Source organism: Mus pahari, chromosome 5 (assembly GCF_900095145.1).
Source record: "Mus pahari chromosome 5, PAHARI_EIJ_v1.1, whole genome shotgun sequence".
Taxonomy (NCBI): domain Eukaryota; kingdom Metazoa; phylum Chordata; class Mammalia; order Rodentia; family Muridae; genus Mus; species Mus pahari.
The window spans coordinates 73,061,413-73,133,501 of record NC_034594.1 but is presented as its reverse complement, the minus strand read 5'-3'; positions in this window follow the sequence as shown (position 1 = coordinate 73,133,501).

Here is a 72,089-nt window from a genome sequence, read left to right as displayed (position 1 = left end):
GGCTAATATCCATTTACCAGTGAGTGCTTAATATGTGTGTTCTTTTGTGATTGGGTTACTTCACTCAGGATGATATCCTCCACATCCATCCATTTGCCTAAGAATTTCATAAATTCATTGTTTTTAATAGCTGAGTAGTACTCCACTGTGTAAATGTACCACATTTTCTGTACCCATTCCTCTGTTGAGGGACATCTGGGTTCTTTCCAGCTTCTGGCTATTATAAATAAGGCTGCTATGAATATAGTAGATCATGTGTCCTTATTACAAGTTGGAACATCTTCTGCCCAGGAGAGGTATTGCTGGACCTTCCAGTAGTACTATGTCTAATTTTCTGAGGAACCACCAGACTGATTTCCAGAGTGGTTGTACCAGCATGTAATCCCACCAACAATGGAGGAGTGTTCCCCTTTCTCTACATCCTTCCCATCATCTGATGTCACCTAAACTTTTGATCTTAGACATTCTGTCTGATGTGAGGTAGAATCTCAGGGTTGTGCTGATTTCCATTTCCCTGATGATTAAGCATGTTGAGCATTTTTTTAAGTGTTTCTCAGCCATTCAGTATTCCTCAGTTGAGAATTCTCTGTTTAGCTCTGCATCCCATTTTTTAATAGGGTTATTTGATTTTCTGGAGTCCATCTTCTTGAGATATATATATTAATATATATTAGATATTAGTCCCCTATCAGATTTAGGATTTGTAAAGATCCTTTCCCAATCTGTTTGTGTCCTCTTTGTCCTATTGTCAATGTCTTTTGTCTTATAGAAGCTTTGCAGTTTTATGAAGTCTCATTTGTCGATTTTTTTTTTTTTGTCAATTCTTAATCTTATAACACAAGCCACTGATGTTCTGTTCAGGAATTTTTTTCCCCTGTGCCCATATATTCATGTCTTTCCCCCACTTTCTCCTCTATAAGTTTCAGTGTCTCTGGTTTTATGTGGAGTCCCTTGATCCACTTAGACTTGACCTTAGTAAAAGAAGATAAGAATGGATAAATTTGCATTCTTTTACATGATAACTGACAGTTGCGCCAGCACCATTTGTTGAAAATGCTGCCTTTGTTCCACTGGATGGTTTTAGCTCCTTTGTCAAAGATCAAGTGACAATAGGTGTGTGGGTTCATTTCTGGGTCTTCAATTCTATTTCATTGATCTACCCAAATGCCAGCTCAGGCTATTATACCCAGCAAAACTCTCAATTACCATAGATGGAGAAACCAAAGTATTCCATGACAAAACCAAATTCACACAATAATTTTCCATGACTAGCCCTTCAAAGGATAATAAAATCACCAACATAAGGACAGAAATTACGCCCTAGAAAAAGCAAGAAAGTAATCCTTCAATAAATCTAAAAGAAGCTGCAAGAACAGAATCCTAACTCTAACAACAAAAATGACAGGAAGCAACAATTACTTTTCCTTAATATCTCTTAATATCAGTAGACTCAATTTCTAAATAATAAGACATAGAGTAGCAGACTGGTTACATAAACATGACCCAATTTTTTGCTGCTTACAGGAAACCCACCTCAGGGAAAAAGACAGACACTACCTCAGAGTAAAAGGCTGGAAAACAATTTTCCAAGCAAATGGTCTGAAGAAACAAGCTGGAGTAGCCATTCTAATATTGAATAAAATTGACAACCAACCCTATGTTATCAAAAAAGACAAGGAGGTGCACTTCATACTCATCAAAGGTAAAATCTTCCAAGATGAATTCTCAATTCTGAATATCTATGCTCCAAATGTAAGGGCATCTACATTCATTAAAGAAACTATAGTAAATCTCAAAGCATACATTACACCTTACACAATAATAGTGGGAGACTTCAACACTCCACTCTCATCAATGGACAGATCCTGGAAACAGAAACTAAACAGAGACACATGCAAACTAACAGAAGTTATGAAACAAATGTATTTAATAGATATCNACAGAACATTTTATCCCAAAACAAAAGGATATACCTTCTTCTCAGCACCTCATGACACCTTCTCCAAATCGACCATATAATTGGTCACAAAATAGGCCTCAACAGATACAAAAATAGTGTCTTTTGAACCATGATTTCCTCTTGAAAATATCTTGAGTGAATTTAAGTGAGTATTCTAATTTCATCAGAGTAGATGACAAAACTTAGTAAAAATAAAATCATATCTTTTGTTAAAAAATAATCTAAACATGTTGAGTAAGTACAGCAGAATCAGAAAGAGCCATATTACATTGTTTCTAGTTATAAACTAGATTTTAAATGGAAATAGAGAGTGAAGTACTTGGAATTAAGCACTGGAACCTCAAAAGGAAAAATGGTACAAGAGAGAGTTGAGGATTCTAATTATGATCAAAGTACATTATAGTTGTATAACTGGATGAAAATGTAGCCCATGATTTTGTGAAATTAATATGGCAGAACAGAGGGGAGAGAGGGGGGAGGGAGAGGGAGGGTAAAGGATAGGAAGAGGAAGAGGTCGAGGCAGAGAGAGATATTTTCTTATGCCAAAGGACTTTCTAGTATTTATTGATGAGCTGTCTGAATTCGAAGTTTCTGGATATGTCAGGTGATACAGACTCACTTGACGAGGCTGATTCACATGATATTTTGCTGCTGCCGTAACCATGGGAGGACATGTGATGTTTGGAGAAAGTATAAATAGGACTCAACAGACATTGACATGCTTGCATAGCTAGCTTCGCCATGCTTTGTTGGTCTGAACTCTTCATCTTTGCTGGTCTTGGCTTCATTGAGAGAGGCACAGGCAAGGCAGAGAACTATTGCTGGCAAGTCAGCTGGTCCTGGTAGCTCCTGCTGACTCCTGCTGACTCAGCAGAGACCTGGTGGTTCCTGCTGGATTGTGCCATTGCTGCTGATAGGCATTTATCCTGGTACTACTGAATTGGACTGTAGGTATTCTGACAAATGGAGACAGGAATCATTCCAAGGAACTACTTCCTAACAGGTCCACAATCCCTTGCCCTATTTGCCATCTTTTCTACCCTACCTTTGGATAGAAGTAGGGGGGAGTTGAAGTTTTTGAGAACAGTTATTAAAAGAAGGTTTCGAAAACCTAAGCCTACAGCTGTCAGCAAGCATGAAGCACATAATTTTTGAACTGTTAGTTACTTTGCAGCCTGTTCATGTTACTAACACAGACCAGCTAATTGAACTTTAATATGTTATCCTACCCTTGCAATAAGTTTGGATGAACAATCATTTCGGATTCTTTCAGGAGAACTCCAAGTCCTCTTAGTAGACTGATTGGAGTATCTCATGGTACAAATACTTTTTATTTCAAGCCCACTTTATTATTATTTCACCCATCCATATAACTTCCATGGATATTAAAGTAAGTATATGTTAAATTGAGGAAAACATGATAGGTGAAACATGTTGTATTTTCCTTTTTACATTTTTTTTGTTAGAAGAATAAACACGTCTAGATATGTGTTTTGTGCTTTTTACCCCATTACTAAGTAGGCCTGTATGTGACTCTCTGAGTCTTGACAGGCTTGCTCTGTACAGTTAGTTTGAGGCCACCCATGGCTATCTAGTGAGAAAAAAAGAATTTCTTTCTTAACATTGCAGTAAGAGACAAAAAGGCTCAGTGTTCTCAGGATTAATTGAGGAACTGATGGATTCACATTCTTTCTTTACATTTTTTGTATTAATATCCATAACTAGCAAATATTTAAAAATAATCTAAAAAATTAACTCAAAATAAATGGAAAATATTTTTAACTTTTGGAACTCCATAATTTGTATATATATATATATTTTTTTCCTTTCACTTACTATAATTTTCAGTATTGTTTTGTACAATGTTAATTTATTACCTAAACATTTTCCTTGTCATTGCTAGCAATATAAAAAAATGAAAAATGCATCAAAATGTTTTCCTCAGCATCTATTTTGTATTATACCCTAATTGTTTTCTGTTTCTGCCTGTTTCCTTGCTGAGTCAGCACAATCCCTCTCACCTCTCATCTCTACTGTAAGCATCAGAGCAGAAATGATTGGGGTTAAAGGTTAAGAATGTGACTGGAATTGAGACTGAACTGCTGAAGGATGTGTTTTGCAAAAAAAAAAAAAGATATGTATTCATTGGGTGATGGCAGGTACTGGAACAGGAGGATCAAGTTGAGACAGGGAAAGAGAAGGGAAAGTGGGTGTGGGTTGTGGGAAAGAACACATGCATAGCTATAATGAAGGGACATTTAAGGGGTGCCATGGAAAAACTAATATAGTAGAAATGTCCCAATCTCAGTGAAATTGTCAGATATTAGGAGAGAGAGAGAGAGAGAGAGAGAGAGAGAGAGAGAGAGAGAGAGAGAGAGAGAGGAGTTTCAACTAGCCATCTCTTGCCACCAAATAAAGCGTCAAGGATTAAGTTACATCTAATTAAGTTTTTGGCCAAAGGGGTCAAATATGAATCATTCGATCTCTACAAATTGACATCAAGGTCCTAAAGTTGAAGACAACACCCACAAAAGACATTAAACAGAGATGCAGATCTAACACCTATATAAAGTCATCATCCCTATGTCTAAGCATTGTTGAACATGAAACTACTCCTCATACTACCAAAAAGACAAACATAAACACCAACAGTGCTACAAACTTTGACCTAGAATGATGTCCTGCCTCTAATTTATGCTAGGTCAAGGTTACACAAAGGTTGTGGGAGTAACCAGCGAATGACTTAATGTTCTTTCCATGAGATGGAAGTCATGCCCAACACAATTTGGGTGACCAAGAGCCAGAGGACTAGATATTCCTGAGTCCTATGTTAAAACCAAATGATGCTGGTCTAAAGCACAAAAGGAAAAATGTACTGATAAAATGACTCCTAATGATATTTCTTTATATTTATACATCAGTACCTTGTTCAGCTGTCATAAGATAAACTCCCTCCTTGGCAGATGTGAAAAAGTATAGAGACCAATAGCCAGACATTGTGTAGAGAATAGGAGAAATTGGAAAATTCAGCAGTAAATGGGATGTTTCCATTAAACCTTTACCCTTAGGTCTCAGGCAACCCACATGGAAGAGGAGATAGAAACTGTAAGGGCCAGATGGGATGGAGGGCACCAAGAAAACAAGGCCCTCTACAAAACATAAGCACAGCTCTGACCTAAGAGACTGAAGCAGCATGCACAAGGCCTGCATGGATCCGTCCCAAGTCCACTGTCTGTATATTATGTTTTTCAGTTTAGTGTTTTTATAGAATTTTTGACCATGAAAGTGAATGAGTCTCAATTCTTGTGCCTTCTCTTGGGCTCTTTTCCTTCTTTTTGTTTGTCATGTTCAACTTCAATGTAATAGCTATTGTTTTATCTTATTATGTATTATGTTATTGTATTTAAAAATCGAATTAATGAAGGAATGAATGAATAAAATTCTAGCCACCAGGTTAAAGGTTTACCAATTGAGGGAGAGAAAATCCGGTTTCTCCAATAGAGTGACGTGGACTTTACCAAACACTCCAGGATAGGCCTCATGTTCAGGAATGATGGAACAACATATAATAGACAAACTACATACTTGTGGTGTGTATATGTGTGCTTTCATTCTGTTAGAGTTTTGGTGTTGGTTTTTATTTTCTTTTGGTTTTTTTTTTCTTGGTTGTGCTATGTATTTGGCTTTCTTTTCTGAGAAAGAACTTAAAATTGAGTAGGGAGAAAGTATCTTTTAAATTGATTTACATAGTAAAAGGACATAATAAAAAAATTTAAAAGGCATTTTTTCTTGCAAATATAGCCTTAGAGATATTTAAGAACATATGCATCTAATTGTTGTAAATGTGTGAACTTGTTTGTGGCATAAAATTAGAAAGAATTATAGAAAGTTTGCCCCATCTACTAATAGTGGTAATAAAGGACTCTAAAAGAAATTTATAATTAATTGTACATTAGTGAACAGATTTGTAGAATTTTAATGGTTTTTGAAGAAAATATAACACAGAGGATAAAAGTAGTCTTTTGTTCTTTTGCATAATAGTTAACTTTTCAATATCATCTTAGCCATTTTATTAAAAAATGAAATTTTGGTTAGACATAATTTCTCTTCAGTCTGAAGAACTATCATTAGCATTCCTGGTGGTGCAGTTTGTCTGGTTAAAGTACACAGCACACACTTTTAGCATACAAATGCTTATTCAGGTGACAGGAGATGCTAGGGGAATACGGAGAAAGAGGAACACTCCTTCATTGCTGGTGGAATTGCAAGTCGGTACAATCACTTTGGAAATCAATCTAGCAGTTCCTCAGAAAATTAGAAATAGTTCTACCTAAAGACTCAGCTATACATCTCATAGGCATAGACCCAAGAGATGCTCCACCATATCACAAGGACAAGTGTTCGACTATGTTCATAATTGCCTTATTTATAATAGCCAGAAGCTGGTAACAACCCAGATGTCCCTCAATGAAAGGATACAAAAAATTTGGTACATTTCCACAATGGGATATTGTTTAACTATTAAAAATGACTTCATAAATTTTGCAGGCAAAAGGAATGAAGTAGAAAATAACATCCTGAGTAAGGTAACGCAAAAGGACATGCACGGTCTGTCCTCATTGATAAGTAGATAATATCTCAAAAGCTCAGAACTCCCACCACGATACAACTCAGACCTTAATAAGAAGGAAGCTTAACAAGAGGGAAGGCAAAACTGTGGATGCTTCAATTACAGTTAGAAAAGGGGAGAAAATACAAGATACATTTTGCAAAACATAAGAAAACCAAGAAGGATAACCATCGTGTGGAAACTTATTTCCTCCTTAGAATAAGGAACAAATACCCATGAAAGGATATAGGTGCAGAGACAAAATTTAGAGCTAAGATGAAAGGATGGACTATCCAGAGACTACCCCATCCGGGAATCCATTCCATCATCAGCCACCAAACCCAGATACTAATGCACATACCAGCAAGATTCTGCTGAAGGGACCCTGATATTGCGGCCTCTTGTGAGGCTATGCCAGTGCCTGGCAAACACAGAAGTGGATGCTCACAGTCAGCTATTGGATGGAACACAGGACCCCCAATGGAGGAGCTAGAGAAAGTACCCAAGGAGCTGAAGGGGGATGCAACCCTGTAGGTGGAACAACAATATGAACTAACCAGTACCCCCTGAGCTCGTGTCTCTAGCTGCATATATAGCAGAAGATGGCCTAATCGGCCATCATTGGGAAGAGAGGCCCCTTGGTCTTGTAAGCTTTATATGGCCCACCACAGGGGAAGGCCAGGGCCAAGTAGTGGGAGTGGGTAGGTAGGGGAGCAGGGGCGGGGGGGTATAGGGAAGTTTNGGGATAGCATTTGAAATGTAAATAAAGAAAATAATAAAAAAATGAGAGAAGGGGAGAAAATAATTATGGGAGTCGAGGGAGAAAGGGACCTGTGTGAGAAAGGGGAAGGGAAGAGAAGAAAAGGGGAAAGGCAGAATTAGGTATGGGAAGAGAAAGGAGAGAAGTCCAGAGGGCCTGGACAATGGATATAAATATATAACAGGGATGGGGAAGACAGGGGGACCAAAAGAAATTCCCAAAAGCTAGTGATTCTAGAGGCTCCCAGGACCCAATTGTGAAGGCATTAGCTGAAATACCCCAGAGCAGGGAGATAGAGTCTGAAGAGATCACCTCCAGTAGGTAGACATAGCCTAAGATGGGAGTCCACCCATCTCAAAATCTTTAACCCAGAATTGTTCCTGTCTAAAGGAAATTCATGGACAAAATGGGAGCAGAGACTGAAGGAAAGGCCATCCCACTTTAGGATTCATTCCATATGCAGACACTTAACCCTGACACTATTAGCAATGCCAAGAAGTGCTCACAGACAGAAGCCTAATATGACTGTGCTCTTAGAGGGTCTACCAGCACCTGACTAAGACAGATGTCAATACTCTCAGTGAAATCATTGGACTGAGCTCTGGGACCCCATTGGAGTGTTAGGGAAAGGACTGAAAGAGCTGAAAGGGATTGTAATCCACTAGGAAGAACAAGATCAACTAAATGGATCTGTGAGAGCTCCCAAGGACTCAACCATCAACCAGAGAGTATACAGGAGTGGATCGATGGTTCCTGCTACATATGTAACAGAGGACTGACATATCTGGCATCAATGGGAGGGGAGGCACTTGGTCTTGTGGATGCTTGTTGCCCTATTGAAGGGGAATGCTAGAGAGGGGTGAGGCAAGCATGAGTGGGTGGGTGGGGGAGCACCTTTATAGAGGCAAAGGAGTGGGGGGAAGAGTAATGGGGTGGGGGGGTCTTGCAGAGGGGAGATCAGGAAGGGGGAAATGAGATGTACATAAATAAAATAATTTTAAAAATAATAAAATGATTACTAAGCCAAGCAAACTCACAGATGCACACTTAACTCACAGTGTGGCAGAATCTAGAGTTTTTTCTTGACGTAAGCTTCAATAATGTAAGACATTGTTATCAAAGGTATTTCTCATACTGTGCACTGGACCTGGGGATATTTAAATAAATGTAGATTTGTCCCTTTGGTCCACATGGCATATGCCTCCTCATATCCTTGTTTTTATTTCCCCTCTGGCAGTCACAAATTTAACCTTTTTCTCTAATCCCATGACTTTCTTTTTTTAGATAATATAGATAAATGAAATTGTGTAATGGTTTAATTCCATGGCTATCTTCTTTTTTAATAGTACTTCCTCAGTACCGATACATGTATACTATAATTTGTAAAATCGTTAATCTCATTGTCCATTCATCCATTTATACAATCCTTGTCCAGTGGAGATAGCAATGAAAATAAGGGCAATCATTACAGAAAGTATCTTTTTGGTTCCTAAGTATGTTTAAAAAGGATGACACTGAAAAGCAGCCATTCTTAGATTATGTAATCAAGGAATTAAATTGGGAGGGCAAACAAATGTCTTCATTCTCAAGCTTATTTTAGCATTATGCAGGATAATGAAAATGTGCAGTGAATTTTGAATATTCAATTTTATTCTTCTTTAGTATTTACCCTGAGACTCTGTTATTTTATAGTCTTTTTGATTATAAGCTTAATAGGTGAATAAAGCATTTTTCCAGGGGACTAAGACATATATATACGTATTTTCTTAGACCCTTTATTTTCTGTTATGGCTATTCATTTGTATGTATCAGCTTTTCTGGCTTAAGGATGCAAGAGAGCTAAAGAAATATGGCATATAGAATAAAATTAACATTAGAGACAGTAGATTGGTTAAGAAAAGGGCCATCCTCATCAGGAAGTTGAAGCTCCCAAGATATCAAAAGCAGGAATATCAATTCTCAGAAAAAACCCTTACTAGTTCAGATTGTTTTGAAGTCTTTAAAGGTTATATTGTATAAATGAATACATTTAAACATGCAGATATTTTTTTCATCACATGTAATTCAGTTTTAGTTCCCTAGTCCTTTGTTTTTCAAATGTTGAGAGTTTCAGCACTCTGGTAACTAGTGGAGATTTTATTCCCCTCTCATCTAGCATACCCACCCACTCCTGCTCCAGGAGGATGTATTCACCACCCACCCCACCAGACCTCTAAGCTCGCGGGGGGGCTCCAGTCTCTTGAGGGCTAAGAGCATCTTCTCTGATGAAACCCAGACCTGGCAGCCCTCTACTGTACATGTGTTGGGGGACTCATGTCACCTGGTGTAGGCTGCCAGGTTGATGATCCAGTGTCTGAGAGATCTCAAGGGTCCAGGTTAGTTGAGACTACTGATCCTCCTGCAGGGTCTCTCTCCTCCTCAGATTCTTCCAGCTTTTCCCTAATTCAACCACAGTGGTCAGCAGCTGCTGTCCATTGGTTGGGTGCAGATATCTGCATCTGACTCTTACACCTGTTTGTTGGGTCTTTCTGAGGGCAGTCATGATAGGTCCCTTTCTGTGAGGCCTCTATAGCCTCAGTAATAGTGTCAGGTCTTGGGGCCTCCCATTGAACTGAATCTCACTATGGGCCTGCCACTGGACCTTCTTCTCTTTAGGGTCCTTTCTATTTCCATCCCTGCAGTTCTTTCAGACAGGAATAATTATGGGTCAGAGTTTTGACTGTGGGATGGCAACCCCATCCCTCACTTGATGCCCTTTCTTCCTGCTGTAAGTGGGCTCTACAAGTTCCTTCTCACTACTGTAGGTCATTTCATTTAAGGTCCCTCCCTTTGAGTCCTAAGAGTGTCTCACCTCCCAGGTCTCTTGAGCATTCTGGAGGGTCCCCCAACCTCCTACCTACTGAAGTTGCCTGTTGGCATTCTTTCTGCTGGCCCTCAGATCTTCAATCTTTTTCCCCAACCCAATACCAGATCTCATTTCCCTCCCCCCCACCCCCATTAACTTTCATTCTTAGGTTCCTTCCTCCATCCCCTTCCCCATGATTGCTTTCTTCTCCTTCCCAAGTGGAAATGAGGTGCCCTCACTTGAGCCCTTCAGTTTGTTAACCTTTTTGAATTCTGTGGACTGTGTCCTGGGTATTCTGTACTTTTTGGGGGGCAGCTAATAACCACTTATTAGTGAGTATATACTATGTATGTCCTATTGGGCCTGAATTATCTCACTCAGGATGATATTTTCTAGTTCCATTCATTTGCCTGCAAAACTCAAGATGTCCTCATTCTTAATAGCTGAGAAGTATTCCATTGTGTAAATGAACCACATTTTCTGTATCCATTCGTCATGGGATATCTGGGTTGTTTCTAGCTGCTGGCTATCACAAACAAGGCCGCTATGAACATAGTGGAGCACACACCCTGTGGCATGGTGGGGCATTTTATGGGTATTTTCCTTATGGGTATATTGCTGGTTCTTCAGGTAGATCTATTTCCAATTTTCTGAGGAACCTCCAGATTGAATTCCATAGTGGTTGTACCAGTTTGCATGCAGATATTTTGATGTATGATAGTGTTTGGGGATAAGCTTCAATAGTAATGAATACAGTCATGGAGGCAAATATTAATAAAATTATGGATTTTCATTCTAATATCAGATATGCTCCAGTTATTGTTTTATATTTTATTTGTATATATTATTGCATATTTTATAAACTTCATCAAAATCAAATATTTGTCCTTAATCAATATAAATCACCAAATTATATTTTAAAATGTAATGTACATTATATGTAATATGCATTGTACATACTAAAATTCAGGGTCATTGTAGGATTTCCTACTCTAGTTGATCTACAATATAAACTATAAAACTAAGACTAAGGGGACATTGTCGAAGAAGGGATAGAAAGATGTATTTAGATTTATCTATTTATATTTATTCTTGAAAATTCAACAAATTGGGTGTATTTTTCTCACTATTTATATCCTTTAAATATGAAATGTTTATGACCCAGATTTCTTTTAAAAGTTAAGTTTTGAAATTTAAAACCCAACTTCAAAGATATCAACTTAAAAACATAAAAACGACTTTAAAATTAAAATAATTAGACATTCTTTCTTGTGCAAAATGTATTCTATTATTTTATAGTGATTTTGAAACAAAGGTGTGTATGAACTACAGATTTCTTACAAAAAATACTAAAGCAATTTGTCAGATCAATAATAAAGCAATTTACAATTTAAATGTCTCTGTGTCCATGGAGCTGTGCAGTGAGTTGGCTTTCTAATGCATGATACAGCCTTGGATCACAAAATTGTCAAAGGCTTTTAATGTGTAATGTGATTCCCAAGTCTGATGTAATGTAATAATATGAAAATTATGTCAATTATTTGTAAAGGTAATAAGAAACAATTATTCTTGACAATTCAAAAATAATAATATCAGGAATAAACTTTGCTTTTTACCATTTCAATTCATATAAGAGATATCCAATTGTAGTATGCTACAAATTTAAAGGCTAATTAGCAGCCTAAGAATTGTGTGTCTTTAAATGAAAACTATCTATCTAGTGTGACCTGAGTTGATTCCAACTGAATATGTTTTTTGCCTTATATATGCATAGGAGGATATGTGTCTTTCATTCTTCCATTTGAAATATAATTTATTGTCCTGAAGAGAGGAGAGAGAGAGAGAGAGAGAGAGAGAGAGAGAGAGAGAGAGAGAGAGAGAGAGAGAGAGAGAGAGAGAGAGAGAGAGAGAGAGAGAGGCAGAGACAGAGACAGAGACAGAGACACAGAGAGAAAAGGAAGGAAGAAAGGAAGAGTAGCAGAGTGAGAGTGGAATCCACCACCCATCCAGCATCCAGCATCCAGCCTGTTTCACTGGGCTGTATTTCCAAAGTGAGAATTATTAAAAATGTCAATCAACATATTACAAAAAATACTGGGGCAGTGAAGCAGGATGATAAGACATTTTAAATTGTCTAGGGCAGAAACTGAGTTGATATGACAATCAGGTGATACATACAACCTGATTATGGATTAAGGCATAACAAAATATGTAAAAAGTAGTTGTGAGTAAAATAAGTCAATGAAAATTAATTTGAATTTGTCCTTTTTTCATACTTAGAAAAAGCTCACGTGAATGTTTTTAAATTTTAATATTCTGTGAGTATGTGTATATGCGTGAGTCTAATAAAATTTATTTATAGAAAAACATGAATAAACTACAATTTCTCTCTCTCACACACATACANACACACACAAACATATACACACACTTATACATACACACACACAAACAATTCTTATTGTATCATGTAACATAAACCACATTACAGAAAATATTTTTGTATATCTACCCATGAGAATGGTTCTCTGTAAAAATAAACAAACAAACAAACAAATAAATAAATAAATAAATAAGTGAAAGACTAATTTTCAACCAGTATTAAAATGTCTTACTCTAGCAGCCTGATATAGCTGTTTCCTGAGATGCTCTGCCAGTGCCTAACAAATGCAGAAGTGGATGCTCACAGCCATTCATTGGACTTATCACAGGGTCCCCAATGAAGGAGCTAGAGAAAGAACCTAAGGAGCTGAAGGGATTTTCAGCCCCATAGGAGGAACAACAATATGAACTAACCAATACTCCCAGAGCTCACTGGGACTATGCCACCAAACAAAGAAAACACATGGTGGGACTCATGGCTCTAGCTGCATATGTAGCAGAGGATGGTCTAGTCTGTCATCAATGGGAGGAGAGGCCCTTGGTCCTGTGAAGGTTCTATGTTCCAGTATAGGGGACTGCCAGGACCAGGAAGCAGGAGTAGGTGGGTTGTTGAGCAGGGGGAGGGGAAAAAGGAGGGGGCTTTTGTCGGGGGAAACAAGTAAAGAGGATAACATTTGAAATGTAAATAAAGAAAATATCTAATAAAAAACAGTTAAAATGTCTTATTCATGTTAAATCCTATAAAAGAAAATAGGACATTTTGTTATTTTTGGCCATTGATATACATCCAGTTGCTCTTTTGAATAATAGAACCTTCCCTGTTAAAAACACAATTAGGCATGCCATTTTCAATACTTAAAATGCTAATGTTATAAGAAAAGGAAGAAGTGCATTACACATGTAACCCAGCAGGATACAGGAGTGCTAGAAATTTGAGGTCAGCCTAGAATGCATAATGAACTCTATCTCATGAAACAGAAAAAGAGAAAGGAAGAAAACATGTTGAATTACACGGATCCTGAGTTATTTTTGCCTTAGGTAAAATATATTCTAATACTACAATTTAAACACATAATTAATTTTTTTGTTCATTTTCTGTTAAGAGAACACAGAAGAAAAGGAAGCCTTCTGAATTTATAAAATTGTTCTCACATGGTGTTTCTAGGGTATGTAGTAAGATTTAAACAATTTAAAAATCATCTGATGAGTTATTTTAATGTGGGAGCATGTAATAAAAATACTGAAATTGTAATGGTAATGTTCTGAAGTGAGATATGTATTAATATACTGTGACATATTTAATACATTATTATCAGCCCTTTCTGTTGCTAATACTTTATTTATATATACAACTAATTAAAATATTCTTAGTCATATAAGAGACAGTCTAATTCTTAATGGGTAATAACTAAATAAAAGTTATGGACTGTATGGTTTGGTTTGGTTTTTATGTTATTGTTTTGTTGTTTGTTTTTCTTTTCTTTCTTTTTTTTTTGCTATTAGACTTGGAGTTGATACTGTATAAGGAAAAATCTTTGTGCTTAATTTTGTGAATGTTGGGTTAAATATATTAATTATAAGAATTTATGCATTATTATGGAAATTAGGGGGAAATAGTACAGGTTCTTTGTTTTCCCTCTTATTTGGCTATACTAATCATGACAATGAATCAGAATTTCACATAATTCTATTTCTCATTTTCTTATTGTTTCTGGATATTTATTGATGGAATTTAAGCATTGCTTATTTTCATGTCTACTATTGATTAAATCCCAGCAATCTGGAATATGATACCATCTTCTTTATGTCATCGTTCTTTGACTGTTTCCATTTAGTTTCAACCTGTCTCTATTCTCACTTGGCTTCTCTATCTCTTGGACACTGCTACCACTGCACTTCCTTAATCATGTTGTACTATACCATACTCATTTATTGTCCTCATTTGTTTGCATCAAATCTATGGAAGCTTCTGAAGTAACACTGATCTGAGCTCCACAATACCAGTTGTTCTGTGCACCAAGTACTGGATGTTAGGCAAGCACCCTATCACATAGGAGTCACCCCAGACCCCTGGATGCTGTTTTTGTTTGATTTTTGAAATATATCTCCTTTGCCAAAAATATTGTAAGGAGAGCCCAGAATTTTCCCATATATCCTCTGTTCCTCATCAGCCTCCATGACTGCTAAGTAGCACGTGTTATAGGAGAATTAGAAGTTAAAATAATCTTAAGTTATATAGTAAAAAATTCTAAAAAGAAAAGGTTCTAATCAACTTACATTATTGTTTTCATACTTTGTGGGAATCTACCTCTTGTCATAAAAAGAAAATCATAAGCTTCCAAACTATTAGATTTCTACACCTTGAGGATTATATCTAATTCCTCTTAAATCTCAGAGGTTCTAACATTTAAAATAACTTGAACATAGCCTTCAGAATGTATACAAATGACCACAAATCTTCTGTTCTTCCTAGGAAATTTAAATTTGGTATTCCTTATTAGTAAAATTATGGTTCTTACAATCAATGAATTTATGAAGTTATGGATAATCCTAGGAACGGTAAACAATAAGACATGATCTCATGTTATTTAAGGAAACTGAGGGATCTGTTATTATGTTTATAATATTTGTTTCTATTCTATTATACTGTATATTATGACAGAATAAGTAACTTCTGTAAAAGATTGTAACCTATGTGTGAGTCATCAAAAGAGTTTGTAATGTTTCAAACCAGATTTGCTTTAGAGTACATGATTGGAATCACATTACTTGGCAAAAATACTTTAGTCAGCACATATTTTCCTGTGTTGATATGTGGTCAATGGTTCTCAAGCACAAGTCTATGCTTGATAAAATCTGTTGTTTAATATATCTGAATATCACTCCACAAAAGCCAGCCTGTGTAAGAGTTTCCCCTCTGTTGTAATAGATTCATTTAAGTAGCAGGCTATCTTAGTTTTTCTTAACCTTGTTGATGTAAAATCACCACCATAAGCTTACTGGGGACACTCCTTTCTTTCTTCTGAAACAATCTGGGGAAAAAATTACAAATTTCTCTTTGTTTTAAAATTTTAATGCCACTTTGCTTTAACTTAACACCTATCATTTCCTAAGTAGCAGCCTGAAGGTGATACTTACAAATTTAAAAATGACTAAGGCAAACACAGCCTGATTATTTGACTTTCAGTTGAATTCCTCAGTAATTTGTACTGAAACAACTATTTAATGCATAAGCCAGAACAAACAATTTTAAAAATAAGTTAATATATTGTCCATTACACTGAATCACTTTAATGGATATGTTGGAGGATATGGAATGAATATGAAAAAATAATCCAGTCTCATGTAAAGGTAAATACAAATAACAGATATCAATAATATTATCACTATTAAGGGTTTTAAATACAAATAATGACTTTTCAGGTACTGAAGCTTTCACCAACTACAAAAAGTTCAGCAATAAACTGGTATTTTCCTTATAGATATAGAATTTCTACTTCAAAAATAGGAACTTATTTATAGTTGTGGAAGGAAAACAAGAATGACTGGTAGGTGAGTAGGATAATAGAAAAGCAGATTACTAAATCTTGGAATGCCTTCAGGAAAAAAATGAGAAGACACACATCCAATAGGGACTAGATCAGAAAATTCTTTTGCTGCAAGAGAATATAGTCTTTGTTCTTTCTATTGATTACACTTTTACCTCCTGTTAGAAGGGACACATGTTCACAGAGACTGTCCATGAGGTACTTGCCCCATTTGAAGATTAAATTCTAGAGAGCTTTAAAACCAGGGAAGAGAGTATTTTCTTAGAAGGGTCAAGGAAAGAAGAAGAAAAGTAATTTGTTTTAACCAAGTTTCAGAGCCTCCAGATGTAGACAAGGGAAGATGGACTCAAAAGGGTCATTTTGCAAACAGGGTTTCTTACATAAAAGTCACATTTCACAATGTGAGAATTCTGGAAATGAAAATATTTTCAGATGTAAGGTATTTCCACTGTAATGATTGTAAGAGTGTTTTAAAGATTCCTATGGTATCAAGAAAATAATAATCTTGGAAGGTAGGATAGAATGCTGCTCTTAAATAATAAGTTTCAGATGCTTCTCTTGCAATATCTTGGCTGTTTAACTTTAAAAAGATAGGAGACAAAGATAATTTATCCAATGAAAGTTACCATTTTAAAGAAGATTTGTAGGCATCCACTACTACTGCCTCTTAATGTCAGTTCTGCAACATTTCCTACGTCTTGGGAGAAGAAAATGTGATAGAAGTGTGATAGAAAAGTCACTTACTTTTTCTACAGTGACCCATTTGGTATACTTTCACTTTCTATACGTTCTATGTTAGTTTATATAAAAATGTGATGAAGGTGTAGAGATGCACTTTTATACCAACATCAGGATAAGACTTAAGGATTTATCCAATACTATATTCACTTACAGAATAATTGTAGTAGACTATCCCCTAAGGCCTATGACAAGTCTACTCTCAGTTTCCTGGGCTCATTAATTTTGGAAAGGCATGGCAAGTTCTGCTGTGTATAGTAGGCATTAAAATCAGGAAGTGATTGGTCACATACATAACATCTGGACCACATCAGTGGATATATTGTAATCCATTGTTATTACTAAAAATATTCAACACTAGGTAAAGCTGATGATTGCTTTTCTCCTCTGGTTATAGGAATAGCACTTGCCAGTAGTAGGAAAACGATTCAGTAGAGATGAAGCTACCACGCCAGTATGAGCTTGATGTCATCATGGTCTAAGACCAAAGTAAATGATATCTGCAGCAATATGACTTTATCATCAAGTTCTGGAAGGGAGCAGTATAAGTCAAATGAATGCTTTTCTCCCAAGTTGCTTTTAAGCATAGTGTTTCATCAGTAATAGTAAATAGGGAGAGTTGGCATGAGGATAGTGGGTGTATTGCTGTGACAGACCTAACTATGTGTTTTGAGGAATATTGTCAAAGGACTTTGTAACTTTGGACAAAAGAAATGTTCAATGCTCAAATCTTAGAGGGTTATCATGAAAAGATAGGTTTAGAAGATTGTTTAGAAAATAACACTATTGAGAGCAATGCATGTTTTGAAGGTCTGGCTTATGAAGTGTCACACTTAAGCTAACAGATTCTATCAGGGCCATTTACTATTTTGAATTANAATTCTGTGGTTCTGTTTAGCTGGTGCTGAATAATCACTTGTGATTAACAAAATACCAGACCTACTAAAGTGAAACCTTTGCTCTCCTTGGATATTCAATGCTGGTCAGCTAGAGCTGAGAAATTCAGAGTGAATAAAAAGAGACCAGTCAAAAATATACAATGGAAAAAAAAAGAAGCATCTTTAATAAATGCTGCTAGTCTAACTGGCTGTATATATGTAGAAGAATGAAAATAGACCCATATTTGTCACTTTGTACAAAGCACAAGCCCAAGTAGATCAAAGACCTCAACATAAAACCAGATACACTGAATCTAAGAGAAGAGAAAGTAGGAAAGGGCCTTGAACTCATTGGCACAGTGTGAAATTTCCTAAACAGAACTCCAATGGCTTACACTCTAAGAACAATAATTGATAAATGGGACCTCATGAAACAGAAAAGCTTCTGTAAGACAAAGAACATAGTCAATAAGACAAATTGTCAACCCAAAGATTGGGAAAACATCTTCACTAACCCCACCTCCAATAGATGGCTAATATCCAAAATACATAAAGAACTCAAGAAGCTAACCACTAAAAAAAAAAAAAAGAAAAGAAAAACCCAAACAACCCAAACAAAAAATGGGGTATAGAACTAAACTGAGAATTTACAACAAAGAAATATCAAATAGCTGAGAAGCACCTAAAGAAATGTTCAATGTCCTTAGTCATCACAGGAGTGGGTGGGGTGGCAGCAGAGGGAGGAGGAAGGGCATAAGGGATTTTCAGAGAGGAAACTAGGGAAGGGGATAGCATTTGAAATGTAAATGAAGGTTATATATATATATATATATATATATATATATATATATATATATATGGAAAGTGCAAATCAGAACAACCCTGATATTCTAACTTACACCAATCAAAATGGCTAAGATCAAAACCTCAGGTGTCAACACATGTTGAGAAGGATGTGGAGAAAGAGGAACACTTCTCCAATGCTGGTGGGATTGCAAACTGGCACAACCACTCTAGAAATCAATCAGGAGGTTCTTCAGAAAATTGGAAATAGGCCTACCTGAAGAACCAGCAGTAACACACTTGGAAATATACCCATAAGATGCCCCACCATGCAGAGGGGCACATGTTCCACTATGTTCATAGTGGACTTGTTTGTGATAGCCAGAAGCTGGAAACAACACAGCTTTCCCATGACAGAACAATGGATACAGAAAATGTGGTTCACTTACACAGTGGAATACTTCCCAGCTAAAAGAAGGTGGACATCCTGAGTTTTGTAGGCAAATGGATGGAACTAGAAAATATCATCCTGAGTGAGGTAACTGAGAGACAAAATGACATGAATGGTATGTACTCACTAAAAAATGGACATTCACCTGAAAATTACAGAATACCCTAGATAGAGTCCACAGAACTCAACAAGGTCAACAAGCTGAAGATCCCAAGTGAGGACACCTCATTCTCACTTGGGAGGAGAAGATAGCAATCACAAGGCACAAAGGAGGGAGGGATGTTGGAAGGAAAGTAGAGTGGCAGGAAGAAGAGGGGAACCACATCTGGTATTGGGTAGGGTAAAAGGACTGAAAATCTCTGGGCCAGCAGAAAGAATGGAAACAGGCAACCTCAGGAGTTAAGATGTTGGGGAATCCTCCAGAATGTACCAGAGACATGGGATGTAAGAGTCTCTCAGAACTCAAAGGGAGGGATCTTAGATGACCTACAGTGGGGAGAGGGAACTGGTAGAGCCCATCTCCAGCAGAAAGACAGAGCATCAAGTGAGTGAGGGGATTGCCATCCCATAGTCAAAACTCTGACTCATAATTGTTCCTGTCTGAAAGAACTGCAGGGATGGAAATGGAGAGAAGCCTGAGAAAAAGAAGGTCCAGCAACAGGCCCAAAGTGGAATACAGCTCTAGGGGAAGTCCCAAGGCCTGACACTAGAACTGCAGCTAGGGAGCGCTCACAAAAAAAGTACCTGTCATGACTACCCTACAAAAGACCCAACAAGCAGCTGAAAGAGTCAGATGGAGACATTGGCACCCAACCAATGAACAGAAGCAGCTGTCCCCTGTGGTTGAATTAGGGAAAAGCTGGAAGAAGCTGAGGAGGAGAGAGACCCTGTAGGAGGATCAGCAGTCTCAATTAACCTGTAATACATAGGTTTCTCAGACACTGGACCACCAACCAGGCAGCATACATCAGCTGATATGAGGCCTCCAACACATATTCAACAAAGGACTGCTGGGGCTGGGTTCAGTCAGAGAAGATGCATCTAATCCCTGAGAAATTTGAGGCCCCAGGGAGTTTAGAGGTCTGGTGGGATGGGGGTTGGGGGTTGGGATATCCTAGCATGACAGGGGGCCTGGGAAGAGGTATGGGATTTGGAACAGTCTGAATAAATAAACAAACAAACAAATATTTTTTAAAAGATACCAGCATCATTGAGGTAAAATCTGAAAAGTGTTTTCTGAGAGTCAGCACATAGAAGCTTTGTTCCAGAGATAGACAAGGTTTTGCTTTGTGTAGGCAGCTGTCAGGTGGTACTGATTTTGAAGGTATGAGCAGGTCATGAAGAATACCTGAGGTTTGGCATTGTGTTGCAGGGTTGTAGTCCCTGAAAAGAGTGCAGGTGAAGCTATTGTTGAAAGTGCAGTCCAGTTGAAACAGAAGACTCCAGCAGTTTTGGAGATACCAATGCCAAGACTGACCACCAAGACAGCAGCAGCAATAGAGTAGAGCCAGCTAGAGCCTAGAAGACAAGCTGTGTGTGCTTACAGAAGCCCATAGCTGAAAGTCTCTGAACTTTCAAAAGAGATTTTTGGTTCTTTCGAGATTGGATATTTTCAAGAGATTGAACTTTTAATACTCGAATTAAAAAATAAATAAATAAAAAAATAAAAACAAAAATGAACAGCTATTGGAACTTTCAAATTAGGAATATTTTATATTATTTTTATTTTTATTAGACTAGGTCTTGTGGATGAATAAGAAAAGGAAAGGTGTGGCTTAATAGTGATGAGACTATAGGTCAGGCTGACAAAGGGTCCATTGTACTTGGTAGTTTTCTGTCAGTTTGACCCAAACTAGAGTCACCAGAGAGGAGCAAGCTTCAGTTGAGACCATGTCTAAATATGGCTAATATGTAGGCAACCCTATAGAGCATTTTTGTTATTAGTGATTGTTGGATAAGATCCCATTCCATTGTGTTTAGGGCCAATTCTGGGCTGATTATTCTGGCTTCTATTAAAAAAAAAATAGCATTTTGGGAAAGGCATTAGAAACAAGCTAGTAACCAGTATCCTTTCATGGCCTTTGCATTAGCTCCAGCCCTCCAGGTTTCTGCCCTGTCTTCCTTCAGTGATGAACTACAATGTGGCACTACAAGCCTAATAAGTAATTTTCTCTAACTTACATTTTGGTCATAGTAGTCCATCACAGCAGTGAGTGTGTGTGTGTGTGTGTGTGTGTGTGTGTGTGTGTGTGTGTGTGTGTTGAAATGCATATATATATATATATATATATATATATATATATATATATATATATACACAATTAGAATATTAGTCACTATAACTCAAATATGAAATCAACTAGGACACACTCCATTGTATGAAACAGTAAAGTAAAAGAGGTATACTTCCACAGAGTCAGCACATGTTAAAAATATGAAATTCTGTATTTTAAGTACACATATATGCAAGACATTGAAAGGTGATATTCATATATTTACAGCCATTTATACAAACCAGTAAGTGGGGGACACAAAAAGTGAGAAAGAAGGGAAAAGATGAACAAATAGAAATTACTAAGAATTTTAAGCACTGAGAAGATGTTGGAAGGATTGTCAAAGGTCAGAACTGAGGGTAGAGGTAGGTATATATGTATGGAAAGTTGCAAGGATCTCCACTAAATTTCTCAGCTAATCAATTTTGATAGTTGTAATAACAGTATGACAAAGAAAAAGATATGAAATCATGACAAAATTTCAGATAGGATCCTAAGCGATCTCATGTTTTTCATCACTTTCACATACATTCCTGTAATGTTACTGATACTTTTCAGAAATTTTATGTAATTGATTTCCTAACATGGTAAAAGTTGTGAACTCTTTTCCCAAGTTACCACATTTGCAAATGAGAAACCTGAAGTACAGAATGCTTATGTAATGTACAGTGGTATTAAACAAATAAGATATGGAGACTAAATTACACAATAGCAGTTTAGTACTGTTTACATAATGAATACACTATGGTTTCCCTCAACAAGGGAATTTAATTTAATGTTTTGATTTCACATTTAAATTGACCTACTTAGAATTTTTCCATTAACAACAAAAACATCATAGATACTAAGTTAAACATCTTCCTATTGAATAAACACATCATATGAATAAGTACCTCATTTCCTTCTGCATTTCTCATGTACAGAGTCATTGATAAGCATGGAGTACAAACTGGTTAATCATAAATTGAAGTGATTTGTTGAGCAGTAATACTACAGGTCAAATGGAAATTTTCCTTTTATTTTTGAAAATTTGTACCACTCTTGCTAGATGAAGAGATGTGTGATAGTTGACAAAGCAGTTGATAAGGTAAAGAATACTTTAACAGAAATTAGCCAGGTACGTATTATGAGACATATTCTTGAATACATCTTTTTATTAACCTATTTCTGAAAAATATTAATTTAATGTGCCTTCTTGTAATGTTACTGATGTTTTTCAGAAAGTTTATTTTATTTACTTTTTACATAAATTAAAGTTTATGGCATGGTATATATGTCTCAAATGGCAATGCTTGCCCTCGTCTTTCAGTTAATTCTGACGACAAACCTGATGGTTACAACAGAATTATTCTTGCAATAATAACTTGGCCGTGCCAGCAGGATTTTCCTGCAGGAAACCACAATGCCTGCAGCCTAATGTCCTTTCATGTGGGCCTTATTTTTTTTTTTATATAGAGTTTACACAGTAGTTTCAAGTATGCTTGTTCCACTGACTGATTTCAATTTCCATCACCATTTCCAGGGGGCAGCATTAACTGTTCAAGTACTTACCACAAGACTATTCAGTTTCTCCATATCTATTCAATATAGTACTTGAAAATATAGCTAGAGCCATAAGAAAACTCTATCAGACCAAGGGGATAAAAACATGAAAGGAGAAAGTCAAAGTGTGACTATTTGCAAATGATACAATAGTAAGCATAAATGACCCCTAAATTCCTTCAGCTAAGTGTCTGGATATACAATTATTAAAAAAAATAAGAAGAAATCAGTAGCCTTACTGTATGGAAACAATGTACTGAAAAAGAAACCACGAAAACAACACAGTTCACAATATTCACAAATTATATGAAATAAATTGGACAACCCTAACCAAGCAAGTAAAAGATTTATACGAAAGTAACTTCAAGTATTTGAAGAAAGAAAATGAGATTTCAGAAAACTGGATGATCTCCCATGCTCATGGAACAGTAAAATTAACAAAGTAAAACTGTCCACTTTACCAAAAACAATCTACAGATTCAATACAATCCTAATCAAAAATTCATCATAATTCTTACTGACCTTGAAAGGACAATACTCAACTTCATATGGAAAAACAAAACAAAACAGAATAAAACAAAGCAAACCCAGGACAGCTTTAGCCTTTATTATACCTTGTATAATAAAAGACCTTCTGGAGGTATGAGTGTCCCTTATTTCAATCTGCCCTACAGAGAGATAGTAATAAAAACACCATGGTACTGGCATAAAAAGAAGCATATGGAATTGAAGAATAGATCCAAACACCCATGGACACCCAATTTTTATTAATAAGCCAGAAAAATGCAATGGAATAAAGAAAACATCTTCAACCAATGATTCTGGTCTAAGTGGATGTCAGCATATAAAAGAATACAAAGAAATATGTATCTACCACACTGCACAAAACTCAAATCCAAGTGGATCAAGATTTCAACATAAAACCAGGTACAGTGAACATGACAGAAAAGAATGTGGAAATAGCCTTCAATGCATCGGCACACAAATTTCCTAAACAGAACACCAAAAGTGCAAGCACTGAGATAGGCAAAAAATAAATGGAACCTCATGAAACTGACAAATTTCTGTAATGCAAGGGAGACTGTCAATAGGACAAAAATATATTTAAACATATGGTGTGCAACAAGGAATAAAGTCATAAAATAATAAAACTGACTCAATATTATATTTTAAAGTTTGCTAAATTGAAATTTAAAAAACTATTTTTGTCGATGTCAGATCAAAATGAAATTCCATTTCCCCAAATTCTGGCAGTTAGACTATTAAGGCTCACCTGACTCAATCTTTTCTTCCTTTTTATAGTTAAACAAAATGTTAGCATTGGATTGATTTCTATATTATTTCTTGTGGTATTTTTGCTCTTTCTAAACATGTCCTCAACTAATAATCAACTTGTTTTTTGTTTGTTGGTTGGTTGTTTTGTTTTGTTTTGTTTTTTGTTTTGAATTGTTCTTTGTCTATAAACTTGTGATTTACTCATTGAAAATTATTTCATGGTACATTATGGGAGCTTTCTTGAGTATAAACCAATAACATATACCTTTCCTATGATCGTAAGAATAACTGAGAAATTCCACTTTTGTAATAACTTGTCACAGAGAGAGAGAGAGAGAGAGAGAGAGAGAGAGAGAGAGAGAGAGAGAGAGAGAGAGAGAGAGAGAATATATTTAAAAAAAAAAAAAAAAAAAACTTCTTCTTAACCATTCCATGGAGTAGTCCTGTCATGAGCTCATACATTTGATGCCAAAACACTTGGGTGAGGATTCAATGAGCTCCTTTCAGGGGACTCAGCCTGTTTTAACTGAACCAAAGTTAATTTGACTCTCCTAAGGTATCAATCATTTGTTTCTATTATCTTCTGTTATCTACCATGTTCAACTCCAAATTCTAGAGTCCGCCTTCACCTCTCTCCTCATGTAGTGTCATTCATTCCACAGCTGCCTGCTTTGTCTTCCTTAGATCCTGAAGACTACTACCATAACAAACTTCACACTGGTGTTCTTAGAAGTTTCTCTCATCCTACAGTTTCCTAATCACTTTGAAAGGAATCAAGGAATGCCTCTGTGATTTGAGACATTTCTCTCTAACAACTCTCTTAGTCTACATGGGCATGCTCTGGATTGAAATTCTTGGCTTCAGGACACTAACCCTTCTCTCTCAGCTCCTCTGTGGATGTGATTAGAATCCTGCGCTGACAGAGAATCTATGATTCTTTCCTTAAGCCTTTCCCACCATCTCTTCCTTTCTGCTTACTCTATCTTTGACTGGCTCCAGTCTCTCTATGGGCTATTTCCATGCCATGATCTCTTCCCATTCTGAATACCACCATCTGTCATATTTAATTCACTTTCCTCCCACAAATCAGAGGATTCATTAAACTTAGATATCTTACTGCACACAGCTTGGCTGTAGCAAAGATCAATAAATGGCCAAATATAGCACTCTAGATTTCCAGATTCTCAGAGATTGTAACAACTTCTGCCACTGGACAAACACGTGATACACAAAATCTCTTATTTTTAAATTTCCTTGGTTTCATACTCTCAAAAATCTCTTCTTTCTAAGCCTTGATTGCTCTTCTTGCTCGCCTCTCCCTCTGACTGCTGAATTCAATTTTAACAGAGATGCAAGTGTCTTTTCAATAAGGATAATATTAAAATTTTCTTTGTGCTGTTCTACTCTATTAAAAAGCTGGCTATGGAGTGAAATAATGGACCTTTCTCTCCAGACCCCAGCATGATCTTTTAAAGGTTTCCTCCAAAATCTGTCCTGCATCAGGCAATACATCAGATTCTATAACAGGAAAAGGAGAGTAAAAAGCAGATAGAAAGAAAAGACACTGCCTATTTTAAAACTGCTAAAAGTAAACTATTCACAACAGGGATAACTTCTGCCTTTTTCAGAAAACCGCTGGCTGACTCTATAACACTCTTTAAATATTCCTTTCTCGCTCTCCATTTCTCCATTTCTCTGCTCTGGACACTTCCAGGTGTCTCACCTTGCTGTATCAATCTCTGCAGCACTAGGTACCTCCTCTCCCACTGTTGCAAGACAATGCAGTCCTGATGGGGACTGGATTTCACAGTCAAGCTACAACTTTAGGGACAGCCCTTGTGCCAGTTGTTGGGGAAGCCCCATGGAGACTATGCTGCACTTCTGCATTCTATGTGCCTGGAGGCTTGGTCCAGCTCATGAATGTTCATTGATTGATGTCTTAGTCTCAGAGCTCCCAGGGGTCCATGTTAGTTAATTCTGTTGGTCTTCTTGTGGAGTTCCTATCCCATTCAGGGCCTATAATCCGTCCACAACCCATAAATAAGAGTCTCCTGTTGCTCTAGCCTTCTTTCCTGCCTATTCCCACACCTAATTCTGACCCAATATTCCCTTCTCCATTTCCTATTAAAACCAGTTCCCTTCCCACTCTCCATCCTATGACTATTTCACCCCCCTTTCTACATGAGATTCAAGCATCCTCTCTGCACCTTCCTGCTTGTTTAACTTCTTTGGGTCTGTGGCATATAACATGGAGTCCTGTCCTGTATGGCTACTATGCAGTCATCAGCATTTATATATTATGTAAATCCATTTGGATCTGACTTATCCAAGGATGATGTTTTCAAGTTCCATCCATTAAAGATGGATGTTCCACCATATTATAAGGATAGGTGCTCTACTCTGATCATAGCAGTTTACCCAGTAGATTTAACCATAACCCTAACCCTTACCCTAACCCCTAACCCCAACAGCTAACCCTAACCCTAACCCCAACAGCTAACCCTAACCCTAACCCTAACCCTAAACCTAACCCTAACCCTAAACCTAACCCTAAACCTAACCCCTAACCCTAACCCTAACCCTAAATTTCTAATTTCTTCTTTGTTAGCAATTGTCAATTGCAGATAGCATTCTGGTTACTGAAGGGGGCTTATATCCACTTCCCTACTCAGTGTGGACCTTATTTAGCTTAGACCTATGCAGGCTTGTGCATGGTCTCTTTGAGTTTAAATGTGCACCAATTCTGCTATATTTAGAAAGTCTTGTTTCCTTAGTGTCATTTTATCCCTCTGCCTTTTACAACGTTTTCATCTTCTCTTGTACAATGTTTCCTGAGTACAGAGGCAAGAGATAGGATATCTCATTTAGGACTGAGTGTTATAATGTCTCTCTATGTACATACTGACTGGTTGTGGGTCTCTGTGTTTCTTCCCACCACTATATAAATAAGGTATTCCAAAGCTACTCTCATGATGACTGAACAAGACATTGATCTATGAATGTGGAAGGATGTTATAAGAAGCTGGTTGTGGTGGCACACGCTGGTAGGATTTGCTGAAGGATGTTATAAGAAGTCATCTTATAGCTAGATTCCACTAAGATAACAGTAGTATTAGATTTTTCCTTAGGTCCATGGCTGTGGGTCTCCCTGCTTTCATGGATTGTCAGCTAATACTATCCACAAAGGTAGTGTGGGCAGAGACACTGAACAGGAGTTTTGGAAGCCCTGTGAGTACATGATGAAAGACCACACTAGACCTGCTATCAGGAGGCAGATCAACTTTACTTAAGGTGATTCAACACTTATAAAGTTTGGTGGACTGAGGGTAGGGACATCTAGGTTGGGCAAATATCATTGGCTTGGAGCTTAGAGTACCTGGAGTATTTCATTAGCGTGGGTAAGCATTTAAGGAATCTCAGGTACTAGCTGAACACGGTTTTATGAGGAGAAAGGGAATTGACCTTATAAACTAACTGAGACTATGTGACTCTCTTCTGGTAGAGGTATATGTGTGTGGATTATAATTCCCCAGACAAGGTCAGGAAAGGAGAAGCTCTGCTAACAAAGGGAATCTCCCATAATGCACTGGACCCAGAGGTTATCCAGTCATGGTGGACTTTCAACCTTAGCAGAGTTTTCCAAAACATGGTATCTCTGATCTGTCTCAGCTTCTTGAACAGCAGAGCAATGTCAGGAATGGGTTCTATCTCATGAAGTGGACCTTAAACCCAACCAGGGAGCAATTAGTTAATCCGATAACTTTTGAGTCACCAGCATATCATGTGAGGCACACTTATTTTTAGATTCATAATTTTCTTATCTGACATTCAAAATGTTTTAATTATTTCTACTCTCTGTATTGATATGATGAATTATTCATTAATGGTGTTCACATTAAGTGTATATGACTTCTCCATGTTTTTGCTGGTTTGTTTTGTCCCAGGATATTCTTGATTAAATTGGTTAACTAGTCGCTATTTATAAATATTTACTGAAAGATAGCCAAAGAAATCTATGAATAGTAAAACATCACAGTTTTTTTTTAATCTTCTAATTTCCTAGAACATGGGTGATAAGAAAAGTAGGGAGACTGACATATACAGACAAAAAGGAAACAATAGGTACAACAGGAAAGATGAAAGATGAATTGCATGCTGAAATGGCTTTTTGTTCAAAGATATGAATGAAATTTATGAAATTTAAGTCAGAAAATGCTGTCTAGTTTATAGCCCATTTGAAACAATATCTATACATTTTTTTTGTCTTTTTTACTTAGTATGAAAGAAAAAAGGAAAGAATCCTCTAAGTATATCAGATAGATTGTGGGTATATGTCAATCACTCAGGCAACTTATTTAGACTGTCTTGCAGTCAAACACTTATAGAGTGTGGAGCTGCATTACAGAGCAATGCAATTACCATTCTCTGATTGGTCATATTCCTGGCAGCACTGCAGAAGAAAAAGATGAATGTTATTACCTAAACAAAGCATCTAATAAAACATTCTTGGGATATTTTCCTTCAAACCAACAAATGATTTACAGATATTTTGTACTCAAGTCTTTCAACTAAAGGGTCATTAATCTCTGCTATACTTATTGAAAACCAAGGATGTTTTTCTTGTAAGAACAACATTGTTTTGCATTTTAGCTCAGGGGTACAGGCTGTGGTGTGCTGATTTTCTTTCACCTAATTAAGTTTTTCCATTGACTTTCCTAAGTTATATTCACCAGCATTTGTTTCAGAAAACATTATCCTAGAGGAAAAATGAACACACTAGAATTAGAATGGTCTACTGTCCATTGTATATGGAACACACTGGTTTAGGCCAGAGCATATATGTCTGAATCAGAACAAAATGATCCCTAATATTTTTAATTGAAAAGTAGTACATAACTCAGTAGGTTTTTGGAATATTACATCAGGAACCTAATTAAATCCTGAAGTGAAGGAAGCTCCAAATTATTTCACATTGCATTGTGAATTCTGTTAAAAATCAAGTATTTATAAAGAGATACATACATACTCATGAATCTTAACTGATAACAGGAAATTTCCATAACTATAATTGATTTATGATCAAATTAGGAAGACAATGTCTTACATCCAAATTTTTCTTTTCACATTAAAATTAATGCTAACTGTAAGAATTCAGACAAGTCAAGTTAACAAGTCGTATTTTTAAAGTTCTAGTTCAGTATAATTCTCTCACAGAAGTTTATTACACTAGAATCACATCAAAAATGTGTCAGTGTTACAATAGCTTCTATTGCCTTTTCTACTTTCTAATGGGTTCTCTTTTTTTAATTTCTACCAAAATATAGATCAGATAATATTATAATAAATTTAGGAATATGAAATACATGACTGATATAGTAGCATGCTTCAGATCTCAGTGAGAGCTTGTTTCTTCTCCAAGTTTTTTGCAGATTTACTATATAGTTAAATACCTTGGCCTTTCAAAATCTTCTTATTTTTACTTTTCTCAATGTACAGAGGGTATTTGGGAACATGAGATAACTGAGGATTCTTTCATCTTGGAATCCAGACAATAAACCCCTAAGGACTCAAGCAGCCTTATTCTGTATCATCTATATACAGCAGTGATTTTGAGGAGAGTGTAAAGTCACAAAATTCCAGTTTCATTATATTATAAAAAGCAAATAAAGACAGATCAGAAAATGAAATTTCTATATTAAGTTCCATGATAAATATAGAAAACTATTTTCAGTATTATCAATTTAAATATATTAAATACACTATACACCATGGTCCAATTTGTTTCAATCTAAGGATATAAGGATATTGTAATATATGCACATCAGTAAATATAACAAATTGATGCAAATAGACATATATTATATCAACATTGTTTCACAATAGGAACATCAACAAACTAGGAACAGGAGAAAACCTAATATTGGTTATCTATGGAAAGTTTATATCCAAAGTTGTAATTAATTTAGAAAATTTCTTCCAAATTTGGGATCAAAACATGGGTATCAACTCATCCTATTCTTATTTGGTACAATGATTGAATTGATACCCAGAGCAATAAGTCAAAACTAAATGAGTAATTAAAAATAAGAAAGAAAGAACTTGGAGTATCCCTGTTTCCAGATGATGCAATATAAGTTACAAAATTCTTAGATCTGTTAAATACTTTCCTTCTCTAAAAAGATCTCCCTTCTCTTTTCTTGGAGAAAAGACTCAGAAAAATAACCCAAAACAATCAATTTTGTGTTTTCACAAGTTTACCTATAGAAGGATTAAAACATATTTCTCATAACTTTAAAAGTATCCATCTGGGAAAAGCACATACTCCAGGCACAGCAAATCTCCAAGAGATCTGGAGAATTACCAGAAGACTATTAGCTATCACACTGACTGTATGAACTTTGTGTCTCCCAGGTACACACCAAACTGGACTAAGTTTGGTGAAGGGGAAGATGATCAAGATGAAAGAGAGACAGTGAAAAATAGGGGAACTGAAGATGGCGAATATATCAACAAAGCATGGCCTATTGGAAAGGCAACCTAAGGGAATCTTAGGCTTCTCAAAAAATAGTTGAGACAGATGCTTTTCATTTTGTTTTCTGGGTCTCCATAAAGAATGTTATACATGTGGCATAAAGGTGGAATTGTAGGGAAAGTATGTTAGATGAGGGTTTTTTTTTTCTTTTAGAATATTTCTTCCAGGGAAAGTGATTGGTCCTTCAGATTCTGGAAGTGGTATCTCTTAGCTCAAGAATGTCATAAACTTTTGCCCTATTCCTTTATTGTACAAATTCATAGGACAAACCTCCACTTAGCTATTTGAGATTAAAATTGGCTATTGTCCCAAAACAAAATTTTCTGGTATTCTTATGTCAAGAAGGAGTAGGTTCTTGAGGGGGTTTCCACCCATGATAATGATAGTCAGAGAGTCCATTAGCTAAGAAGAAGTCATCAGAGGCTGGATACTCCCCATTCCTTCTAGTTATTGATTGGAATTCTTATTCAGTAATGTAGGTGTAGAATGGGAGGTTGAGTGATAGTTCATTCCCTGAGATAACTAATAAAACTAACTGACTGGAAGACACAGAAGTTAGAAACTCAGAGAAAGTCAAAGTTAAAAAATATTTTTAAAGCAAGCTGACAACTTCTAGAGGATGTTAAGAGACTAGTAGACAGGACTTTGGGATACATATTTTATAAAGCCCCTGGGTTCATCTATTTCCCTTATCATCCTTATCCCAAATATATGTTTCTAAGTGGCTTTCACTTTCTATGGAACTGTTTTAGTTCTCACTTATGTTCCTCAGGAAGAGAAGCAGCTATCTTTTTTGTTCTTCATTTTCTATTAGATATTTTCTTTATTTACATTTCAAATGTTATCCCCTTTCTTGGTTTCCCCTCTGAAAACTCTTATCCTCTTTCGACTCCCCCTGCTCACCAACCCATCCACACCCACTTCCTAGCCCTAGTATTCCCTATATTGGGACATAGAACCTTCACAGGACCAAGGGCCTGTCCTCCCATTGATTACTGACTAGGCCATCCTCTGCTACATATGCACCTAGAGTCCCACCATGTGTTTTCTTTGGATGGTGGTTTAGTCCCAGGGAGCTCTTGGGGTTCTGGTTAGTTCATACTGTTGTTCCTCCTATGAGGCTGAAAAACCCATTCCTCTCCTTGAATACTTTCTCCAGCTCCTTCATTGGGGACTCTGTGCTCTGTCCAATAAATGGCTGTGTGCACCGAGCATGCTTCTATCTGTCTGTACTCTTATATCCCTGCCTTTAGGATTTTTTGTAATTATTTAGAAATTTGTGGGACAAATGGTGGATGACTTGAATGAAATAACTTTCATAGGATCAGTCATTTTCATTCTTTGTGGCTACTAGTTTGTGGCACTGTTTAAGGAAGTATTATAGCCTTGCTGAAGGAAATACTTTACTACTGACTTTCTTTGAGAGATTATAGATGTACCTCCCTTCCAGTCTCCTTAGATGATGTAGGACTGTTTAAATAGTTTACCTAATCTGGATTTAATTTTGAAAAGTGCTATCTATAGAAGGAATTATCCATTTTGTTTAGATTTTCCAATTTTGTGCAGTATAGGTTTTGAAATAAGACCTACTGAGGAAATTTTCTTTTTTAATTTACTCAGTGTCTGCGGTTATGTCTCCCTTTTTATTTTCGATTTTGATAGTTTAGACATTGTTTCTCTTCCTTTTAGTTAGTTTGGCTAAGGGTTTTTCTATATTGTTGATTTAAAAAAAAAAAAAAAACACCAAACAGCTCTTGGTTTCATTGATTCGTTCTATTCTCTTTGTTTTTAATATATTGATTTCATCCCTGAGTTTAATTATTTCCTGCTGTCTATTCCTCTCATGTGTGTGTTTGCTTCTTTTTGTTCTAGAGCTTTCAGACCTGCTGATGAGTTACTAGTATTCGATCTCTTCAATTACTTTATGAAGTCACTTACTACTCTGAACTCTTCTATTAGGACTGCATTCATTATGCATAAGTTTAGTTATACTGTGCCTTCATTTTTATTGAATTCTAAAAAGTTAAAATTTCTTTCTTTATTTCTTCCTTGACTCATTCCTCATTGAGTAGAGAGTTGTTCAGTTGACATAAGTTTGTTGAGTTCCTGTTGTTTCTGTTGTTGAAGTCCAGTTTTAATCCATCATGATTTGACAAGATACATGAGGGTTATTTCAATGTTTTGCATCTGTTGAGACTTATTTTGTAACAATTATATGGTCATTTTTGGAAAATGTTCTGTAAGATGCTGAGAAAAAGGTATTATATTTGGGTGAAATATTCTTTAGATATCTGTTAGTTCCATTTGACTCATATTTGATTCTTTATGCTCAATAGTTCCACTATGTTTTTGTTTAGTTTCTGTTTGGGTGACCTGTTCAGTGGTGAGAATGAAATATTCAAGTCTTGCACTATTAATCTGTTATGTTCAATGTGTAGTTGAAGATTTAGTGATGTTTCTTTTAAGAAAAATAAAATTAATTTGAAAGAACTTAAAAAAGCAGGGTGATCTGAAGGGTGTCTGACAGCATAGCTCAGGCCAAGGGACAAATATAAACATGCTGATTTTTTTCCCCCAGAGAAAGCATTCATTAATTTTCCAACAGGAACATTGCTAATCCAAATTGTGATAATTTACAAAAAGGTGACAAATGAGTGGCCAACAGCTATTGACTTCAAATAAATAACAACTCTTCATTTCTAGTGTAATCTAACCTATTTGTAAGTGTGCCTGAGATGTAACTGGGCTTTCCCAGTTATCACTTATTTACTTTCTGTCTTCTTTTGCACAAATACTTCTGACTGAACTACTTCTGAAGTTGGCCATGTAGTTTATGAATTAATAAATAAATTTATTCTTTATGACCACAAAAGAGTGTAGGTTCCCTTGCATTTGGGGCACAGATATTCATAATTGAGATGTTCTTTTGGTAGATTTTTTTCATTGATGGATATTTCCCATATGTTTTGATTAATTTTAATTGCAAGTTAAATAGATTTTTTCATTTATGGATATTCCCCATACCTTTTGTTTAATTTTGATTCCAAGGTAAATTTATTGGGTATCAAAAAGGCTACTATAGTTTGTTTCTTGGATACATTTGGTTGGAAAATGCTGTTCTATCCCCTTAGCCTGAGGTAATATCCATACTTGATGTTGAGGTATATTTCTTGTATGAGGCAGAAAGATGGATCCTGTTTCTGTATCCATTCTGTTAGCCTGTGTCTTTTTAGTGGAGAATCAAGTCTAATGATGTTGAAAAATATTAAAGATCAGTGATTGCTAATTTCTGTTATTTTGATGTTGGTGGTGTTATGTGTGTGTGTGTGTGTATGTGTGTGTGTGTGTGTGTGTGTGTGTGATCTTCCCTTTTACTGTTTTTTGCTTGTATGGAGTTACTAATTGTGTTTTCTTAGGTGTAGTTAACTTTCTTGTGTTTTAGTTTTTCTTCTATTTATTATCTATATAGTGAGATTGATGATAGTCTTTAAATTTGGTTTTATCGTGGAAAATCTTGTTTACTCCATCTCCAGTAAGTAAAATTTTGCTGGGTATAGTAGTGTGAGCTGACATCTGTGGCCTCTGAAAAACTAACTCTAAGACATTTAGTCAGGCCCTTCTCGTTTTAAAGTCTCTGTTAAGATGTGGATGTAATTCTGATAGGTCTGCCTTTATATGTTGCTTGGCCTTTTCCTCTTGTACCTTTTAATATTCTTTCTTTGTTCTGTACATTTAGTGTTTTACTTATTATGTGGTGCAAGGATTTTCTTTTTTGATCCAATATATTTGGTGTTCTGTGAGATTTTAGCAAGTTTATTGCCATCTCTTTCTTTAGGTTAGGAAAATTTTCTTCTATGATTTTCTTGAAGATATTTTTAGACCTTTGCACTGGGAATCTTCTTCTTCTATTCCTATTATTATTATGATTGGTCCTTTTATAGTGTCCCATATTTCCTGGATGTTTTGAGCTAGAAACTTTTTAGATTTAATATTTCTTTGTATCAGTTTCTTCTGTGGTCTAATTTATGCCAGAGATTCTCTCTTCTACCTCTTGTATTCTGTTTATGATGCCTGTTTTTAAATTTTCTGTTCTCTTACCTTCATTTTCCATCTCCATTATTCCCTCAGCTTTCATTTTCTTTTTTTCTTCTGTTTCCATTTTCTGGTCTTGAGTAGTTTTATTCATTTTCTTCACCTTGTTTGATTGTATTTCCTGAAAAATTTTAAAGGGATTTATTCATTTCCTCTTTAAAAGTCTCTCTCATTTTCATATAATTGGATTTAAGGTCATTTTCTTGTGCTTCTACTGTCTTAACATATCCAGGACTTGCTATAGTAGAATAGCTCTGCTCTGGCAGTGCCATATTGTCCTGAATTTTATTGGTTGTGTTCTTATGCTGACCTTTAATCATCTGGTTATTACTTGTGCAAGCAAGTCTTTGGGAATACAGGCCAGAAAGTTGTGGGCCAGAAAGTGGAGTTCAGAGGACAATGCAAAGTTAGCAGCTCCTGGGTGTGTCCAAGGTAACCAGGCAGGCAAAGTCCTACCTGGTTGTCCCAGTGTCTGCAAAAGCAGGCAGACCTCAGGGTTAGATAAGTAGCTCACCAGAATATGCACCTCACTGCTTCTGGTGGTCTAAAGTCTTTATTTCTTAAATTCCCCATGGTTACAGTATTTTTTTTTCACAACAGAAAAATAATTGACTATCCAAATTAAAGCTTGGTTACTGAGTTTGGTTTAGACAATAAAATAAACAGTGTATTCCTATTCCTATTTTAAAATTCAAATTGAATTTGATAGGAAAATAGAGTAAAGTCAAACTAATAAACAATGCCGTGATTGACATTTAAAGGAAACCAGTTGGAAGTCAAAATTGGCAAGACCTTCCCCACTTGAATATCATACACCAAACTAAACAAACTGAACATGCTCAAGAAAATCCTCTGATAAAAAACCATGGGATACTTGGGTGTTATGTAAATGAACTACACAGGGTCTTGAGGCTCATTGCCCAGGGCTTTTGGAATGTACCTTTTCCTTCAGCTCAGCAGAACACTCTCATTCTTGAAAGCATTTTCCCTGCCTTTGTGTATATTTCTAACTATCTAACACTGGTCCAGTCAATTGTCCTTGGACACAGAACTAGGATATATAAGCAGATGTCTTTTGAACTCAGTTCCCAACAATTACAGAGTTTTGTTGGCACATATTACTTGTTCTCTTTTCTTTTTCTTTTTTCTTCTTTTCTTTTCTTTTTCTTTCTTTCTTTCTTTCTTTTTTTTTTTTTTTGCAAAAACTACACCAAGAAAGATTTTTTTAAGTTTTGCAAGCAAAATTAAAATGTCAGTGGTTTGCACTTGCAGAAAATATGATTCAGAAAAAGATTTCAACATACATTTTCATTACTGACAAACTGCAGATCTACTTGTTAACATAAATTATTCTACTCTCAGAGATTTTGTTAGCTATCTTTAGGGAAATGAGCTCAACTAATTGCAAAATTATTTTTCTCTTATAGAATTGCTTTGTCCCATGGCAAGATATTTTCCTTGGCAGTCTTGAATACATTCATTTTTCAAGAAAACCAAGAGATAATTTAGAAGGAACATAAGGTCAGGAGCTTCTGTTTCAACCCAGAAAGAGATTATAGAAATATATTTATTTAGACATGGATTAGTCTAGCATGTATTAAGCCAATAAGTTAAATAATCTGCAATTTGAAAATATCAGAAACTTAAACTAGCTTTAAGTCAATGTGTGCCACAATTAATAGTCATCTGAGAGGAGGGGACCTCAATTGAGAAATTTCCCTCATAAGATTCAAGTGTAGTGAATTTTCCTAATTGGTGATTGGAAGGAGGGGAACTAGTCCATTGGTGGTGTTATTCCTGGGCTCTATAAGAAAGCAGACACAGGAAGCCATGATGTGAAAGACAGTAAGCAGCACTCATCTATGGCCTCTGCATCATCTTCTGCCACTTGGTTCCTACCTTGTCTGAGTTTCTGTCCCAACTTCCTTTATTGATGGACTATGATATGGAAAGGTTCAATAAACCATTTTCTTTTCGACTTGTTTTTAGGTCATTGTGTTTCACCACAGTAGTAGAAACCCTAAATAGGACACAAATGACATTCAGCCTACATATATAATTGGAAAAGAGTGATATAGTAAACATAACAAAGAATAAGTTTAATTTAATAACTTTAACAAATTACCCTCTTTGATGGATAGTGTCTAACCCATTAGCATGATGCAGGGCCTTTTTTGAAATAGTTATTTTTCTCTGGCCTATATTCTTCTTGCAGTAATGATTGCAAATGGTCTCCCCTCCATTTCTTCAGACCTTTTACCTCTATGCTCAGAATTAAAAAAAAAAAAAATCACTTAATTATCTTAACACACCATTGCCCAAAGGGAAAAGGAATAACTAATTGCAGGATCTGTTACAAAGACCATCACTGCACAAAATTCCACTTTGTGTCAATCATTTTCTGAGACTTCTCTCATCCTTTATTTGATGCCTTAAAAAGATCAAACAGAAGATCTTTGGATCCTCTTGGCTGGGACCTTCAGTAGTTGGAAAACATTCATCCTCTCTCTTCTTTATGAGGCACTAGAATTTACAAACTGGGTTGTCTCTTTCCTTGGTACTGGGGTTTTACTTGTGAAAAGATAAACTACAATGTGTCCCAATTATTTACTGTGCCTGTCCTGATGCTTAATATTGCCATGCCCAACTCCAATGACCAGGCTGGATCAGAAATGACACATATTTCTGTCCCTCTCCTACAAATTTCAGGAGTCCTTGGACTCAGGACACCTCCTTTCAATGAAAAGACTTTCCCCAAGAATAGTATCATAAAATTCTATTGAGGTTCTATGAACAACTCTTTGATGCCTCTAGTTTTTCCATTTCACCAAAACAGCCTGACAGAGCTACCTAAAGCAGTTACTGTTTGCACTAAACTTCATCTATCACACAGATGTCCTTTGATAGCATATCTCAAATAGAAGAAGACAGTTATTTGAACTTGAACCTACTGCTTTCTGGCCAAGGAAGGTGTACTGGCTAGCTTTGTGTCAACTTGACACAGCTGGAGTTATCACAGAGAAAGGAGCTTCAGTTGGGGAAATGCCCCCATGAGATCCAGCTGTGGGGCATTTTCTCAATTAGTGATCAAGGGGGAGAGGCCCCTTGTGGGTGGGACCATCTCTGGGCTGGTGGTCTTGGATTCTATAAGAGAGCAAGCTGAGCAAGCCAGGGGAAGCAAGCCAGTAAAGATCATCCCTCTATGGCTTCTGCATCAGCTCCTGCTTTCTGACCTGCTTGAGTTCCAGTCCTGCATCCTTTGGTGATCAACAGCAGTATGGAAATGTAAGCTGAATAAACCCTTTCCTCCCCAACTTGCATCTTGGTCATGATGTTTGTGCAGGAATAGAAACCCTGACTAAGACAGAAGGTTATTTAAATTTCAAATACAACTTATTGAATTTTGCAAAATACTTCAACCTAAATAAAAACTAATATTTAGGGGCTACACCAAATATCTATCTACATTCCTTCAAAGCCTGACTCTTCTCCTGGCCCTGGCCCATAGAATTTCTTGATTGCCCTATTATTAATATTTGATGATTTTCTTCTTAACTGCATTACTAGCTTTATCTCTAAACTTGTCAAAGTTATTAGAATGCACATAATCTTGACAATGAAACCCATGATGCTGTGGTCTCTGGAAAGCCATCACAACTCTCTGGACATATCATAAAAACAGTCCTCATAGAATTTCTGTGTTTCTGATCAGCCCTCTAAGTGCTGCTACATCATATAGTAAACCTGTTAGAATGATCATCACTGAGAACAATTGATATCACTTCGTAAAAAGGGAGACTAAGGCAGTGAGAAATGTATAGGCAGCTAAGAAAATGTTTCATGAGATATGATTTAGAGAAAGCTCTTTCTTTTTCAAAAGGACATGGCATCAAAACAATGGTATGAATAGTCCACCCAGTAATAAATAATTGATGAGAATAAGCACAGAATATGTGAAATAGGAGGAACTAGGAGTCTTTAAAATGCCCAACACAGAGTCCCAACTACTAGACCCATGAACTCCTCAATCAGAGTATCCTCCCTTTCCTGAGGAGAGCTGTTAGCTTACTTAGATAAAGCTTTTTACTTACACTTTCTCTAAGTTCTGTTTTCTTCAAACAGTCAATTCTTTGCCGGTTTCATGGAATGAAATTGTCTATTGCCTGAATATTTGGAGCTATTACAAACTTCTCTGGTTATACAATCTTAGAGGAAATATAAAAGACAATGAAATGTGCTTCATAAAAAGTTCAGGAAAGAAACTGAAGCTCATGAAATTCAGTGTAATTTGTTGAACCATATACTATGAACTTGTGCTTTGCTTCACAAATATTTGCAAAATGACATTCATCCTCAAATTCCTGAATCTCATTGTAAGCATATATCTTGTTTAATTAGAAATGTGTCCAGGAAATATTTAGCCACCGATACTGACTCCTACCAAAAGAGCTTAAGACATAAAAGTGTACCTTAAATTATTTGTTGTGTTTATGCAAACCAGCATGGATTATTTTGTCTTGCTCAAAACATGTTGAAGCCCTGAAACTCTTATATCAAAGCATGGACGTATTTGTTTGAAATGGTGCTACTGAGAACTTAAGTAGCTAAATTAGCATTTTACTGAAACATATCTTATATAAAATAAAATTGCAATTCTTAAAACATGGAAGATGTGACCCAAGAGAGTGAAAAATGCCATGTAGCAATAGGAGTAAAAGTGTAAGTGTTGTAGCTAAAATCTAAAATTTCTTCTTTTGTTGTTATAGTTTTGGTTTTTTTTTGTTTGTTTGTTTTGTTTTGTATTTTCTTTGTATTTTTTACTAGATATTTTCTTTATTTACATTTCAATAGTTATCCCCTTTCTTGGTTTCCCTCTGGAGATTCCCCTATCCTCTTCCCCTCCCCCTGTTTCTATGATAGTGTTCCCCCACCCACCCACCCAAACACCCACCAACTTCTGCTTCCTTGTCTTGGCATTCCCCTACACTGGGGCATAGAGCTTTCACAAGACCAAGGGCATCTCCTCCCATTGATGTCCAGGCCATCCTCTGCTACATATGCGTCTGGACCCATGGGCCCCTCCATGTGTACTCCTTGGTTGATGGTTTAGTCCCTGGGACCTCTGGGGGTAGTGATTGGTTGATATTGTTGTTCCTCTTATGGGGCTGCAAACCCCTTCAGCTTTTTCAGTCCTTTCCCTAACACCTCCATTGGGGATCCAGTGCTCAGTCCAATGGTTGGCTGAGAGCATCCACCTCTGTATTTATCAGACACTGGCAGAGCCTCTCAGGAGTCATATCTATCAGGCTACTGTCAGCAAGCACTTCTTGGCATTCACAATAGTGTCTGGGTTTGGTAACTTTATATAGGATGGATCCTCAGGTGGGGCAATATCCCAATGGCCTTTCCTTCATTCTGCTCCACACTTTTTCTCTGTATTTCCTCCCACAGGTATTTTGTGTTAGTCCCATATCAGGACAAATGATTGTTTATTGTTGATAAGTGGATATTAGCCCAGAAATTTAGAATACCCAAGATACCATTTGCAAAACATATGAAACTCAAGAAGAAGGAAAACCAAAGTGTGGTTAATTTGTTCCTTCTTAGAATGGGGAACAAAATACCCATGGAAGGAGTTGCAGAGACAAAATTTGGAGCAGAACCTGAAGGAATGACCAACCAGAGAATGCCCCACTTGGGGATCCACCCCATAAATAACCACCAAACCCAGACACTAGGCAGATGCCAACAAGAGCCTGCTGAAAGGAGCCTGATATAGCTGTCTCCTGCAAGGCTCTGCCAGTGCCTGGCAAATACAGAAGTGGATGCTCACAGTCATCCATTGGATGGAACGCAAGGTCCCCAATGACAGAGACAGAGAATTACCTAGGGAGCTGAAGGGGACTGAAGCCACATAGAAGGAACATCAATATGAACTAACCAGTACCTTCAGAGCTCCTTGGAACTATACCATCAATCAAAGAAATCACATGGTGGAACTTGTGGCTCTAGCTATATTTGTAGCAGAGGATGGCCTATTAGTTCATCAATGGGAGGAGAGGCACTAGGTCCTGTGAAGTTTCTATGCCCCAATATAGGGGAATGCCAGGAACAGTAATGGGAGTGGGTAGGTTGGGGAGCAGGGGGAAGGAGGGAGGGAATAGGGGATTTTCAGAGGGAAAACTAGGAAAAGGGATAACATTTGAAATGTAAATAAAGAAAATATCTAATAAAAACAAACAAACAAAATAAAAAAAAAACAAAACAAAATGACAGCATGTCCATGCTCTCTTTATTAGCTCATTTGTTGGTGGTGTATTGAAAGTTTTTGGTATTTTGTATACTGCCACTTTGCTGACATATCATTTCTAGAAGTTTTTGCTAACTTATATATATATTATTATATCATCTATAAAGAGGAATGATTTGGCTTCTTTTATTGCTCTTTTTTTTTCTTTTTCTCAAAGCAGGGTTTTTCCTTGTAGCCCTGGCTGCCCTGGAACTCAGTCTGTAGACCAGGCTGGCCTCGAACTCTGCCTCTGCCTCCCAAGTGGCTGGGATTAAAGTCATTCTTCACCACTGCCAGACTTGGCTTCTTTTCTTAGTCATAGGTTTTTAAATTATTTCTCTATTTTATTTACTTATTTACTTATTTATTTATTTTGGTTAGTGTTTTTATCATGATATTAAAAGGAGTAGGGCTAGTGGATAGCCCTATCTTATTCTAGATTTTAATTGGATTTCTTTGATGTTTTCCCCATTTAGAATAATATTGTATGTGGGGTTTTCACAAAAATCTTGTATTATGTTTGGATATGTTCCTCCTATAGTAATCTCTCTAGAACTTTTATCATGAAAGCTTGTTGAATTTTGTCAAAATTTTCTACATATATTGAGATTACCATTTTATTTTTGCTGTTATATTCATTTATTTGGTTTATTGGATTTATTGAATTATATATGCTGACACATGCCTAAATATCTGGGAAAAGTATAAATTAATAATGGTGGATATTGTGCTTTATATGTGAATGTATTCAGTTTATTAGTATTTTATTGAGGATTTTTGGACAAGTGTTCATCAAGGATAATGGTTTTGATACCTTTTTTTATCTTTACCTTGTTTGGGTAATAGAGTAATACTGGCTTCATAGAAGGAGTTTGGGAGTGCTCCTGTGTGTAATTTTACAATAATTTAGTGATTATTGATTGTAATTCTTCTTCGAAAGTCTGGTGAAATTGTGCTGTGAATCTATTAGGACCTGAACTTTTTTTTTTTTTTTTTTAAGAAGGCTTTCTATTAGTGTTTCAATCTCCTGATTGATTTTTAATCTTGTAGGTTATTGATCTCTTCTTATTTTAACTTTGGTAATTGAATTAATCCTGAAATTTATCCATTATTTAATATTTAATATTTTCTAAATTATATGAATACAGGTGTTTAAAGTATTCCTTTGAAATATTCTGAGTTTCTTTGGTGCCTATAATGATGTTTCCTATTCATTTATGATTTTGTTCATTTGGATGTTTCATTCTTTTATTTGGTTAATTGGGTGAAGTGACTGTAGATCTTATTTATCTTCTCAAATAACCATGCTGAGACTCATTGATTTCTTACATTGTTTTCTTGGTTTCTATTTTATTAATATTTTTGCACTGACATTATTTTTTCTCTGCATTAGCATTAGGTTTGGTTTATTGTTTTACCACATTTTTGAGCATAACCATTTCATCATTAATTTGTGCTTTTAATGAGAGCCATAAACTTTCTTCTTGGGACTGCATTAAAATGACCTAGCAAGTTTGTTGTGTTCTGTGTTCATTTTCATTTAGTTCAAGGAATATTTTTATTTCTTTTAATTTATTATTTTACCTACTCATCATTCACTAATGAGTTACTGAATTTCTACTTTTATAGGCCTTTAATTGTAAGTTTTATTAGATAATAGTCAGATAGTATGCATGACTTTTTTTTTTTTTTTTAGTTTTTCTATAGTCTTTAAGGTTTGACCCATATTCCAAAGTGTAATCTGTTTTTAGAAAATTCTATGTACAATTAATTAGAATGAATATTCTTTTGGATCAGTAGAATACTGTGGAGAAATATGTTAGGTCTTTTGATATAGGGGTCATTCAATTCTGACCTCTCTGTGTTCATTTTCTTTTTTTCATACAGGATGACCTCTTTCAGAGAAACTGGCATCTTGATACCAGTTGTTATTATCGGGTTTGTGTTAATCTGCATTCTTAGTTCTATTAGTATGCATTTTATGAAATTGTTTGTGTTGGCATATCATATATATATGTTAATACTGTAATGTTTTCCTGATTAATTGAACCTTTGATTAGCGTGAGGTGTCCTTTTCTGTCTTTTCTGATTAGTTTTAGTTTGAAGTCTATTTTGCAAGATGTTAAGATGACAATGTCTACCTGCTTTGAGTGATTTTTCTATTGTTTTCCAATTTAAAGTGTTAACTATCTTTAAAATTGAGATGGATATAGTAATGTAATATTATTATAATATCTCATATTCTAAGAGAGTGGACCTTTTGCTAGACCTCATAGCCAGATTTAATAATAAACACTGAGGTCATCGAAGACTATACCTGTTGTGTATTTAACCTGTTTGTTTAACCTGCTTTGCAGTCCCATGGAGGGAGCAACAGTGTCAGCAGGCCAGACCCCTTGGAGCTCCCAGGGACTGGACCACCAACCAAAGAGTACACATGGAGGGACGCATGGTGCTGGCAACATATGTGGCTGAGGATGACCTTGTTGGATATCAGTGGGAGGAGAGGCCCTGTGGCCTGTTTGATGCCACAGGGTGGGGGAATGACAGACAGGGAAGACAGATGGGAGTGGGTAGGTAGGTGGGGGAGCACCCTCATAAAGGCAGGGAGGATGGGATAGGGGGTTTCCCGAAAGGGAGACCTGGAAAGAGGAAAACATTTAAAATGTAAATAAAGAATATATATGAAACTAACTTAAAAGTTAAAAAAGAAAAAAGAACAATATAGGAATGAGCCTTACTTACCTTGGATTTTCTATGTAATCCAATTTTGCAAATTATGCTAATGCATATCTGTATTCTTAAATTATACACTCTTCCATGCTCTTGACCCAGATAAAGTAAAAATAGCAAATCCAGTAGTTGAAAGCAAACTTCTGCAATGAATATCCATTTATGGGTGTTGATTAATAAATAATGATATTTGAAGCACTGTTGTTTTTCTGTGTCACTTAGGATCAGTTGGAGCCAGTTGCATAATCTCACATAAAACTGTATTAAATATTTCTATAAAAGTATGTTATTCATTTCCCAATATGATTGATACTTTCTATGCTGTGAAATAGTGACAAAGTGAAGCCCTTTGGTAGATACAGATACATTCAAACAGAGACACAGACATAACAGACAGACATAAAGGAACAGACACAGTCACAGAGAGTTATTTATAAGATAGTCTTCTTTAGGGACGCACAGATTCAGATTATTATTAATCATTCCATTTGTTTATATCTCAAATGTTATCCTACTTCCCAGGTACCTCCTTCACCAATACCCATCCTAAGATATCCCTCTTTCAGGTTACCCCTCTGCCACCCTCCCACATCTGCTCTATCTCTTCCCTTTTGCCTATATGGAAGTGCTTCTCCACCCACCCACACTCTCCTGCCCCACCATACTTCATCCCCCTACTCTGGGGCATCAAACCTCCCTGAGACCAAAAGCTTCCCCTCCTGTTGCTGTTTGGCAAGGCCATAGTCTGCTACACATGTATTTGGAGCCTAGTGCTATAACAGTTCACTACTGAATCTACTTGGTGACAAACTTATTTAATTCATACAGATGGATTTCTTATAGACAAAGGAAAGATGGGTTTAGTTTCTCAATCACTTCATCTAGCCTAAGTATTTTGATTGGATAATTGAAGAGATTAACATTTAGTTTTTACTAAAAGGTGTGCATTGACAGTCTTTAATTTGTTGTGTATTCTACTATTTTTGGTCTTAGTGATGGCTTCCATTTTATGAATTCCTGCTTCATTTGTTTTCTTTCTAGTCTCTTGACTGTATATATTATTATCATCAATTTAAAATTTTGTTCCCAGTATTCTGCTTACTGTTTGTTTTTGTTTTCAGATAGAAGTTATTTTAGGCTATTTTGGGAAAATTTTTTCTTTAATAATGACAGTTTTTCTGTTTAACAGTTTATGTCACGGCATATTAGAACATGGAGTACATTATTCCAGGATCTTCTGGGGTTCTAAATTTCCATTGAGAAATAGTTATTCTGATAAGTTTTGCTTTATGTATAACTTGTGCTTTGTCTCTGATGCTAAAAATATTTTTCACTCTTTCATATATGCACTGTTTTAACTGTGATATGCCTTAAAGAGTTTCTTCATTTATCTCATTAAGCTTGGAATCTCTGATTCTTGTGCTTGTATAGGTACATGTTTCTTTAGTTTGGGGTTGTTTTCTTCTGTAGCATTCTTTAGAATTTGCTCTATGTCAAATTTTTCCTCATAGAATTCCATAATTCCTGCATATTTCTTTATTGTGTCTGTGATTTTTTTTGTATTCTTTGCATATTTTGTCTAGAGTCAGTTTAACCTTTAAAATCTAGTGTTCCAACTTTGGCTTGACTCACTTTACAGTCAAGGCTTTTTCTTTATTATTGTAACTGGTATGTTGAATCTTTCAAGTTCATCTTCAATTCAGACTATATTCTTTTCAATTTTTCTGTTTCTTGAACTCAGTTTTCAAATCCTTAATTATCTTCACCATTTAATTTGGTTGTGTATTAATTTTTTGGACAGTATTCATATATTTTTATCTTCTTTTATTCCAATTAAATATTTGTTCCTATATTATTTAAATTTCCTGAACTGTTTGATTGAATTTATGATTATTCTTTTTCAGTTCCATGTCTTGGAGCTTATCTAGGTAATTCTTGTGGAAGAACCCTTGAGATCTGACCTGACAGAGACACATCTTTTTTGGGGTTCACAACTGTACCAGGGAGCTGAATGGGTACTCCAGTGCCCCTACTCTTCCAACCCACACACAGACAGCTTGACTGATAGGAGGTATGTGATAACTAGGCTCACAGATCTGGCAATTAAGACCCCTTCCCACACTCAGAGACAGTCTGAAGTGAGGAGGTTCATCATAAATATGCCCACCGGAAGGACAGGCTACAGTCAGAGGTAGCAAAGCCAGTTAACACCAGAGATAATCAGATGGCAAGAGGGAAGGGCAAGAACATAAGGAACAGAAATCAATCCCTCTTGGCACCATCAGAACCCAGTTCTTCCACCACAGCAAGTGTTGGATACACTAACATACCTGAAAAGCAAGATTCTGACCTAAAATCCCATCTCATGAAGATAATAGAAGACATTAAGGAGGACATAAATAATTTTCTTAAAGAAATTTAGGAGAACACAGGTAAACAGGTAGAAACTATTAAAGAAAAAAACACATAAATCCCTTATAGAAATAGAGGAAAACACAATCAAACAGTTGAAATGATTGAACAAAACTGTCCAGGATCTAAACTTGAGCTAGAAACAATAAGCAAATAATACATGGAGGTAACTCTGGAGATAGAAAACCTAGGAAAGAGATCAGGAGTGACAAATGCAAACATCACCAACAGAATAGAAGAGATAGAAGAGAGAAGATCAGGCATAGAAGATACCATAGAAAACATTGACAACCCACCCACTCCTGTTTCCCTATCCTGGCATTCCCCTACACTGGGGCATTGAGTCTTCACAGAGCCAAGGGCTTCTCCTCCCATTGGTGATCAACAAGGCCATCCTCTGTTACATATGCAACTGGAGACATGGGTCCCTCTTTGGTTGGTGGTTTAGTCCCTGGGAGCTATGGGGGTACTGGTTGGTTCATATTGTTGTTCCTTCTAAGGGGCTGCAAACCCCTTTAGCTCTTTCAGTCCTTTCTCTAGTTCCTCCATTGGGGACCCTGTGCTCAGTCCAATGGTTGGTTGAGATCATCCACCTCTGCATTTGTCAAGCACTGGCAGAGCCTCTCTAGCCAGGCAAATGAAAGATCTATATAAGAATTATAAGTATCTGAAGAAAGAAATTGAAGATGAACTCAGAAAATAGAAAGATCTCCCATGCTAATTGATTGGGAGGATTAACAGAGTAAAAATGGCCATCTTACCAAAAGCAATGTACAGAGTCAGTGCAATCCCCATCAAAATTCCAACTCAATTCTTCACAGAAGTAGACAGAATAATTCTCAAATTCAACTGGAATAACAACAACAACAACAACAACAACAACAAAACAAGATATAGAAAATTATAAAAATAAAGAACTTCTAGGGTAGATCACCATCCCCTATCTCAAGCTGAACTACAGAGAAGTAGTCAATTAAAAAAATCCACATGGTTTGGTAAAGAGATAGACAGTTACATCAATGAAATAGAACTGAATAAACCCACACACAATAATCACTTGACCTTTGACAAAGAAGTTAAAACTATATAGTGGAAAAAAGAAAGCATTTTCTTTTTCTTTCTTTTTTTTAACCTCATATTGGTTTAATATTTATTGCAGACTCGCATAAGTTAGAAGAATATCCAGAAAAAACACAGTTAGGCAACTTGCCTAGGAAACACTTTCAGGTGTTGGCTGTAAGCCAGTCTTAAAATGTAAAATACAGTCTACTGGATTATCAGGCCAATGCCTTCCCATCCTTTGCAACCTAAGAAATACAGCCAGGAAAGTGTGTCTGACTTTGAGCTTTTTAAAGCATCCACCAAAGGGAGGATGGTTTTCAAGAGGCTAATTAACAAAGAATGGCAACAAACAAGGATCAGTTTGGAGGCACTCACTTGGCCCTCCTTAGCCATTTTTGCTAAATCTCAACAAGTGGTGCTGGTCTAATTTGAGGTTTGCATGTAGAAGAATGCAAATTGATCCATTTTATCTCCTTTTCAAAGCTTAAGTCCAAGTGGAATAAGGACCTTCACCTAAAACCAGATACGATGAATCTAACAGAAGAGAAAGTGGAAAGAGCCTTGAATACATCAATCAGCACAGGGGAAATTTTCCTGAATAGAACACCAATAGCTATAATTGACAAATGGGACCTTAAGAAACTGAAAAGCTTTTGTAAGGCAAAGGACAGCCAATAGGACAAATCAGCAACCTACAGACTGGGAAAAAGTCTTCTCTATCCCCACATCCAATGGAGGGCTAAGATCCAAAATATACAAAGAACTGAAGAAGTTAGGTACCAGAAAACCTAATAACCCAAGTAAAAAATGGAGTACAGAGGTGTACAAAGAATTCTCAAGTTAGGAATATCAAATTGCTGAGAAGAAACCTAAGAAAATGCTTAACATGCTTAGTCATCAAGGAAATGCAAATCAATATGATGCTGTGATTCCACCTTACATCAATCAGAATGGCTAAGAACAAAAACTCAGGTGACAGCAGGTGCTAGTGAGGATGTGGAAAAAAGAACACTTCTCCATGGCTGGTGGAATTCCAAGTTGGTACAACCACTTTAGAAATTAATCTGGAGATTCCTCAGAGCATTGGAAAGAGTTCTACCTGAAGACCCAGCTATACCTCTACTGGGCATATACCCAAAAGATGTTCCAACATATAACAAGGATATGTGCTCCACTATGTTCATAGCTGCCTTGTTTATAATAGCCAGAAGCTAGAAACATCCCAGATGTCCCGGAAGAATTGATAGAGAAAATCTGGCAAATTTAAACAATGCATCACACCTCAGCTATTAAAATGACAACTTTATGAATTTTGTAGGCAAATATATGGAAGTAGAAGATATCCTGAATGAGGTAATCTAGATCTCAAAGGACATGCATGGTTTGTTATCACCAATAAGTGGGTATTAGCCCAAATGTTGGGAGTACTCACAATACAACTCATAGACCACATGAAGCTTAACAAGATGGAAGGTGAAAGTATGGATGCTTCAGTCCCACTTAGAAGTGGGAACAAAATAATCACTGGAGGTAGAGGGAGGGACAAACCTTGGTGAGAGAGGAGAGAGGGAATCAAAAATAGGGGAAAGGATCAGGTATGGTAAGAGACAGAAGAGATGTCAGAGGGCCATGAGAATAAATAGAAATATGTAGCAGTGGGGGATGGGGAACTTAGAAAACCACAAGAAAGTCCCAGATGCCAGGGATATGAGATACTCCCAGGACCTAAATGGGGAGGACATTAACCCAAAATACTCAACAGCAGGGAGATAGAGCCTGAAGACACCACCTCCAGTAAACAGACATAGCCACCAGTTGACAGATAGGTCTACCCACCCATCTTAAAATCTTCAACGCAGAATTGTTCCTGTCTAAAGGGAGTACAGGGATAAAAATGGAGCAGAGATTGAAGGAAAGGCCATCCAGTGACCACCCTACCTTGAGATCTATTTCATCTGCAGACACCAAACTCTGACACTTGCTGATGCCAAGAAGTACTTATAGACAGGAGCCTGGTATTGTTGTCCCCTGAGAGGTTCTACCAGCAGCTGACTAAGACAGATGAAGATACTCTCAGCCAACCTTTGGACTGAGCCCCTGGACCCTGATGGAAGAATTAGGTGAAGGACTCAAGGAGCTGAAGGGAATTGCAACCCCAAAGGATGAACAACAATGTCAACAGGACATCTTAGAGTTCCCAGGGAATAAACCACAAACCTGAGAATATATATGAGTGGGTTGCTGGCTCCTGCTACATATGTAGCAGAGGACTCCCTTATCTGGCATCAATGGTAGGGGAAGCACTTGGTTCTGTGGAGGCTTGTTGCGCCAACAAAGGGGGATACTAGAGGAGAAGTAGGTGGTTGGGTGGGGGTGCACCCTTTATAAGGCTAAGTGGAGCGGGTGGATTCAGAGATGTGGAGGGGAGACTGAAAAAGGGGACAACATTTGACATGTAAATAAATAAAATAAATTTTATATAGTTATAAAATTATGATTATGTCATGATTATATATATATATATTTGTTTGCCCACAGCATCAAGTGAAAGATTATGTAGCCTACAAGAGGCAGACCACACTCAAGGCTCTCCGGGAAGTTTTCCTGTGACTTCAAATGACATTGGTCCTCTATTACCACCATAAAGAGGAAAAACTGCTGAGAGAAAAGGAAGGTGACTGTCACTTTCATTCTCTTCAGTTAGTACTAAATACTTACTGACATTGTATTTAATGTTTGAACAAATAAATGAATTAGTTACGAAGGAACTTTGTTATTTAAAACTTAAAACTTCGTCATTATTAATTCAATAATTCGTGCTAAGTAATTTAAGTCAGTCATGTTTCTCCCATATGTAAACTGATAGTATTATGGAATTTAGTATATGTAAAACATATAAAATTTACTTCACATATTTCTCATATTGTAAATGTTTTATAATAAGAAAAAAAATGTAAAACATATGACTTGAATGCAGACCTGCTGGTTAATGGAACACTATGTAAGCAGTTATTCCTGGAGATGATCTTTAGTACTATGCTTTGTGTTTGAATTAGTTTTCCTTGTGTAGATTGATTGGGAAAGAACAAGCTCCCATTAAAAAGTAAACTGTCAGAGCTGGCAGATGTGTGTCTCCGTTCATCCACCTGAAACCTACTCACAGTTTTAGCCCTCCCTTCTCACTCAGATTTTCTCAGATTCATGAAATCTTCTCAGGCTTCTGCAATTACAGGAGACCAAACAGCAAAGGACTGTGCTAATGATGTGTACATTGCAATTCTGGCATGCAAGATTCCAGTATGGTTTCATTGTGATGACATAATCATGATGACATAATCCAGTGAACACATTGAATAGATGAAGGAACTAAGGGAACGTTGATGGTGAGTATCCATGATATGCTTTGCTATACACATGATTTCTCTACCTTCCATAAAGCTAGATGTACTCATGAAGGTCAGGAGGTCAGAGAAAGGTCATCATTACAGTACAATGTACAACAATTTTAATTTTTTTATATTTACTATTTTAATTTAGGGAACAAAAGCACTGTTGTTGTAAATATATTCCAAACATATGATTCTACCAAAGTCATTTAGCTCATAGAATTAAAACACATGTACAATTAACAGTATAGCATTCTTAAACCACAATAACAAAATACAGACTTCATGATGATATATGAATACCATGCAAATAGATTTCTTTGAAAACAGTATGTTTTCAAGTACATAAGACATTTTCCCCTGGAATTTGTTTTGTAAATCATATTATAGCATCATAATCCTAACTTGAACACAAATATGCTCATGAACATTTGAAACTGCAAACATATAACAAGTACTATTATTTTATGTGAAAAGGGAATACTACTTGCCTTTAACACATCTTCTTGTTATAATCCTCTAAGATAACTCAATGCTATTATAGTGCATTTCTAGAAAAATCCTTACCTTTCTTACATTTTAAGAATTTTAAAATGCCATGGTGCAGATTATTCTTTAAATAAACTATTTTTAGTACTGTAGCTATCAAATTCAGCTCTCGAATCGTGAATCAAAAGAAAATTTTCTTATTCTTTATTTTTTCTATATATTAACAGCAAAAGACATACTGAAGTGTGAAGTAAATTGAAATGCTATATTTTAAAAATGATAAATGAATTATTGAATGAAATGATTCAATCTAGGTTTTGTCATTATTAAAATTCTTCTTTAAAAACACATTTTCTGAACTCATAATTATCAGAAAATACCAGTGAAATCTTATAATTTTCTCAAGAACTTTAAAAATAAATATTTCTTTTAATAATACAAAGATTCAATTTTGATTATTATTAGTTCCATTCTTAGGTTAGTCTGTATTTTGAACAGTAATTGATAACTTCCTAACATTCATTCTGAAGAAACATAGTTTCTTAAGATAGAATACAGTGTATCTCTTCTATTGTGAGAACCTACACCTTATACAGTGTGAAGCACAAACTCAGTTTGCAATGTCTGGATGATCTCTGTGTTAAATTATTATTTATGTAACTAAATTATTTAGCATAGTATTCGAGCTTAGATTTGTCCTGGAATCATCTTTCTTATCCTAATATTTACTAATATTTATCATACTTTGGTTTTCATAAAACTTGTTTTCATAAAAACAGTAATATTAAGTTAATGAAGTTGAAGTTCAATCAATTTATTTTACCAGAATTACACTGGATATGAAGTATACATATGTTCTGACTTCTAACAGTTTCTACAGCACAGCTACGCTCACTACGTCTAGTGAGATGCTGTGGGTAGGCATTGATGAACTACTTTAGCACTGTTAACTTTACAATATGGTTCCGAGGTTGTTGTTGATATCTATTCATATCTATTATATGGTGAAGAATAAAACATATCTTATGTGGTATTATACAGTATATTTCCTAATTTATGATATTGATGCCACAATATATATTGATTTAAATTTAATCTAATTATTCATTAAAATAAATATAAATTATCCTGGGTCATAGAATTGCAATATCCTATAGGATTTTTTACTTTGGCAATTAAAAAAACATAAGTATGTTATGCAAGCATTAATTTTAATCATTATAAAGTATCACTGTATGTACACATGGGATAACTTGAGACATTTACTCCTCACATATTTTAAGCTTTATTTTTTTATTTTTTTTAAAGTTCTGAGTGTCATCATTGACTTAGATCCTTTTATAGGATCAATTCAGCACAATTGGCTGCAATTACTATTTTCTTTTGTCAAGTCAAATTGCCATTATTGTGCAGGTACACACTCTACAACTTTGACATTTTTCTAATCCTATTTGTGATCTTTTAGATGTTTTGAAAATTATTCTGGAACTCTAGTCATCAATGAGACATCTCCGGGTTATCTTGACCTGTCTTGACCTGAGGGCTGCTTTTGATGTCACTTAGTGAAGACAATATAAGAGAGGTTATAGCCTGTTGTAAATCTCGGTGGAAATAGCCCCATTCACACACAGGCAGAAAATGACTGCATAGGTTTTAGATATTCCAAATATTGAGAAGAGATTCATTTTATATCTTATGGTCTATCAATTTAATTTAACATCAAATTTATAGTTTCTAGCCTTTCAGTATCTAATATTTAAAGAATGTGCCTACTTTTCAGCTGAGCTAATGCATATTTCTTTTACTTTTGATGTTTAAATAGCAATAAAAACTATTATATTTACTATATGATTTTTATATGTTTTCCTCTATCATTAGGAAGTGCTTATTTACTACTTGTATCACTTGAAGATGTAGGCTACTGTCAAGGCTGGGGAGAAAAGAGTAACAATATTCATAAATAAGTAACTCCCTTTTACTGCTATTCATTTGGTAATTTGTTGTAACTATTGTGAAAATATAGTTTTATCTAGATGGAGTTCTGACACTTCATAACATCATTGTGCTATGGTTTGTCCAGCCAGGATCTCCAGAGCTGAGATGGAAGTTTAGAAGGAAGCAGCTATTGGCCACATGTGGAGAGTGCTTGTGGCTGGAAATAACAGGAAATCTCACTCCACAAAGGTGACAGGTGACTTCTTCCTTTTTTATGATGTCACTAATATAAATGTAAAGGCAAAGTGAAGAGCAAAAATGTAAATGACACGAAATGAATTCATAAACTTACTTTAAGGTAACCATTGATAAATGAAACCTTGAAAAAAATGGAAAATACTAAAGACTGGATATTAAGGATACATAGTATCAAACTGTAGTGTTAACTGAATTGACATACAAATGTGCATAATGATCATTCTTCTGAAGTATTAACAGGGACTACTACAGATAAAATAGCTAAGAATAAAATTCTTTTTATCAATGTTATTAAGGTGAAAATCAGCACCAATAAAGTCCAAACACAAGTGCATTGAAACAGGTATGTACATATGTTTGTTTCTATCTATATTTTAGTTTATTTAGATATAAAGATGAAAGCTAGCCTAAACCTTAACCAAGAATACATGGATTGGGGGACAGGTAAATTTTCAGTAAAAATTCATAAAGAAACATTATAATAAGCTAGAGAAATATTTTTTACTAAAAGTAATTGTACTATATTGGGATATTTATTTCTGATAGAATCAGATTAATAGGTTTGATAAAAATGAAAAACCCTCACAGAAATAACTATGTGTTGGTTGCTTTTCTGTGTTTCAAATGGTGATTCCACAAATAGGTAATCTTGGTGTTTTTCCAAAGCTTGTTTGTGACTGAAGCCTTTATTATTAAATTCGCTGACTTCCTTCTTTGTTTGGTTGTTTTAAATTGCTTTTCAAGATGACTTGTTCAAATATAATTTATATTGTAGGTCTTCCATCTTTTCTTCAGGAAATGGTTTGCAATTTTCCTACATCAATTTTAAGGATTTTTATTGATTTGTCAGCTTCTATTTCTGTGGGCATTAATCTTATGGCAAAAAGGAAAAATATTTAGAAACTTGATTTTTATTCTGGAAAGCCACTAAGACCAACAGAAACTGATTAGTAAATGGTGGATATCAATGAAAGATGTCTTAATTTCTAGATTTATAACCAAATATTATTTTAAAAACCTTGTTTACTTCCAGGAAACCTCTAAAGCATGGAATACATATTATTGGAACAGAGAAATGATGACAAGAAAAACATAGTCTAAAAATAGTTGTTGACTATTACTATGAGACAGCAGATGCTCACTGGGAAAGCTTCCCTGTTGATGATGCAATCTCACATTTGAATGAAACATGGTATCTAAAACAAAACTCTTAAAAGTAAAAATTTTAAGGTAATATTAGAAAGTGTTCAGCTGACATTTGACCAAGTTTATTTACAAATACAATTGTGCAATTTAGTCTTTACCCTAGCTAATGTGTTTTTGTCTATCTTATTGGTGAACTTCTGAGATGATGACTTTCAACTCCTCAGTGCTCACTTCTGAAAGCAATAGTAAAAGTGAAGCCTTTCTCACAGAAGACATCTATTTGCCCACAGCTCTTGACATCAGTGAGTTCTGAAAGGGTTTTTTATGCCTGATTTGGAGCTGAATAAGGGTAGTCTGTTCTTGTAAGTTTCTTTATAAAATAAGGCTGTCATTGCAAATACAAATTATCTCTCACTTTATAAAATAGAAGTGTCATGTTTTTAGATAAATAGAATCAGAATTTGCCTAAACATGGCTCATATTGGTTCCCAGATGGTGACACAATTGGCATAGTTTTGGCGTCAGTTACTCTGTGCATATGAGTATGTGATGGTTCTTTGCTTGGTGTTCTGGTGATACTCTTAACATTACATGTATGTATATCTCTAACTGTGTTGTCTGCTCTTGGGCCTCTTCTCCACATATTGTCTTACCCGTCCAGCCTTGATATGAGGGTTTCTGATTTGTCTTGTATCTTGTTTCCTTGTGTTTAGTTGTTGTGTCATGGAAACAAGCAATTTTCTCAAGGGAATTGGAGGGGGAATATATCTACAGGAGAGAAGAGGTGAAGGGTTTGAGGGAATAGAGAGAGGAGAAATTGTGATTAGGATGTTTCATATAAGAGAAGAATCTATTTTCAGAAAGAAAAGAAAAGAAGAGGAGAGAGAGAGACAGAGACAGACAGACAGAGAGAGAGAGAGAGAGAGAGAGAGAGAGAGAGAGAGAGAGAGAGAGAGAGAGAGAGAGAGAGAGAGAGAGAGAGAGAGAGAGAGAGAGAGAGAGAGAGAGAGAGATTTTGAAAAATGAGTCCACTTCCCCAAATTCACCTGATGAGAATAAAACTAGCTTTGGTTCATAAGATATGAAGTTGGATTAACTGACAAAAGGAAACACCTACCATCAAACAGTTTGATAAGATTCATGTCTACCCTTTTCTGTGAAATTTTGACCTTAATAATGATAAATATCATGAAAATAGTCCATTAAGTAGTAATGGTAGGCGAGATGTCATGGTTCATGTCTCTAATTCTAATATACAATGAGCTGAGGCTGAAGGATTGTTGCATGTCCATGATTCAACAAGGTCTGTGCATGTCTCATGTCAATTGCCATGACAAACAGGTGTTTGATCATTAGGGAGCAGTCTCTGCAAACTCGGTTCCTTTCCATAAAGAAATAGCAAAACATTATATCTGAAACCTGAGTATCTCTTATCATGAAGCCTGTGAGCAAGGCATGTCTCTTTAATAAGAAAACTGGTAGACTTAACTAGCTAATGACTTGACTAATGAGATAACAAGGATTACCTTGGAGTAAGGAGCTAGTTGCCTGTTCTCTAGCTATAAAGCAACAGTTAACATAGTTGTCATTGTAATTGGAGACCTGAAAAGAATAAATTTCGGTCTAGATATCATATATTAATTAAAATGGCAGAGGTTAGTCTATAGTCCACTGCCTAAACAGTTCTCCCACGTCCTTGATCTCCATCACAGAGGCAATCTGGCCATCAGGTCTTGAAGATGAGAGACATTTTTCCCCCCTGTGGAGGAGGAACATGGGAGAGATGACCTCACCTTGTCTTAGGCAATATGGACAGTCAACTTTCTAGGTATTCTCTGTCCACTGGCAGCAGGTAAGGCAGTGTCAAAAAAAAAATCTATGAATGTGGTCCATAAAATGAACATCATATACACATTTAAATTAGGCTTGAATTGTATAAAAGCCTGCTGTAGAAATATAACTTAGAATTTTATCATCACACAAAAATCCAACATAAAATAGGGGCCTTGCCAGCAGGTGCTGGTGGGTTCTAATGAACCCATACAGTGCAGTGGGTCAAGTGTGGGGGGAAGGTTATGTTCAGGGGTCCTGTCCAATTTTTCTCCACCAGCCATCTCCTCCCCAGGGTTAGGGCTGCAGTTTTGCGCATGGTGCCTTACCATGCCTCACCTAGGCTGGTGTAAATCGTCGAGACTAGGGAACACCAACTGTTTAATTGAAATGTTGTTTGAGTGGAGAATATTAAGAAATCAGGGCTAAAAATTTTTAGGAAGTAGAAGTTTAAGAATAGGGCAGAGTAAATTTAAGTATAAGAGGTTTTTGAATCATTTGCCTGTGATGCTGAGAATTTGTAAATCAGAAGGAAAATCTGGGTCCACGAATGGAGGCAATGCCATAGCAGGGAGGGAGGGGCCAATGGGGGTCCACCTGGGCAGCCCGAGAGTCTGTGCCATGTGGAAAGGGGATTTTAACCAGAATTAGGAACGAAATCACAGACAAATGATCCATGAAAGTTAGGAGATTAGCAGTTTGGCTTGGAAGATACAGAGAAGATGCTGGAAGGAGATTAGCTATTCGGCTTGGGAGCAGGCATTGGCAGGAACACTTGTGTCATATCCCACCAAGAGAAGTGGGGAATGGTAAATTTATTTGTATTTACCATAGTAATAGCAGTGATTATAACGTTTCACGATAATAAAGGGGTTAAAAGTACTGTTAGGGTTTTGAGGTCCAGGTCGCATCCCTGTAGGGAACCTGGAAATACAGACACAGACTTAATTTCCATGGGCAAGAAGGGCTATAAGTCTCACCAGCAAAACTTCCTGAGGGCAGATGCAAAAGCAAAGCCTGTGATACAGACTGACAGAACATGTTGTCATCCAGTCTGGAATCTGGAAGACACTTGTGAAGCATGAGTCAGCAGACACCAGGATATTTGTGAGAGAAAAGGGAGGAGATAGGTCTTAAAAAGAGATCTCACCCAAGGGAAGAGTTCTTTGGTGTAGGCTTACTGAGAAGGGTTGGTTCTAACAAAAAAGGCGTTAGTCAGGGCTCAGTCACCCTGAAGGACACCAAAGTATAGCCAGGAGCTCAGTGGTTGGTCCCTCTGGTCCATGGGGCTGGCAAGAAATGGATTCTCATCAATCAGTCGGTGTTTGACGAAGTGTAGTGTTCAGGGTAACTGGAAAGCATGGCACAGGCAGGCAGAGAAGCGCAGCCTGTGTCAGTACTAGGAGAGCCTGGTAAGTTTTCGGCACCAGTGTTGTATTTTATAAAATGGCAGTATAATGCGGTAGAAGGGAGCAGTGGGCCCACCCATGCCCAGGTGTCTCCCTAAACAATCAAGCCACGTTGCAGAACTAGTGTAAAGATTTATTGTTGACAGAAGGGAAGGGGACCTAGAAAAGGGTAGAGAAAAAGAAAAAGGGGGATTGAGAAGGACAGAAAGAGAGAAGAAAGCAAGAAAGAGAGGACAAAGCCTACTGGGAACATATGGGGACAAGGAGAGAGAGAGAATAAAGAAGAGAGGGGATAGGGAAAGGGGTACCAAGCAGTTCCTCTTATATGCTTGGTTGTGTAATCTGTTGCTAAGTAGCTTCTGAGAGGAGTCTAGCAGAATTGTCTGTAAGCCAATACATGTCTTTAAATAAGTAGATAATGATCCTAATAGTACAGGGATATTTACCTTTCGAAAAGAAGAGAAGAGTTTTTAATAATGAGACAGGCAGACTCCATGACAGGCTTCAAATTGGCAGTTCAGGAGATTAGACCTAAAAACACAGGCTTTAGACAGCTAGTCAGATACTGCCCTGCTATCAGAAACTGCCCCACCACCTGGCCTGAAGCAAGGATAATTGGTCAGCATTTTTCAGCCAGCTTTCATAACCTGGTAATCACATGTCCTTAGAGACAGAGTAAGACAAAGCCCACCTACCCTGGGATAACTCAGCAACAGTCTCCAACCACCATGCCCCAGTAATGGTACTGGAATACCTAAAGATACACTAAGACAAAGCCCACCTACTCCAGAATTCTCCTAATGTGCTTTAAGTCAGGCCTCCGAGCTCCCTTGGTTGTCTCTCTTGGTAGTGGCATACCCCAGCGTTCCTCAAGAGGGGTTTTCCTGAAGAGGAGTTGATCACATACTCAGGTGATTTCATGTGAATCTTCTCCCCATTCTAACTGGTCAAATAAAGGCTAGAGTCTGTGACTGGATGGTGAAAGGGAAAGGTGGGGCTGGAGGTTTTAGAGAGTAGAGAAAAGCTGGTGGACAACTGAGAAGGGCAGAGGACAGAGGGGTGGAAAGAACTGGGAGCAGAAACACATGGCCTGGAGAAGCTGCAAGTAGTGGGGATGTATTACTATAATGATCTGTATAATCTAGGTGTACAGCTTATAAATATTATAACTTGGTTGTGTGGTTTTTGTACGGACTTAATGGGGTTGGAGATTCACTGCAACACGTTTACATGCTATTTGAGTCAGAGGTATCATTCTTCGGTGATTAATGGACCCTTACAGTAATATCATTTGGCAATGATAATTATATATAATGAGGGAGCATAGAGACAGTGAAAAGGTAATTCAGACTTCAAATGAAATTAAAGCAATGTACGTGAAAGATACCATTAAAGAGGAAAAACATAAATGATAAAGTATGAATTATAACTGCTAAGGTGATTACAAACAAAACATGTCCTATAACAATTTCACCAAAGAATATACATGAATAACTAATAAGCATATAACTGAAGACCAATAGTACTTGTAATAATATAAATAATAAAACAGAATGTATTTATTTATAATACATATCTAAAATTCAACAATCAACAATTGTAAGTCTTGGCAGACTGTAGTAGACTTGCAAATCTATACAGATGGTATGAGTGCAAATATGTATGTCAATTTTACAGAATAATTTCAATTATCACAAAAGTTGATATTATACTTGTCATAGAATAATTCTAGGCATATATTTACTTAAGAGAAAAATGTCTGTCAAATACACACTGAAGGACTATTTACAAAGCTTAAAGCCCAGAACATGCATACATTGTAGTTAATCTTTGTCATCAGATAAACTTACAATAAGCAATAAAATACATGGGCTATGAATAAGTAGCATACATTTGTTTGGAATAATTAGCTTCTATGTAAAAAACACTGAAAAATGATTATACATTATATAATTTAATATATATAAAATTCAGTATATATATTAAACCATGTTAAGGTATGATTTAAAAAATAGATTAGTTTTTTTTTAATTCATGGTAGTAGTTTTCATTTACAAGTCATTTATGATAAGTTATTCACTTTTGCATATACTGAAATTATTAGCAGTGTTACATATGAGGTCATTTTGTTCAGTTTTTGTTAAGTGGGTTTATCCTTTTTAATTGTATATTTTTTAATTTTTAATAAAATTTTAATAAAAATTTATAATTTATAGTTTTTAATATTTACTACAATTGATTGTGGTTTTTTTCCTTCAACTCCTCAAATATTTTCCTGTCATCCCTACCCACCAAAAGTACAGTCCTTCTTATTCTTTCCCATGGGAAAATAAACAGGCATCTAAAAAAAATAGCAAAATAAGCTAAAATTATAGGCAAACACACAAAACTATGATAAAACAAATGACCCAAAAAGAGACAAAAAACCAAACCAAACCAATTAAACAAACAAAAAACCCGAAGAAAAACATACAGACCCAGAGACATACACGTTGGCAAACAGAAAATTACATAAAATACAAAATCAGAAATCAAAAAAATATATAAGAAAAGACCTGTAGGGAAAGGGAAAGGGAGACACACACACACACACACACACACACACACACACACACACACAAAGAAAAGGAAAGAAGAGAGGAAAGTCTAAGAAAAAGCACTAAGAGAAAACAACAACAACAAAAACAACAACACAAAACAAAAACAAACAAACACACAAAAACACTGTGCATATGTACTATTCAAAGACCTATATTCAGTTTTGATGATTCATTTATCTGGAAAGCAATTAATGGAAAAAAAAAGATGAGAATATGGAGAAAAAGAAGGGGACAAAAATTACTTATCTGATGAAAAATCTTTCAGATTATGGAAGATTTTGAAATTTGTTATCAATTAAATGATTTTTTTTGTAAGTCAAGGCAATGTCATTCTTACATTTAAATTTTTAAAGTGTTTAATTTATTAAATATTGTAACAAATTATCCACTTCCATCACTACAATTGCTTTGCATTGTGGTACAGTGTCTATAAAAAGATATTTCCTGCTTACAAAGTTAAAAAAAAATCATTGAAATTTTAATTGATTCTCACTGTAGGCTTTAAAAGTGTTTTCATTTTGTAGATCAAGACATTTAGGTGACACAGTCGATTAAGGTATCTGCCACCAGGGCTGAAGACATTTTAGTTCCCTGGTAGATACACACAAAAAAACAGTTCTTGCAGGTTATTATCTGACATCCACAAGTTTGCTCTTACACACACACACACACACACACACACACACACACACACACACACACACAGAGAGAGAGAACTAATAAAAAATAATTAAAATAAATATATATAATATAAATAAATAAAAACCACCCAATATGGCGGCCCAAATATGAGCTGAACAATAATACCAATCAACATGTCACAGTGAACAGAGAAAAGCCCAGGAAGGCTCAGTTCTCCACAGACAATTGAGGAGATCTGGGTACAGGAGACGTCTTCCACAAAGAAAACTACCATTGGTTGACCAAGTGAAGGGTTAGTCTTAAAAAAAAGTACATACAACTAACTGTTGAGGTTTTGTCTTTTAGTGTCTATTGTAATGCTAAGTGCTGGCCTGCAAGACCTGGAGTCTGTAGGTAGCCCCTGGTACCCTGTCCCAAGTTAATCGTGATTGGTGAATAAAGATGCCACCGACATCCAATAATTGGGCAGAAGCGACATAGGAGGAGTTGAGGTTTTTCAGGGGATAGGGACTTGGACAAAGAGAGCCATGAGGAGAGGGAGGAGAAGGAAGAGGTCACCATGGAAGAAGAACATGCTAGAGGGAGCCGCTGTGAGCTAAGGACCAGGAGAACGTGACCCCGAGGGCCAACCAATTGGGTTAAGAGCAACATAGATGCAACACAGTAAATAACAAGTGATAACTTGGGTTATTGATAGGAAAGGAAATTCTAACAGCATGGAGGGTAGGCAGCTGCCCAGCTACTGTGCTGCCCAAGACTGTTTAAAACTATAAAGGCTGTTTGTTTTTCATCTGGGAACATAAATAGTCTAAGGTGGAGAATAAACCCAATGCTGGGGTTTCTAATATGTCTTACTACAAGTAACATATAGACAGAGTAGGTAGTATTTGGGAATACATACAGATATATTTATAAGTAAATACATGCAGTAAGAATTTGGGAATATGAGGCCATGAGTTTGAAGGTAAATACGAAGGGTTATATAGGAAGGTTTGAAGGAAGGAAAAATATTCTAATTATATTATATTCTCAAAAAGCTTATAGGTTAGATTTTTTTTATCAGATATTTTCTTTATTTACATTTTAAATGGTATCCCCTTTCCTAGTTTCCCCTCTGAAAATCACTTATCCTCCCATTCCACCCACTCCCATTCCTGGCCCTGGCATTCCCCTATACTGGGGCATAGAACCTTCACAGGACCTAGGACCTCTCCTCCCATTGATGTCTGACTAGGCCATCCTCTGCTATATATGCAGCTAGAACCACAAGTTCCACCATGTGTTTTCTTTGATTGATGGTTTAGTTGCAAGGAGCTCTGGGGGTATTGGTTAGTTCATATTGATGTTCCTCCTATGGAGCTGCAAACCCCTTCAGCTCCTTGGGTACTTTTTCTAGTTCCTTCATTGGGGACCCTGTGATCTGTCCAATGGATGACTGTGAGCATCTACTTCTGTATTTGCCAGGTACTGAATATGTTTTTAGATCTTTAGGAAAAACATAAAATCATGTGGCCAGAAAAGTTCCAAAAGGTATAGTTGCATAAAATTTTGGAGACATGAGGTACAAACTGGAGCATGTAAATCATACTGATATTCATTTCTTATGAAATGACAGTTAGGTGACTTCCAAGCTAAAGATAATAGTGTTTTGGTGGGTGGCTTTTCAATTATTATCAATATTAACATTAACCCTGTTTTTCCTTTCTGACTGAAGTAACCAAGGGACATGCAAATACCTGAGAGAATTCTCATTTGATATTACTTTTTCTTTCATTTCCTACTGTCTGCAGGCCTGTTATATACACAGCACTAACTTTAAGTCAAATAACTACCATCCACAGACCATATATCCCCAGCAGCAAGTGTGTGTTCAACCTGCCTCCTGACTGCATTGGCATCTATTGCACTCAGTTGGAGAGATGTAAAGCAAGCAATACTAATAAATCTTAAATACCAAAAAGAAGTCTTTCCTCCCAGCTTATCTGCGAGCACCTTTAGGGAATGCATCTGCCACTAGGCCAGTTTATGAATGACATAATTCTGTAGCTACTCATGGCTCTTCAATCAAATAAAGTCATTAGAATACAGGTACATTTAACAGCAGGAAAGGTTGTGATTAATACGTTTATCTTACAATTTCCTTGCTAGAGTGAGAAAGTTGTTCATATTCATTTGTGGCTCTTTCCTGAAGGTTAATGTTAGCAGATGAGATTTTCCTGCAGACAGTCCCCACTGTATGGACCTTTCATTGAAAAGCCTTCTCCATGAGCAGCTCTCTTCATCTTCCTGTCTTCTGTTTCATTTCCTTCATTTGTCCCTCCCTTTCTTCAGCACAATTTCATAGAGTTCACCAAAAACCTCAATGAGGAAATACAATTATGATTCTTAACTGTTTATTAGCCTGTCATTTTGAACTTATGTTTAATTTCATGTATTTGTATATTTTTCTAGATGTAAATTATACTCTAAAAAGAGTGAATATTAAAACTGTGTGCATGAATAGGCTTTTTATAAAATTCTGATCAGATGTTTATAGTATTAATAGTGAGTTAATGAACATTTTTTTTAACTTATAAGCTTCACTGGACAAATAACCGGTGGAGAAACCCTATGATTTAAAATAAGGTGTTAAGGTTTTTTTTGTTTTTTGTTTTTTGTTTTTGTGTGTTTGTTTGTTTGTTTTGATTTTATACTTGAGAATGATCTCAGCTTTTAAAAGCTCATCATATTAAATGGTCCTGTGGATCAATTGTTTCAAAAGTGGTGTACTCAGCTACAGGAAAGCATGTTTCTGATTTTTTTCTCAAGGAATAACAGGAATTTGAAAGAAAATATCCAAACTCTTCAGCAACTATGACAGCAAACAATACAATGAACCATTTTTGAAATATTATTTATGATGGTTCTTAATTGATTAAGTGCTTATGTCCAAATTGGATTTTAAGTAGAAAATACATTTTTGAAATTCTGTGTAATAGTGCTAAAAAGGAATATACCCAAAGGTATCAGTAATATGTATAAACTTCAGTTGTATAGTGACTTTTGTTTTGTATCTATCTGTGCAACATACAGTGTTTCTACGAAGGTTTACTCTTATTTTTTTAAAAAACATGTTGTAGTTCAGAAAATAGTGAGAAATATTCAAAAAATTAAATGAGTTAGAATATCACTTGGAATTCTTCCAACAGTAAATAGTTACAATTTAATTATTTATTTTTGTTTAAGTGAATCATAAGCTGCCAATGAAAACACTACATACCAAGAATAAGTTACATCTCTTTTGAAGCATTGGCAAGTGGTTCTCAAAATGTTCCAGCGTGACAGGATATTGCTAGCTCTATTGTTTACCTTTCAAAGGTGATGGTAAGACCATATTTACAACACCACCACATATTTATGACATGGAATAAGGACCAGTCTAATGGTACTCAATTGGAACTTTTGCCTGTAGCGCCTAGTGATTATAGTTCTAGAAGGTAAAAACCATGCTACCAGAGGAGAAAATTAATCACGTCTATGAACTCTGTACCTTTAATTCAATATCCTCAGTAGTGAAATGTGAACATTACATAAAATATTCTAGGTCTGAATAATAAAGTATTCAGCCTGATTTCTCACTTCTGTTCCCTTTCCAAAAGAAGAGACTAAATTTTGGTAAATGCAGGTAAGAAATAAGACATAGGCTTGGTTACTTCATGAGAGAAAGCCTCTAGCCAGGTTTCCTAAGACTCTGTAGTTTGTAAGACCTCAAGAGGAAATCTTTGTTAGTTTCAAAGATTTCAATTGCATATTTTACCTTGCTACCTACAATTATGATAAGTAGAATTTTGTTTTAACTGATGAGCATGGTTTACCAATCACAGAAGCTCTCAACCTCCAGTAAGACATTATATAATAATTATTATAGTTAAGAATTATGTATATTAAAGAATATCTTAATATTATAAAGTTATATTTTGTTTTAATGTGTTGCTAGGTGTGGTTATTATTGTTTTGCATTTCTTTGTGTTTGATTTCATTTTTTTTGTCCTTTCTGTCTGATGACAGGCTCTCTGGATAAAGCAAAAGATGGCTTGGAATTAGTGATATTGTGACCTCATCCTGAAAATGTTCTTAAGGTGACACAAATTAAAATGTATCATGTTCATTGCTATTTTCATTTCTTTATACATTGAGAGGTTATATTATTCTTATATGTTATGGATTTTATCTAATAACTTTAGAGACCTTGGCGATTTACCATTATTAGGAAAATATTATTAACTTAACCAGAGTCATCATTCTTTTCTTTCAGGATTGCTTTGGGACATAATGTGGAACTGTGGCAAGAATTTACTTTTATCTTTGAATTATAAGGGAAAAAAGTCCCAAATCCCACCATTTTTGTGACACTTGCCTGCCTTTTTCTGTTTTTCCAGTTCTGTTTACACAAATCTTATCTGTTCAAACAGATTGCAAGTACTTGGCAACAGTAAGAATGTTATCCAGTCTGTTTACCTTGGAGCGCTACACAGATACATCAAGTATCTTTCTAGAGAAAAGGCTGTTAAAAGTTCCAAAGAGACAATTTACCCTGCAGTCCTAGATTGATCATTTTTCTGTCTGTTTATGTATTAAGTGGGCCAGTTTTTCAATATTTGAGCTTGTAACATACAAAGTAAATGGGTTTATGCTTTTTACCTTTTCTAGTTTTCAGCCCTCCTGGTAGAGAACTTAGACAATTATCAAACATTAAATAAATGTATTAGTAGATAGAGTGACATGTCTTTAATAAAAGACAGAGGCATATAGATCTTAGTCTACTCAGGTCTTTGTGGTGAATTCCAGGCCAAAGTAATGTAGCAAGCCCATGTCAAAAATTGGTTTCAATATAGTATTTTGTATTTCATTTGGTATTTGAACCAGTTGTTGCTGTTCAGTGCACATGTGACTCTCCTTAATGCCCATAGTACCAATAAACATAATGCATTAAACTCTAATACAGTATTACTAAAAAAGTTTCTTAAAATGTAATAAAACAACTTTAAAAAGCTATATAGTTAGTTTAACTCTTAATATAATGGATAGTCTATTAATCTTCTCTACTGTTAAATATAAACACAAAAGTACATTTTATGTTTATTTGTAAGCATTTTTCATCTTTATTAAAAGCATGACAAAGTAATTGGATATGATACTTTCCTCTATTTCAAAGTAGTAATGTAAATGTAGCATTAAAACCATGCTTTTTTTTGTCAACATATGTTTAAAATCTGTGTTATATTAGTCTCTACCTTCATGTAATTTTAGTTGTTATTTATTATTAATATACCTTATAATTTTACTCAAATAAAAGATTGTAATTTATTTTTAAGACTATACTGTACAAATATAGTGTTAAGATCATAAAATAAAATGTTTTCTGACTGAGTCTTTACAAATACCTGCATTGACCAATTATTGGCATAAAAATTTTACTTATTGTAGATATATACTTTTAACCAATCTGAAAGGTGGAAAAAACATATGTAAATAAAGAAGTTGGAAGAAAGAAATTTATGCATTGCCTAGCATCCAAACTGAGGTGAAGGCAGTGAAGTGTGGCAGACCTGTCAAGCTCTCAGGAGAAAGAATGACCACCAGTCCTGGCATGTGCAGCATTTGAGATGTTCAGCATCTCTGGATACTGTGCAGAGACAAGTGCTGCACAGAAACACAGAATGGAAAAAAGAGTAGATGATAAATATATGCTAATTTGTCTTATAATATTACAAAAAGAATGTCTGATTATGACAATGGAAATGTTCTTTGTCTTACAGGACTGTTTCTCCAATGCGGAATGTTATTATATATGCAGGGTGCTCTTTATGCATTGTGAATCTCAGCTGTCTGCTCCTTAATGTCAAAAAATTAGAAAGATCATTGGTAAAATTAGTAGAATACTCTAAAAAGTGAAAATATAACTATATGTAAGTATAAACTTTCATGCTGTCAAGCTGTTATTTTGCTCTAAGGAACATTATCAGGGAAAGTCAAGAAGGAAGCTCAGGTGGTTTTCTAAAGTGGGATGGGTCCCTGACAGTCTTCTCTCCAACAGTTTAGGGCAAGTGGGTTTTCATAGAATGAGGCTGGGATTTGAGTGAATTAAGGCGGAGCTTTGAAATGTTTGATTTACTGCACTTGGTACAAAATCCGGGTAATAGCAGTCAGGTAGTGAAGAACTTCCAACAAGTGTTGGGGATAATTTCATAAGTGGTTCTGATGTGATCTATTTGCACACCTCACTTGACCACTGTGACAAATGAATCTGCATGTATATTATATAAAAAGGAAAGTGACATGTTTGTGCATTATCTTAGCTTTTACCTAGATAAAAATAAGTCACACATTCAAATATTAAAACTACTCAGGTCAGAGAGATGGCACACATCTCTAATGTCAGCACTAAGGAAGCATTGGGAGAAATCTGAATTTAAGGCTCACCTGGTTGACAAAGCAAGCTCCAGGGCAGCCAAGGCTACACAGAGTAACCCTGTCTCAAAACACCAAAACAAAACAAAACACACAAAAACTAGAACTCAAAACTGCATCAACAAATTTTCTAGAACTTATACAATAAGTATATTACCACAGTAATTTCTTTCTTTTTATATATGAATACTATGTTAAGCAAATAATTTAAATGGTTTATTTTATAAAGAGATTGGAAAAGTACCGGAATAAATATAATTTTTGTACTGTATAAATATTTAATAGAGGTAAATGTTAATATATTGGCTTGCATCCTATAAAACGAGGAAATTTATTCATTGGAGATGCCACAATAAATTTAGTTTGAAGTTATGATATCAGAACTTCATATGTACAGGGTCGTATGAACTTTTAAAAAGGAATTTTAATATTATTTCTTGAAAGGTATAGTGTGGCTTGTGGGGCAAGCAAACCATGCCACTGGACAGAAGAACTTGTAAGGCTGTGTGAGCCCAAAACCTGTGAAACTCAGAATTGAGTATGGTAGGCTTGGAGCCAGCTCCTCCTGAAACTACCTGCTATGGAACACATAACCAGGACACCCCACTGAGAGAACCATGGCAATCAATCACATAGTATAATGAGGTATCTAGAAAGACACTGGGTGTTCAGCCAATGAGCTTCCCTTCCTGGGCATTTCTTCACACAAAAAGGTGTTTAATCTCTGATTCACCCTGAATAGAGTGTACACATTTACATTCCCTGGCAAATAAAGGAGGCTGGACCATCAAGGGTCACCATAGGTGGGGAGGGGGCAGGGGGAAGGCCTTCTTGTAAATCTCCCAGAGAAATCCTCTCTCCTAACCACTCTGTGCACTCAGCATTCACTCAGAACAACACTAGAAACTGTCCCCCTCCTCTCCTGAGCTTAGCCTTCCCCTTCCTGCCTGGTGCTTGGATGCTCTGAAGGGAAGTGTGGACCAGGGACCTCTGTTTCCAACGCCCACTGGAATGCTGATGGCACCTGGGTACAGGGGTGATTGGGAGCAACAGCAATTGTTGCAGACTCTGCTGTTTTCCACCTGGGGGAAACATGGTCTGAGGACTCCATTATGGACTGTGTTCTGCCTTCCCTGAGAAGCAGGCTGCTGCTCCTGGCACTCCAGCAGGTAGCCAGACATGCAGCTTGGCAGTGCTTCTTCTAAAACGTATGGCATCTGTACTCCCTGTATGCACAGGCGATAGATAAAGGCCTGAGTGTGAACATGTTCCCGGGGTTAGGTCAGTTTTCAGACCAGCAAATACACAAGCGAAACAAAAATAATTGTGATAAAAATTATCTTTCTTATGAATCAGAAATTAATGGGCTTGATAGAATGATTAGTGCTTAAGTGTGTTTACTATACAATAATGGTCCATTATGTAAATTCACCACATTTTCTCCACCTATTATTCAGTTGAGGAAATCTAGTTTTTTCTAGTTTCTGGCTAGTACAAATGACTTTGCTATGAATATAGCTGAACCAGTGTCCTCGTGATAGGCTGAAGTGTCCTTCAGGTATATGCCCAGGAGTGGTATAGATGGATTTTGAGGTAGGTTTGAGTCCCAATTTTCTAAAATACCACATATTGATTTCCAATGGAGGAGTGTTCGCTTTGTTCCACATACTTGTCAGCATGAGCTGTCTCTTTGTTTTTGATCTTAGTCATTCTGACAGGTGTGAGATGGAATTTCAGAATGCTTTTTGATTCTCATTTCCCTGATAGCTCAGGATGTTCAATATTTAAGTGCTCTTAGAGATTCCTCTGTTGGGAATTCTCGTTTAGATCTGTGCACCTCTTTTTAAGTGGATCATTTGTTTTGTTGATGTTTAGTTTCCTGAGTTCTTTATATATTTTGGATTCTAACCTTCTCTTGGATGTGGAGTGGTGAAAACCTTTTACCATTCTGTAAATGGCATTGTTATTTTCTCAGAGGAAAGGATGAAATGAGAGCTAGACCCAAGCTGTGTGGATTCATGGCTTAGCCCAGAGCATTTTTTTCTCTGTTCTAACTATCCCTCAGCTTAGCTCAGGAAGCTTCCAGCCTCTCTAAAATTTAATCTTACAAGATGGCTGATTCAATTTGTCTTCTTTCTTGGCTTCCACCTGAATTGCTCTGCTTGGCCTCAAACTAAATTTGGCAATGTGTGGCAATTTATGGCTCCTCATTCTGTCTCCTTATGTCTTCACCTATGTCTACCTTGTTCTCTCTTCATCCTGTTTCTGAAAAATTATCTCTAGTAAAACTACCATACACACACATCACACTACACTACACTTTCTCTCTCTCTCTCTCTCTCTCTCTCTCTCTCTCCCTCTCTCTGATTTTACTTAGCCACACTCTTTCTTTCCTAAGCTGTTCCCCTATGAGTTGTGCATATCCTTTCTCTGACACATTCTCTCAAATCTGATTCATCACTTTGTCTGCTCCTCAATTAGAAGTCTTTTTAAACATGGCTTGCTTCCTGCTACTAACTAAACTTTCATTGTTAGAGGTAAAGGTGTATGCTAAGAGCACATCTGTATTCCAAACAGATCACACTGTAATATAGGGTATGTCTGCATTATAGTTGGATCATAAAGGCCAAAAAGAACTTTGGATTTGATCCTTTGCCAGAGCAGACACATTGCTAAGTTAAAATGTCTCTACAATTCCCCTTCTTTCTGCCCCCCCCCATTATTGGCAGTATCCTTTGCCTTACAAAAACTTTTAAGTTTCATGGGGTCCCATTTATTTAATTGCTGATCTTAGTGACTATGCTATGGGTGTTCTGTTCAGGAAGTTGTCCCTATATCAATGCATTCACAGGTATTCTTCCACTTTCTCTTCTATCAGATTCAGTGCATCACATTTTATGTTGAAGCCTTTGATCCACTTGGAATTATTTTAGGCAGACTTACAGATATGGATCTATTTCCCTTATTCTACATGCAGACATCCAGTTAGAGAGACCTACTCATTGGTGAAGTTGCTTTCTTTTTAAAATTGCATGATTTTTGATTCTTTGTCAGAAATCAAGTATCTGTAAACATATGGATTTACTTTGTAAATTAGATTCTATTCTCTTAATCAAAGTGTCTATTCTATGCCAATACTCTGTTGCCTTAATTTCTATAACTCTGTAGTACTTCTTGAAACCAGGGATGGTGATGCCTCTCGATAGTCTTTTACTATGTGGATTTGTTTTAGCTAATCTAGGTTTTTCATTTTTCTGCATGAATTTTTTTCATGCAAAAGAAATTTATTTGGTAACTATCATTGATATGGATTTGAAAGAATTTATGGATTAGTGTTTTGATGTCGTTACTTATATCTGTTTTATTCTAAAAGCAAACAACATTCAAACATTTAAAGACTAAGACTTACAACCTCCAAACTACCTATGTAAATCACTTTTTCTTTTTCTTTTTTTCTGGTCATTCTTTATATTTTATTAGATATTTACTTTATTTACATTTTAAATGGTATTCCCTTTCCTAGTTTCCTCTCCAAAAATTCCCTCCCCCTGCATCCCAACTCCCTCTTCCTGGCACTGGCATTCCCCTATACTGTGCCATAGAACATTCATAAGACCCAGGGCCTATCCTCCCATTGATGGACAACTACACCATCCTGTGCTACATATGCAGCTAGAGCCACGGTCCCACCATGTGTTTTTCTTTGATTGGTGATTTAGTCCCAGGAAGCTCTAGGGGTACTGGTTAGTTCATATTGTTGTTCCTCCTATGGGGCTTCAAACCATGTCAGCTCCTTGGGTACTTTCTCTAGCTCCTTCATTTGGGGACCCTGAGTTCTGTTTAATGGATGACTGTGTGCATCCACTTCTGTATTTTCCAGGCACTGGCAAGAGTCTCTCAGGAGACAACTATATCAGGCTCCTGTCAGCAAAATCTTGTTGGCATCTGCAATAGTGTCTGGGTTTGATGATCATTCATGGAATGAATCCCCAGGTGGGGCAGTCTCTGGATGGTCATTCCTTCAGTCTCTGCTCCATATTTTGTCTCTGTAATTCCATGGGTATTTTGATCCCTCTTCTAAGAAGGATTTAAGTATCCACATTTTGGTCTTCCTTCTTCTTGAATTCCATGTGTTTTGCAAATTGTATCTTGGGTATTCTGAGCTTCTGGGCTAATATCCACTTAACAGTGAGTGCATATCATGTGTGTTCTTTTGTGATTGGGTTAACTCACTCAGGATGATATCCTCTAGGTCCACCCATTTATTTAAGAATTTCATAAATTCATTGTTTTTAATAGATGAATAATACTCCATTGTGTAAATGTACCATATTTTCTGTATCCATTCCCCTCTTGAGGGACATCAGGATTCTTTCCAGCTTCTGGCTATTATAAATAAGGCTGCTATGAACATAGTGGAAAATTTGTCCTTATTACAAGTTGGAGCATCTTCTGCGTATATGCCCAGGAGTGGTANTGCTGGATCTTCCAGTAGTACTATGTCCAGTTTTCTGAGGAATCACCAAACTGATTTCCAGAGTGGTTGTACCAGCTTGCAATACCACCAGCANTGGAGGAGTGTTCCTCTTTCTCTATATCCTTGCCAGCATCTGCTGTCACCTGCTTTATTATCTTAGCCATTCTGACTGGTGTGAGATAGAATCTTAGGGTTGTTTTGATTTGCATTTTCCTGATGATTAAAGATGTTGAACATTTTTTTAGGTGGTTCTCAGACATTTGATATTCCTCAGTTGAGAATTTTTTGTTTAGCTCTGTACCC